This window comes from Vanellus vanellus, assembly GCF_965231255.1.
Source record: "Vanellus vanellus genome assembly, chromosome: 1".
Classification (NCBI taxonomy): Eukaryota; Metazoa; Chordata; class Aves; order Charadriiformes; family Charadriidae; genus Vanellus; species Vanellus vanellus.
The window spans coordinates 137,015,896-137,076,843 of NC_138905.1; the positions used below are offsets into that span (position 1 = coordinate 137,015,896).

Below are 60,948 nucleotides of genomic sequence, written 5' to 3' on the forward strand. Positions count from 1 at the left end.
TTTTCCACTGGAATTAATAAATGGTTCATATTATAAAGGCCTTTTGGCTTACCCAGCATTTTGGCTAACAATGAAAACGCAAGAAAATTCTTTTAGGGGTTTCAGATTTGACACTAACACTATGCGTGAAGTGCTACAGGCCAGGATGTTGGCCTTATTAATTTTGGTGTGAGATCAAACATTCCAGATTAACCTACTATATTCTAGTTAATTAATTAAACAAACAAACAAAACCCCTCAAGAATTGACATAAACCATACCAGGCAAACCCAAGCAAATTTAATTTTATTTGATGTAAGCTTCCTTCCTTCCATCCTGTCTCTCTCCAACTGCAGGCAGTTCTTTTCTGTGTCTCAAGTCGTGCTGGAAGTGACATAGAGAGCAATCTCTTGGCCTTGGTCTTATAGTCAATGGATATATCCCCTGAAGACTTGCCTTACATCTAAAAAGGAATACCAAGGATTTTATAACTATAGCAGCTAAAAAATCCATCCATAATAAACCAGGGAGTTATCATTCATGGCTTAGAAACCAAAATACTGAGCCCATTCTTTAAAATCCATCTTGTTAAAGCTGGTTATAAGACAATAAACAAAGGCTAATGAACAGAAGACTCATGTCATGTCTAAAATTAGACTGCATGACATTTGCATTGTTACGGGTTTCTGGAATACTCAAAAGCTATTGTAGTGTTGTTTTAAGCATCATATGTATCTTTATCAACTTGATAATTACAGCCAGTTCAGTATATTGCTAGTTCAATGGGTAAGTGACAGGATAATTTCTTACAGGAACAAACGATGTAGTTGGTATAAAGAGGGGTAATTAGTACAAATTGCAAGACTGAAAAAAAAACACAAACAGCAAGTCTTCTGAAGTTCCTGAAAGAAACAGCACAAACAGAAAGGACAGCATTACCTCTGCTCATCACTGCCTTCCTGGTGGAGGTACCTGATCCTGAAACTGACTCTCTTAGTTGTTTATTGTATCCTCCCCTGTACAGCCAAAAGCAGCCTTGTTGGCAATGCCCTGTGTGAGATGCAGCAAAGTGCCAGCACAGGAAAAGAGATGGGAACATGGACCTAGGAATGGAAGGAGGGGGTGAGAGAAGCTGGTATTCAGATCATCTGAAACTTCCATGGAATAGCACCTTAAACTGCTTAAAATAAGCAGGCTGATTTTGAGAGAAATGAGTTAAAGAATGATCACGAATGACAATCTGGGCAAGCCTGAGAAAATTGCATCCTCTGACTGAAACAGTGATGAGGAGGCAGGACAGGCTGAGGAAGACAGAAAGCATCAGCTGAGCTAGACTTGGCTAGACACAGTTCCCACCATGTCTGACATAACACTGGTCTCACGTGCCTTATCATACTACCTGAAACTGCATATTGTAGAGTGATACTGACCAGGAGGAGATTTAATTAAGAAACTCCAGGTTAAAATCTGAAGGAATCCAGCCAAGTAACAGAGAAGAGGGAGAAAAACAGTGGAACAATTGCCCTTATATCACTGGATGAAACCATAAACTGAAACTGCACAGGAAAACTGACAAAAAATTAAAAAAAAAAAAAAGATACAGGATAAAAAAAAAATAAATCGGTAGAGCTTTGAGACTTTGCCTTTATGCCACCAAAATACATACAGTTCTTGAACCATCTGGGTAGTTTGTCTGATTTCAATCAACTAAGCGTTTGTAGAATGTGTGGTTTGATCCATATGCAGAAATATTTCACTGAGCGGGGAAGTGACAAATCATAATACAGGTCTGGTGCAACTCCTTCAGAAATTAATTTCTGAGCTCCTGTTACCATAATGATGCTAATATACTGGAAGTAGCTCCGATGAAGAAGAATAAAAGTTGGTTGCTGGATTAAATAATGATTTAGAAGATCTAGAAGTACCTGAAGTATGCATGCACTCATAATGAGAACTCACGGGATATAGGATGCTAAATTCAAGAACAGTGATGTGCAGATTAGGAAACAGATCATTTATGAAAGCCTTCTGAACATCAGGATATTTTAGACCATAGAATAGCCTCAAAAGAAACAAGCGGAGCTGCAACGCGTGGCAACCATTGAGCACAAAATAACAGTGGTATAAGTGAAGACTCTATGAGATAAGAGATCCATACACATCTGTTCCTGCGCTTGATGAAAGCTTAGTTCAAATGAGCACAGGATGACTGCTAAACAAACATTAACTATGACAAGAACAAGCCCCTACAACAGCAGTTCTCACTTTCTATGTGACCTCTAATATTTTAACTGCCTTATCCATTCAGTTTGGTTTCATACACACGTCCTCATACCATTTTTCTCTTGCAATTACACCCTCCACTATAAAATGGGAAATATATTTGCAATTTTCCTCAAGTACAATTGATCATAGCATTCCTTGAAATGCCAGAAAATTGGCTTTTCTTTCAGACCATCCACATTTTTACACAAAAGCATTTCCAGCACTGGTTTTCTGCTGCCACAGCTGTTCTGTAGCCAGAAGAATAGGCTTTTTTTAAGTGTCAATAATAAAAAGTAATACAAGTGTGACACATTCCCAGAGCACTTGGAGCTACTCCCAGCGGAGAGCTACAGAGGGGAGCACAATTTTTTTCCGTAGTCCTGTCAACCACTGTATTACGCCATGAAAAGATCAGCTGGTTAAAGTTGTTTTTTTCTGATTATTGCCACCTTTAATGCTGGTAGGAGGATGAGCATCAATGATATAAAGAGTTTTAGGTACTTAAAAGATTTTTTTTTTATAAGACGCTCCAACTTTAGCTTGAAGAGACACTTCTCAACATTTCTTTCAACTAAAATTTCACCACGTATTTTCAGCCTAGCTCCATTAGAACTAAAAAACCTAAACGAACCAACCCACAAAAAAAACCAAAAAAACAAACCCAAACCAGCCAACGAAACAAAACCCCAAATCAAGTTGTTTTCGCTCGGAAAACCTCTTCAGCTGCATACGAATAATATTAAAAAAAATAATAATTGTATTCGTGAAACACAACGCCGCCAAATACACGACGGCGGCTCATCTTGAGAATCTCATTACCGCGCAGCAATCAAGGTCACTTTGAATAAAAAACTTTCCGGGGAAGCGCAGTGCCTCCCCCTCCCCCTCCCCCTCCCCCCCCCCGCCCCAGGCGGGACCGCGTCTCCTCACGGGGAGGGTTCCCCGCCCAACGGCACTCCGGCCACGCGAGACCCGCCCCGCGCGCGCCTCTGCCTTCCCCCCCTACCCCCCGCCCACGCGGGACGCGCACGTGCTAGACAGAAACACGGCGGTGCGCAGGCGCGGTCCAGCCGCCCCGCCCCGCTCTTCCCTCTCTCCCGGCCTCGGGGATGGATGGGGAGGTCGAAGGAGGAGTCTCAATCTCCGGGCGCCTGATTGATGTCATTTCCCCAACTCCGTGCCTCGCCGGTCCATTGGCTGCTTGCGGACCGCTACCTGCATTGCTCTTCCTGGTTGGCTGTTGCCGCGCCGGCTGTTGTCCTATCCTAATTCGGGCCACGCGGATTAGGTCCTTTAGCCCCGCCTCCTTTCTAGCCCCTCCCACCGCCGCCGCCAGCTCCTCCCCCGCTACCTTTCCCTCTCTCTCATTGGTCAATACCGTGTTCCGCTCCTCCCGCCCGCCGCCGCGCTGAGCTTCCCGATTGGGTGGCGGAGAGCTCCCTTACTCCCCCCCTCCTCGCTGCACTGCGCATGCGCCCCCCCCCCCCCCGCCAGCGGGCGAGGTAATAAAGTTTTGTTGGGCGGGAAGGGGAAGAAACGGCGGTGTCTCCGAGGCCCCGCCCCCTTCCTTCCCCACCCGCGAGCGGCGACCGTGAGCCCGGCCCCGCCCCGCCCTGCCCGAGCGCGCGCGGGGGGGGGGGGGGGGAGGGAGAAGAGGGGGGTTGTGGTGGGGGGCCGGCCGTTGGAGGCGCGCGCGCGCGCTCGCGCCGAGCTCGAGCCGGCGGCATCTCCCTTCCCTCCCCTCCCCTCAGTCCCGCTCGGCAGCCGCGGCGGCAGCAGCAGCAGCAGCAGCAGCCACCGCCTGGGTAGCGGTGCCGCCGCCGCCTCCTTCTCCACCGCGTTCTCCCCCCACCCCAACCCGGGGCACGGTGAGCAGCACAGCCGCGTAGAGACGGACTCGTCCTCCTTCCCCGGCGCCGGGACGCGGAGCCTGCCGTGGCGGTGCGACCGGGACGCGGGGGAGGGATCTCGTCCCTGGCCCCCATCGCGGAACCCCTCTTCTCCAGCCCGCCTTGGGGAGCGGCCGTTAGCGGCCGTCCGACCGCCGGCTCTCCTCCCCCCCCGCCCCCCCAAAACGCTGTGTGGCGAGCGGGCGCAGCCCCGGCGGCAGCGCTGCCCCCCACCTCCGGCTCCGCGCCCCGGGCCGGGCGGCGGCTGCCCCTCGGCTGATGGAGCTCTCCTCACGGGCCGGGGCGGGCCCGCACCTCTGCGGCCGCCCCTCGTCCGTGCCGCCGGCGGCGCCTCTCGGGTCGTCCGCGACCGCTGCCGCCTGGGGAGGAGCCGCGGCGGCCGCTCGGGGACGGTGGGGAGGCGGGAGGGGGGTGTTGTGGCGGTGGTGCTGGCCGGAGGGGAGGGGAGGGAAGGGGAGGGGGGAGCAGGGCGTCGGCAGGCTGGGAGGGCTGCCCCCAGAGAGGGGAGCGCCCCGCCACCGCCGGGCTTCGGAGCCGTCGCTGCCTCTTGTCTGTGCCGGCGCTGGTGGGACTTGTCACCCGGGACTAGGCTGGGCTTTCTCATCGTTTTTCACGTCTGTCATATTGCCTGGGAAACTTCCTCTGCCCGATGCAACTTTGAGCAAACAGGAAAAATAAAAAAAAAAAAAAAAGACAAGCTGTTTCCTTTAATGTTACATCTGCTGGAAAACAGCCTGACAAGTTCCTTTTAAAATATAATTGCAAAATCACTCCTTTAGAGGAAGCGAGACCTGGAACATAGGACCGCAGGGAAAGCACTTAATCTCTACTCCTTTTGTGTAATGTGAGAAAAGACTAGGCTTTTCTATGCCGTAGGACTCTCCATTGGGAGATTTAATGCCTTTTAAAGTATTCTGAGGCTTTTTGGAAAGATCTTAAGCGCAAATTGCTGCTGCTGTAAGGCGCTAATCCGGTGAGTTGAAAATGAGTTTGGGTATTTGAGGAGGCGGCTGTGGTGTTTTTTTTTTTGTCGTTTTCTGTAGCAAATGCAACCATACCGGTGCTGGATATGATTTGTCTGAAATTTGCATGTATTCACTTACTACTTGGTGGTTCTGACACCCGTTTCTGAAACTTGTGTATCCTTTCTACTATTTTTGCTTTGACTGACCTTGTTCAGTAGAATCCTTTGTATTATTGGTACTTTGAAATCTTGTGTAACATCTGCCACCGCGATAGAAATAGATAATGTAGTTAGGGTTTTTGGATGGCTATCTTGCTTCCTGTTTGGTTTTCCTCACAGAAATCTTTTTAGAACTAAGAGACTGAGATTAATCATTTTTTTTCTTCCTTCTAATTCAACAGATGCAGTTTATGTTGCTTTTTAGTCGCCAGGGGAAACTGAGACTCCAGAAGTGGTATGTCCCATTATCTGACAAAGAAAAGAAGAAAATCACAAGGGAACTTGTTCAAACAGTATTAGCCCGCAAACCGAAAATGTGCAGCTTCTTGGAGTGGAGAGACCTGAAGATCGTCTACAAAAGGTTGTTCTGTCTCACTAACCTTGTAATTGCCAAACATCACAAACAGTGTAATAAGTAGCAAGAAAATAATGAGGATTTTTTTTTTTCTTTTTTTTTGTTAGTTTTCTTTCCTTCCCTCTGCTGGTTATGGAAAAGACTGACTTTTCCCTTGAATCTAATTTGATAACCAAGTAGGAATCATTCATGTGTGGAAAATCATTCATGCGTTTAGAAATGTGCTGAAGAAAAGAAATGAGGTTTCCTTCTACTTTCATAAGGAGTGGTGGTTCTTGGTTCTCTGTTTAGATTCAGACAGTATACAAATGCATACAAATATGAAGCATGTAAGATTTAATAGGTAATAAAGAAAAACTAAATTTTTTAAACACTTACCTCAGGTAGTGACTTCATAAGTCACCTGCAAATGTAACTTGCTTTTAAACGCTCACAGAAATAAGGAAATAATTCTTTTGGACTACCTAGTTTGGTTTTTGTTGTTGTTTATTTTATTTATTATTATTTTGCTATGAATACAAAAAGGCATTTCTCCTAATTGAAGATATCATGACTAGCTTTCTTTTTGTGGAAGCACTGTATAATTTTCTTCATAATATTTTAATTTCTTGGTTGTTCCCTGACTTTTCTAGGACTCTCTGGCAAGCATTTTTTAGCTTTGTGCTGATCTTTAGAATGTATTACAATGTAGCACTGTGAACTTAATTTTCTCCACAAATAACAGTAATCCTCATCCTGAATTGGTAGGCTGCAACTCTGCCACCTAATGCTGGTGCTATGGAACCTTGAGTTATCTCCCTTCCCTGGTTAGTTATAAACTTCAGAAGGTTTATGCATTCAGTTTTCTCTTTGAGATATGAAATAATTTGTGTCCTAAAGTAAATATTGTTGTATTCTCTCTGTAGGTAGGACAGAGAGAACTGGAGCTGAAATGAAGAGTCTGTAACTCTTTTCCAGTGTACCAAATGGGTAGAATCAAAAAGGTTTAGATGTTTTAAGTCTTGGTTTCATGTATACATTGGTGCATATAATGTCATGCACATGAATGTTACCAGTCTATTTAATGCATGTAGTTCTTTAACACAAGGAGGAGGAAAGATGAGGAACAATGCGTAAGGCTGTGATTAAAGCAAGCGTGCACGTTTTTTCCTCACAAAACTTATTGTACGTACCTGTAGACAAGCTTGCTCAAATGTTTTGTGTGCTCCCTTAAGTGGTACTGCCGGCAAGTGGTCTTTCAGCTGGGCTTTTATGGGACTAGATCAGAAAATATAGGCATGAGTAGGTCACTCTGTTCTCTTCCCTGTCCAGTCTTGAACAGCAGTAGCTGTTCTGGTGATGAGTTGATTCCACACAGCTGCTTTCCCCCCTGTGTGTTTATTGCTGTTCAAAACTACTTCTCATGTCCTTTTGTGTCTGGGGAACTTGTGGAAATTTGAGTATGAATGTTTGAGTTGCCAAAAGTTGTGGTGTACATGCATCTTAGTAGTGTGCTGTGGGTCCTGTGGTCAAGGAGAATGAAGAGATTTGCAGGGAGATGTATCTAGACTGTTTTGGGCTGGATGTAGGCTGCAGTCCATCTGCTAGGCTTCTGGTGTGCGTGGCTGACTGTGGTAGCTTATTTCACTGTCTGCAAACCAATCTGACACAGTTGGCCTATGAAATCTTGCTGAAGATAAGCTTGTATCTAGTTAACGAATGTCTCAAATCCTGTTTTACTTCTGCTTTTTTGGCAAGTTTCATGAGGCTAAACTGTCACCAGAAGGACTGCATATAAGAGGTGATAGTTTAAATTCCTGTATCTGATTAGAGTAACAGCTTTTAGGTTTGTGGGACAGACTTTTTCCAATCATCACACCGTAATTAAAGTTGACGAGTACCAACTAGTATGATTTCTTTGAAAAGAGAGATGTTGGATCAAAGGTAGATAATCACAAGAAGACAACCATAATAGTCGAAGTCTTAATACTTTCTGAAAGGTGGGTATCTAAAAGAGCAATGCACCTGCAGGGACCTTGTGTGGCTTATGAAATTGCAAAACATGCTCCCAATTGCTAGCAGACAAAAGGCTCTTGAGCATCTCTACTAAGATCTGTTTTTGTCCTATCTATTATTGTGAAGGATCTCAAACTCCTGGTGCAAATGTTTTTCAATTTAAGCTATAAAAGTATGTACATAGTGTGTATGTGTGTGTGTACTGCTATTATGACTCTTAGGTTGCTGAAATTGATGCGCTATTCTTGTTGTTAGAGTGTATTTACTGTCAACATGTAAGAGAGAATTGACCTAGATATTACAACTCAAAGAATGGTTGGCATTATTAGAAGTACACAGTACACACAAGGATTTCATTGATGTACCTTTTTGCAAGAACAGAATGAACTCAAATGCAAAATTGGCAAGGCAGTAGCTTTTGCTGCCTTCTGATACTTAATATTTATCAAGAAAGCTGGATTATTTTGATTAGCCTCCTTAGCTCTGTAGCATTTCACCCTTAAAGGATACTTTCTGAATGAAGCATCATTCTAGAAGTAAGTGTTTTAAAATCCATCTGAATGTGTGTGACTAACTTTTCTTTCCCTTAGTTTCATACACGTAGCATTGATATTGGTTGCAAAATAGGGTCAGTTGTTGCTGCCTTAATTTCTTTTTTAGCGCTACAAAATGCAGATAGAAAGGTGCGCTGCTTTAGATATGGCTTGTGAATTGGGATGTATGTATTCTGTAGCTGATTTGGAAGAGAGATTTCAGGCTAGTAGATGCCAGAAGATTGAAAAAATGATGAGAGCTTCTAACTTCATGAGAGAAATAGAAATTTGAAGTAACTTGCTGAAAAAAAAAATAATTCAAATGTAGGAAGCCAACAACAATTGCACTGTATGAAAATAGAGAGGGACTAATCTACAGACAGCTGATTAGAAACTTAGCAAACAAACACAATTAATGATCGTTCTTCATGTTTTGTCATTTTAAAAACTAACTGTAGTGATATCTGAGCATATAGGATAGAAGTTCATGCAGCTTTCCCCTCGTGACAGAGAAATGTGTTAAATGTTAACATTTCAAATTTTACTAAAAAATTGAACTTAGGATATGATTTTTTTTCTTTTTCCTTTTTTCTCTTTGAAGATCTCAGTTGTTCACTATTTTAGCTACTGGCAGTATTAGTTATTTTCCTTGTGTAGCATACTGCAGTCAAAATCAGAAATTGCAGAATAACTGATTTTTATGTAAATATTACATTGTTAGCATTTGGTTAACTGAGATCATGGTACTTGGTTATTTTGATTGTTAATTCAATTAAGGATTGTGGCTTAGCTTTTATGTATCAGTTTGGAAATGCATTTGCAGTATAAAGTTATAAAACTGTCACAGCTTGTGCTGCCCTTAGAGTTATGGCAATCATCTTTTAATTTAACAATAAAGAATCATAATAATAGGTTAAGTTAAAGGCTTATGGAAAAAAAAAATTAAACTTTCTTTTTGCCCCTGAAAGAAACAATGAAAGAGCCCATTCTGCAAGTAGTGTGCCTCTGAGTTCAAAGTGTTTTGAACCTAAGGTGCAGTCATGTGGCTAGTGGTACTTGCCCAGCAGTTGACATCCCTATCTTTCTTTATGTACATCTTAACTGCTAGTTTTAGCTGTTAAAAATGTTACTATGGTGTTGATTGGGTGCCTCTGTAAAACTGACTGAATGCAAAGCTTATAGTGAATTTGGTACTTAGGTTTGGTATTTTAACTTGATCAGGTCCTCTTTGTACAGGATTCTAGTTCATGTGGCCCTGATGACCTCCAGCATCAAGAAGCAGCAGAGCAGCTTTTTCTTAGAGGGTTAACAGTAGCAAGCTTTTGTTAATTTCTAAAGCTACTAGGGGGTATAGCTTTGCTGAAATGAGAAACGGTAAAAGAAATGCTTATCTTGGGTAGTGTTATTGTTGTTGATTTCTGTATCTTTGACTGAATAGTGACTGATCTGCTTGTCCTAGAGTCTCAGAACTTCTTGTTTTATTAAAGAAATGTGTAAGTTTCTTTGAGGAGAAAAAAATCTTTTGCCAAGCACAACTTCATTGGTCCCAGATTTCACTAGGTTAACTATGGTAAACTATCACCAAACTCCATCGTCTTTGAACGGTCATGGAGAACAGGAGAGGTGCCTGAGGACTGGAGGAAGGCCAACATCACTCCGATCTTCAAAAAAGGCAAGAAGGAGGACCCAGGGAACTACAGACCAGTTAGTCTCACCTCTGTCCCTGGGAAGGTAATGGAGCGACTCATTCTGGATGTCATCTCCAAACACGTTGAGGAACAGGAAGTTATTGGAAGTGGTCAACATGGATTTACCAAGGGTAAATCGTGCTTGACCAATCTGATAGCTTTCTATGATGTTATAACCGGTTGGATGGATGAGGGGAGAGTTGTAGATGTCATCTACCTTGACTTTAGCAAGGCTTTTGACACTGTCTCCCATGACATCCTCATTAGGAAGCTGAGGAAGTATGGGCTAGATGAGGTGACAGTGAGGTGGATTGAGAGTTGGCTGCGGGACAGAACTCAGAGGGTTGTGATCAGCGGCACAGAGTCTAGTTGGAGGCCTGTAACCAGTGGTGTCCCCCAGGGGTCAATACTTGGTCCAATTTTGTTTAATGTATTCATTAATGACCTGGATGAGGGGACAGAGTGTATCCTCAGCAAGTTTGCTGATGATACCAAACTGGGTATCAAGATGGGCCGTGCTGCCATCCAGCGTGACCTGGACAGGCTGGAGAGCTGGGCAGAGAAGAACCTAATGAGGTTCAACAAAAGCAAGTGCAAGGTCCTGCACCTGGGGAGGAAGAATGCTAGGCACCAGTATAGGTTAGGGGCAGACCTGCTGGGAAGTAGCTCTGAGGAGAAGGATCTGGGGGTCGTGGTAGACAGTAAATTATCCATGGCCCAGCAATGTGCCCTTGTTGCCAAAAAGGCCAATGGAATCCTGGGCTGCATAGGGAAGAGTGTGGCCAGTAGGTCGAGGGAGGTCATTCTCCCCCTCTACTCTGCACTGGTGAGGCCACAACTGGAATACTGTGTCCAGTTCTGGGCTCCCCAGTTCAAGGGGGACAGGGAACTGCTGGAGCGAGTCCAGTGAAGGGCAACTAAGATGATTAAGGGATTGAAGCATCTCCCTTATGAGGAAAGGCTGAGAGAGCTGGGACTCTTTAGCCTGGAGAAGAGAAGGCTGAGGGGAGGCCTTATGAATGCTTACAAGTATCTAAAGGGTGGGTTGAAGGAGGATGGAGCCAGGCTCTTTTCAATGGTTCCAAGTAACAGGACGAGGGGTAATGGGCACAAGTTGGAACACAGGAAGTTCCGTTCAAATACATGGGAAAAACTTCTTTACGGTTCAGGTGACAGAGCACTGGCACAGGCTGCCCAGGGAGGCTGTGGAGTCCCCTTCTCTGGAGATTTTCAAGACCCACCTGGATGCAGTCCTGAGTAATGTGCTCTAGGCAATCCTGCTTTAGCAGGGGAGTTGGTCTAGATGATCTCTAGAGGTCCCTTCCAACTCTGAAAATTCCGTGATTCCAGACTCTTAGGCTCCCTTAAGTACCTGTCTGTCTCTTAAAGGCAACTAGGTTGTAACTTGCAGTTCAGCTCTGCTCCTGCCAAAGTCTGTAGGCTTTAAATTTCTGCAGTTAGGATTTACATACAATGTGATTTAGGTGCTGACAGTCTTAAGGCTTGCAGCTTTATCTGGTGATAAACTTCCAGGATGACTTCAAGCAGTTGTTCTCTCACCTAGTATGAGAACACCACTGAACTGGTAGGATTTGCACGTTATGCTCTGCCCACAGTGACCTGATCCCCCAGAAGAACTATTGAACCTGGCTGTGAGCAGAGTAGTAGTGGAGAACTCTGCTGAAGCATTGCCTGCCAATTATGAGGCTTCTCACTATTGAACTAGTGCAACTGTTGGGTGAGAAAGTTCATGAATTTCTGGTTCCTTCCACAAAAAAACTCTAAGGTCATCTATGTGAAGGCAGGTATTTGTACAAGTCTTTATACCTCTTGTGTTTCCCTTTTGTTCTTTTACTCTATATTACATTCTTAAGCGATTTTTCCCAACTGTTTTGGTCCCCTTTCTGACAAGTGGAGGATGTTTATCATAAAGTATTTCTCCATGATATCCCTTTAGATATGGCTTGCGATTTGGGGCTGAAGATTCCGCTACTAATACCTACTGAGAACTCCCCTCCCCTGACACGTAATTGCCATAGGAATTAAAAGAGCAGGATGTTTCTTCCAGACAGCACTACATTTGCTTTAATGTGATGTGGCATACTTTACTATCAGGATTTGCCTTTTTATTGGGTGCATATGAAAGACAAGTTTCTGTCAGGCTTATTAAGAAAAAACACTTCTGCAGAGCAGAAATCTTTTTCAGCCCAAATACAGTAATCTACTTGTCTTTGTATGGACACTGTCCATGTAAGCGTCTACACTTGGCAAAAACTTCTATTTTATCTGCTGGAGACTATATCTGGACACTTTTTTTCTGAAGTACTGGCCTGCAGAGAAAAAAAAAATTAAATAAACAATGTCCTTTGAGAAATTTGGTCTAAATAAAGGTATACTTTTGTAGTATGGTCATGCCCTTAGCAATGATGGCCAACTTGTGTATACTCTTCCACTATTTGCTATGTAGGCTTATTGAATCTGCATTTGTTTTATTTTATTGATTAGTGATACATTAGTCACAGTTGCTACTTAAAAAATACTTTGAAAAATATTCTCTGCATATAATGATAGATACCCAGGCCTCCATTTGGTGTTAAGCCCACTGAGTAGTTTTTGTTTCTTGGTATTCTTTCTCCAAAACTGCAATTGGCAGAGCTTGAATGTGTAGTCTACTCATTAGCTGCCAAATAAAGTCTTTTAAAAGCATGTTATATTTTCTTTTAAATGAGGACAGTGGGAGCAGACCATTTTCCGGGAAAGTATTTTATGTTAGGTAGTCTCCCTTTCCCTCCCTTCTGCCTTCCCCCCCGCTCCCCTCTTTTTTTGGAGATATTTGCATATAATAGTTGTGTGCATCAAAAGAGACTCTTCAGTAATAGGGAAGCACAAAAGGAATGTTTCATGTGGATACATTTCAAATATTTGAGTCAAATTTGATTTGATAAGGTCTGCTGGTATATGTTTTAACTTGTGTTTAAGTACTGTAAGGGAACAGTTTAACTATACTTCATCACAATCAGCGCTACTCATCTGAATATGAATTATAGAATTGTTTGGGTTGGAAGGGACCTTTAAAGGTCATCTAGTCCAACCCCCCTGCAGTGAGCAGGGACAACTTCAGCTAGATCAGGTTGCCCTGTCAAACCTGACCTTGAATATTTCCAGGGATGGGGCATCTACTACCTCTCTGGTCAACCTATACCAGTGTCTCACCTCTGTTATTGTAAAAAATGTCCTCCTTATAGTTAGTCTAAATCTACCTTCTTTCAGTTTAAAACCGTTACCCCTTGTCCTACCACAACAGGCCCTGCTAAAAAGTTTGTCCCATCTTTCTAATATGCCCCCCTCTAAGTACTAAAAGGCTGCAATAAGGTCTCCCTGGAGCCTTCTCTTCTCTGGGCTGAACAACCCCAACTCTCTCAGCCTCTCCTCATAGGAGAGGTGCTCCATCCCTCTGGTCATCTTTGTGGCCCTCCTCTGGACCTGCTCCAACAGGTCCATGACTTTCCTGTGCTGAGGACTCAGCAGAGCTGGACGCAGTACTCCAGGTGGAGTCTCACCAGAGCAGAGTAGAGGGGCAGAATCACCTCCTTTGACCTGCTGGCCATGCTTCTTCTGATGCAGCCCAGGACACAGTTGACCTTCTGGGCTGCGAGCATGTGTTGTCGGCTCATAGAATCATAGAATTAGTGAGGTTGGAAGGGACCTTTAAGATCATCAAGTCCAACCATTAACCTACCCTGATAAAAACACCACCACTCCTAAACCATGTCCCTAAGCACCTCATCTACCCTTCTCTTAAACACCTCCAGGGATGGTGAATCCACCACCTCTCTGGGCAGCTTATTCCAATGTTTAATAACCCTTTCAGTGAAAAAATGCTTCCTAATATCCAATCTAAACCTGCCCTGACATAACTTGAACCCATTTCCTCTTGTCCTATCACTTGTCACCAGGGAGAAGAGGTCAGCTCCCATCTCTCTAAAACCTCCTTTCAGGTAGTTGTAGAGGGTGATAAGGTCTCCCCTCAGCCTCCTCTTCTCGAGGCTAAACAACCCCAGATCCCTCAGTCGTTCCTCATAAGGTTTGTCCTCCAGAGCCTTCACCAGCTTTGTAGCCCTTCTCTGGACACGCTCCAACACCTCAATGTCCTTCTTGTAGTGAGGGACCCAAAACTGAACACAGTACTTGAGGTGAGGCCTCACCAGTGCTGAGTACAGGGGGATGATTACTTCCCTAGTCCGGCTTACCACACTATTCCTGATGCAGGCCAGGATGGTGTTGGCCTTCTTGGCTGCCTGGGCACACTGCTGGCTCATGCTCAGCCAGCTGTCCACCAACACCCCCAGGTCCTTTTCTGCCAGGCAGCTTTCGAGCCACTCCGCCCCCAGTCTGTAGCGCTGCATGGGGTTGTTGTGACCCAAGTGCAGGACCTGACACTTGGCCTTGTTGAACCTCATACCATTGGCCTCAGCCTGTCTGTTCAGCCTGTCCAGATCCCTCTGCAGAGCCAATCTACCCTCAAGCAGATCAACACGCCCACCTAGTTTAGTGTCGTCTGCGAACTTATAGAGGGTGCATTCGATCCCCTCATCCAGATCGTTGATAAAGATATTAAAGAGAACGGGCCCCAGCACCGATCCCTGGGGGACACCACTCGTGACTGGACACCAACTGGATTTAACTCCATTTACCACCACTCTCTGGACACGGCCATCCAGCCAGTTTTTTACCCAGCGAAGAGTATACCTGTCCAGGCCATGAGCAGCCAGTTTCTCCAGGAGAATGCTATGGGAAACGGTGTCAAAAGCCTTGCAAAAATCCAGGTAGATAACATCCACAGCTTTTCCCTCGTCCGCTAAGTGGGTCACCTTGTCATAGAAGGAGATCAGGTTTGACAGGCATGACCTGCCTTTCACAAACCCATGCTGACTGGGCCTGATCACCCTGTTCTCTTGCATGTGCCGTGTGATGGCACTGAGGATGATCTGCTCCATGACCTTCCCAGGCACCGATGTCAGACTGACTGGCCTGTAGTTCCCTGGATCCTCCTTCCGGCCCTTCTTATGGATGGGCGTCACGTTTGCCAACCTCCAGTCAGCTGGGACCTCCCCGGTTATCCAGGACTGTTCATAAATGATGCACAGTGGGCTGGTGAGCACTTCCGCCAGCTCCTTCAGTACCCTTGGATGGATCCCATCTGGCCCCATAGATTTGTGCACCTCCAGGTGCTGAAGCAGGTCCCTCACCATTTCCCTTTGGATTACAGGGGCTTCATTCTGCTCTAATCTTATTACTGTGTACAAATATCTAAAGGGTAGGTTGAAGTAGGATGGAGCCAGGCTCTTTTCAGTGGTTCCCAGTGACAGGACGAGGGGCAATGGGCACAAGTTGGAACACAGGAAGTTCCGTTCAAATACATGGGAAAAACTTCTTTATGGTGAGGGTGACAGAGCAGTGGCACAGGCTGCCCAGGGAGGTTGTGGAGTCCCCTTCTCTGGAGATTTTCAAGACCCACCTGGATGCATTCCTGAGTAATGTGGTCTAGGCAATCCTGCTTTAGCAGGGGAGTTGGTCTAGATGATGTCCAGAGGTCCCTTCCAGCTCTGAAAATTCTGTGATTCCGTGTATATGTTTCCGTGTATGGGAAACAAATATGCATCTTAAACTTGGCATTTACATCTGAATGACTTCTTTTGAAATAGGGCTGGCTACTCAAAGAGTGCTTAATGTGGCCAGTTGTCATCTCTAAACAGGCAAACAAAAACTGTTTCTGGTTCATCTAATTTATCAGTTACAACAGGTGTTATTTGAAATCTCATTTGTGCCATGTGTGTCTCTATGGCATATGGTTTTGGCACTTTAGAATAGTCTAAATGGGTTTTTCAGCTTTCATTCCTGTTTTGTTTTTGCATCTGATTTTTTAAACAACTTGAACAAGTGTATGGTAGTGCACGGTACAACTGGATGGTCTTTTTGTGGAACTCAAGATCATACCTGAAGAACTCCTTGTCTTCCAAGGTGGAAGTAGATTGCTAGAAACTAGGTGATGGCCTCTTGTTAGTCTGATACCAGAACAATCGGTAGTGATTGAGTTGTTGACTTAATAGCAATTGGGGTATATGACATTAGTGTTAGTGTTGGAGTTTTTGAGGCATTTGTTAAATTCTCTATACAGACCAAATCCAATTTATCTTTCCCAAGGCATTTTCTATAGTTTTTATTATGTCTGTGTGTAGCTTGTGTGATACAAATTTAAGATTGAATCTGTTGATTAGTATACCAGTGTTCGGATGTTATAGATAGAGAAAATATCTTCCCTCAGAACTCTACCAGGAGGCCGAAAAATTAAATACATATCCTTTTCCAGCCACTTCTTAAGCTAATCTAATTCCATCAGTGAAAGTATGGTGAAGACTGAAGTCTTGCTTGACTCAAGGAGGCAGATCCCGTTTGTATATGCATATGTCTGCTGGTCTTTCAGTCGCTTTTTGGTAGAACTTGCATGGCTGTTGGTTTAGAGTAAAGGTATGGTAAACTTGAGCATGAAGGACGACTGAGAAGGCAGTACATCTCATGTGCATTCATTTTGCTCTTGTTCTGCTAACACCAGAATTATTTTGTTATTACAGATACGCAAGCCTCTATTTCTGCTGTGCTATTGAAGATCAGGACAATGAACTAATAACTCTGGAAATAATTCATCGCTATGTAGAACTTCTTGACAAGTATTTTGGCAGTGTGAGTTAGTAATTTCTTTTTAATTTTTATAGATTCACAGTCTCTATATTACATCATTTTGTTTTATGCCCACAGCACTTTTAAAAAACATGATCAACTAGCTGTTGAAAAGGTGTCTCTAACACATTTTATGTTGCTTGCTTGGCTAAACTAAACTGATAGTTGCCTATATAACTGTTAAAATACAAAATTAAATTATTAATTTGGGAGAAGAACTGTTAGTAATCTGGTGTTAATTGCCTGTATTTGTTTCATTTCATAGTAGTCTCACTTGAGGTCAGATAAAATCTTATCCGTAGCTTTCTGCCTAGGCACCCAGCTTTCTTCTCCCTGGCACTGCTCTAGTCTGTGAACACTTCTTACTTCTGCTTCTAAAGGAGGAAGTTGGTTATGAACTAGCAGGAGGGGTAAGGAAAGAAAAGACAGACATCTGCTTACTCAGATAGCAACAAACAACTGTAGTAATGTACATTAGCACTTTCAGAAAAACTGCTGCTCATCCTTCTGCCTTCCTAGTCCTTCTGACTAGGAAACGCACAGGATGAATACGAAATTTGAGATTATTGTGTTTTGAAATTTTTCTGGAAGATTGTGTGATCTGCCCTTGGATACTGCAGGCAAGAAGAGAACTACAATTGGGGATATTCTCTTGCCTCATGAAGAGCCACGTCAGACTGACAGTTGTGAATTGGACCCGTCTTAACAACGAAAACGCTTTTCAAAGGGGTTATTATAACTGTTTTTAACTCAAGCAAAGAAGAGATTTTTTCATTCATGTTTTCTCAAAGTACTGATTTTTTTTTCTTTTTTTTTTTTTTGTTGTCCCACTTCTTAAAAAGCTATAGTGTGAATCCAGTATCTTGATTTGGTGAAGTTTGGTGAAGCTGTGAATAAGTTAAATTTTGTGAGAGGATATACCTTAATAGATAGTATTCTCTCATTTTGCAATAATGCCCAATGTTCTTTTTAGGTATGTGAACTCGATATCATCTTCAATTTTGAAAAAGCCTATTTCATTCTGGATGAGTTCCTTTTAGGAGGGGAAGTTCAGGAGACTTCCAAGAAAAATGTTCTCAAAGCCATCGAACAGGCAGATCTTTTACAGGAGGTAAGCAAATTCAACTTCTCTGGTCAAAGTATCAGCATGGTAGGCTGTGACTAGAAAAAGCTTCTGTTTCTCTAAGCTTGTAGAAGGTGCTCCTTAGCATGCTTAGCATGTAGTTTCTACCTAGTTTTCCTAATTGTGCAATATGACTATGTTATCTGCTCTTTTCATTTTGTTTGGCATGTGTATATTGTAACCTACTGTGATTTTGGGTTTTGCTAGAAATGCAAGTGGCTGTTTTATGTATATGCCTAGATAATTATAGTTCATGCTGCTTTAATGTAGTTTTGTTCGTGTGCCTTTCATTTCTTCTTTTTATTAATCAACCATTAGTTTTTTGTTATACCTGATGCATGTTCACTTCTTTACTGTTTCATTGCTGAAATCCAGAAGCTAGACTCTCTTCTTTGAGACTTCTTCAGGTATAGTTCTTATTCTAAAGACCTGCCTTTCTGCTATAGGTTGCTTACTCTGGCACATTTCTGTCTTTTGAGTTGGCAAAGCAGTAATAGTAGTGCCATAGAAACATACAGGATGAAGTATAAGAATGTTTGTTTTTTCAGTTTGAATGCTTTTGTTGTTCATTACTAACTTTGAAGAAAGACAGATTGCATATCTACCATTTTTCTTTGGAAAATGTTTGATGGGAAGGGGTTCAATGATATAGAAAAACTTGGTATTATTTCCCCATGTTTCCCCATTCTATGCTGGGTTTGTTTTTTTTTGCTGGGTTTTTTGTTTGGTTTTGGGTGTGTTGTTTTTTTTGTTTACTTAATTGCAGTAGTCTTGAGGTCAGCGCTAAGGTCCTTGAATGTCTAAATGGAAGTCACAAAATTCTGGTATGCTGGGGGAATCATCAGCCTTGTGTGCAAGTCAGTGGAACATACGGTTTAACAGGAATTATGAACCTTTAATTTTTTTTAGTGTACTGAGGTTCACTGGTAAGATTCTACAGAAATGTAAGCTCCTCTATTTTTTCCCCTCATATGAACCTTCAATTTGTTATTTTGTCCTGTGAGTTAATTGCTTAATTCTCATACAAGCATTCTGTGTTCCAGTTGGTAATCTTTTTTTTTGTTGTTGTTGTTGAACATGGTATTAATAGGATGGGGAAACACATAATGTTCTTTACCCTTGTAGTTGAGTTTGTAATCCTTTCAGAGTACAGGCAAATCCACAACACATTAAGGTTCTTGTCTGTCAACAGCTAGTTAGTGTCATGAACAAGGTCAGCCATTACACGCAGATTTGCTACTCTATTTTTTTAGGAAGGAAATACATGCACTTAGTTACTGCTTGTGTTCTGATGCAGTTTTTGTTGAGCCCTTCTTTAAGGCCCTTCCTTTTAAGGAATTATCTTAAACAGATGTCGTGTTGCAGTTTACGAAGAAGGGGGGAAATAATCCATTCTCTTAAAATCTTTTGTTCTTCTTTATATGAAAACAGATGTGTAACAGGTTAGTTAGCTATTTGAGTCCGTCTCCTGTACAGTTAATTATACATAAAATAGAATTACTGTATTTTTTCTTATTCTCACTGATTTTTAATTTTATTCTCACCATTTTCTTGGAGCTCTTCTAAGGTAAAAGTGTATGGTACCTCTAGGGATTAATTACTGATTTTCTATCCAAACAATTAGTGTTCTTTTTGTAAACCTAATATAATTTCAAGTTAAATTTTTTACACAAAAGGAAGTACTGCTTTTTCAATGGGAGACTTTTCCCTTGCCCTGATAACCTTACTCTGATTGCCCTTCCTTTCCTCACTGCTATGAGATTTTCTGTTCTGTCAAGGTTTATTAAACCTTTTCTGATTAAATTGGAATGTAACAGTGTTTCATAGAATTATAGAATGACCTTGAAGATCATAGAGTTCCAACCCCCCTGCCATAGGCTAGAATTATAGAATGACCTTGAAGATCATAGAGTTCCAACCCCCCACCTCCCACTAGACCAGGTTGCCCAAGGCCATATCCAGCCTGGCCTTAAACACCTCCAGGGATTGGGGCCTCAACGACTTCTCTGGGCAACCTGTTCCAGTGCCTTACCACCCCAAAAGTGAAAAACTTCTTCCTAATGTTTAATCTGAACCTGCCCTCTTCCAGTTTAAAACCATTCCCCCTCATCCTATCGCTACATGCCCTAGTAGAAAGTCCTTCCCCAGCTCTCCTGTAGGCCCCCTTTAGGTACTGGAAGGCTGCAATAAGATCTCCCTGGAGCCTTCTCTTCTCCAGCCTGAACAGCCCCAACTCTTTCAGCCTCTCCTCATAGGGGAGGTGCTCCAGCCCTCGGATCATCCTCGTGGCTCTCCTGGACACGTTCCAGCAAGTCCATGTCCTTCTTATGTTGGGGACTCCAGAGCTGGATGCAGTACTCCAGGTGGGGTCTCATGAGAGTGGAGTAGAGGGGCAGAATCACCTCCTTTGACCTGCTGGCCACGCTTCTTTTGATGCAGCCCAGGATACGGTTGGCCTTCTGGGCTGCAATTGCACATTGCTGGCCTATTTTGAGCTTCTCGTCAATCGGCACACCCAGGTCCTTCTCCTCAGGGCTGCTCTCCAGCCATTCCCCGCCAAGCCTGTATTTGTGCTTGGGATTGCCCTGACCCAGATGTAGGACCTTGCAGTTGGCCTTGTTGAACTGCAGGAGGTCGACTTAGGTCCACTTCTTAAACCTGTCCAGGTCCCTCTGGATGCCATCCCTCCCCTCCAGTGTGTCTATGTTATCACAGCACCACTGTAGTCTTATGTTTGATTCTTGTTTTTCATTCTTAGTTATATTGTATTGACTGATGATCAAGTACAAAACTACCCTATATATCTGATCTTTTAGTTTATAAACCCCATAAAAGTCAGAGTTTGTATTTAAATTGAGTTTCCAATAAAGTTTGACTCCTGCGTAGGTTTGGTTTTGTATCAGTTGCTGCTATGTGCATGCTGAGTTTGAAGAGGGTTGTTAAAATAATAGTTTGTCACAACTGGAGACTTTTTGGTACTTTCAGTTAACTTCTGCTTCCCAGAATATTTCAAAGCTGCCGAAATGAAATGCGGTTTCATTCCAAATGCAAACCATTTCTAGCAGGGTTGTTGAGTATTTGTTTTTGACCATGTCAGATTCTAATTTTGTGCAACAAAAGGACTTTTATTTGGCCTTGAATACTCATATTGCCTAATTTAAAATTTGTTAATCAGTGTTGAATACACAACGTTATTAATTAGTAACGCTACGTACATTAATGTATGAAGCACCTTAAAGATTAAAAGCTGTACAGAATGCTTACACAAAGGAAAATCATTACAAATACATTAAGTGGCTATTTGCGTGATGTTAAAAGAAAATATGCAGAGGGATAAATTGCAGAATAGTGATTTAGTTCTTAATAGCCTTGCCTACTTCTGTTTTCTGTGGCAGTTTTCCAGGACGTGCTTCTGTTTCTGAGCACCTACTTCAGTTTGTCATTAAGCTCTTGGTGCTGTGCTGTCTGCTTACTAACTGCTAGAATTCATGTGACTGGAACATACTAATGTTTTAAGCCTTTTTCACCTTTACTTTCTTGTTAGCTCTTCAATAACGTGCTCAGTTCAAATGTTCATTCACTATTTGCCCCCATTTATTACCACATGGTAACTTACCAATAGTCAGTTGTCAATACTCAATGTATTATCCATATGAATGGTAGTAAAAACTAATTACTCCAGTACTTTCATGCTTTGTTGTAAATCTGTTGCTAGAAATACTTCTGTTCAAAAGAATGCCGTCACGTGTCGTCTTGATAATTTTATATCTTGCATGCTATAGAAATTTTAAATACTTAACTAATGATTACAAAGGTGTGCATTTCTGAAAAGGTGATTTTGCTTGTGTGAGCAGTTATACTGAGAGAAGAATGGCAGATGTAGTGTGTTGTTGCATGACTTACATGTGGTTTGTAGAACAGCTAGAAGATAATCCTGTGCATGATTTCATGATACCTATTTTTTTTTAATGCATGGATCTAGCAACGAAATATGTTCTATGGAAAAGAGAATCTAATTTTTTTTCATTTAAAAGTTTAATTGGTGTGTTTTTATTTGATGGTCCAAGTAATTCAGTGTGGTGCTTGGAAGTTCATGGTCATTCACTGTCACTAAAATCAAGGAGTTAATTCTCATATCTAAACCAGGCATCTATGTATATATTTAAAAGAAAAACTATACAGACTTGCTCGGCTTCATTTGAAGTAGAAAAAGGTTCTTAAAGTTCATAAATTTTGGCTTTGAGTGAAAGTTCTTTTTGTTATTCACCCTATGTAATTTTTATAACAGTATTTTGGAAATTGTCCCCATTTTGTCCACCACTATTCTCTTGTGCGCTGTGTACATACTCTTTTAGTAGTTGATTACAGGACATCTAAAACATTTAAAAATATGGTTTTTTGGAAGTGGTATCTCAATAAAAAGGCCAGTGGATCTATTGACAAATCATACTTGTTTGTTTTCATCACTATTTCAGTAATGATCAAAAATCTAAAAGCTATGTGAATATTTTTGCATAGGCTCTTCCAGTTCATCCTCAGGTAGTATCTACTAGTCCTTCCACATGAAGAGTAATAGATACGCTATCAATTAACCTTATTTCCTTTGCTATTTCAAGCCCTCACTTCATCTTATATCCAGAAGGGGGCTTAAATTGTTAATGTCGGCTGCCTTGCACTAGATGCTTAGGGTTGCTATGTAAACTTGAGCTTTTAATTTTAGAATGAGCATCTTTGGAAAAGAAAATTTAGTGAATTTCCTACATATGCTGTGAAATTTTTTTTCCTGGAGATGAAATATGCTAATTGGAAACTGTAGGTTTGAAGGTATGCGTAGTAGTGGAGAGATGGTATTAGGTTGTCCTTGAGATATGACAAAATAAAGGACTGTTAGCATTAGCAATGACAGATCCCTGATATTTAAGCCTAGAGTAGGTGAGGTGGGAGTATAAGGGGTTTTGTCTAGTTTAGGAAGCAGTCTTTATAAGCACCTGTTTCTTACTAGTCCCCTGAGACACTTAACTGTAATTAATGCAATTAACTTATTCTTCACTTAATGTTAGCTCTTAAATATAGACTACTGAAATAGACTGCCTTCCTAAGTTGGCAGTGACATTGTTTGCCTTGTCTATACCTATATTCCTCTCAATGTGAAACAAGAATGAATAATGAAATCTTTATTATAATGGAGATCTGACCGCTTTGATTGTGGTCTGTTCTTCATGTGTAACTTCTGGCTCGGTTTCTGGTAGCCGGCTTGGTGGGTCAGTTTAAGACTGCAGTTCTTACGACATGTATCCACAGGATTTTAGGCACAGAAAAGAATCTGTAATTGCAGTTTAGAAGGTACGTGTGGGGAGGTACGAGTTAACATATCCCTCTCTCCCTCATGGTGTTTGTTCATTATTTAAGGATTAGGAAATAGCTGCAATCTTTGTGGATTGGTAATACCTCCCAATTTGTAGAAGATACAGTAAATTGTGGTAGTGTTTTGGTAGCTGACACTTTTGTAAAATGCGTTTCAGGCTTCAGTCCCCGAAAGATGTTGGATATGTAGCAGGAAAGAAGTTGTAATGTAGTTAGATTGTTTGATCTTCTGGTGTAAGTATGAAGTGTATGCCTTGTCCATTTATATTGAAGATATTGACTCTGATATATTGATCAAAAATAAAAAAAAGTGAGCTTGTTTATGGTGTTGGTTCTAGACATTATTTAAGAACCTGAAATGAAACTATTCCTAGTTTTATGTGATAGGTAAAGTCTATGCATAACCAGAATAAGTAAGTCCAATTTGTGAATGTACATCCAACATAATTACTTTCTTTTTGAGGCATTACATGTTTCTTAATTGTGCCCTTCAAAATGTAGGTGCTTTTTAAGTAGTAGGTGAGGAAATGTATGCATGTAGAAATGACTTTTTGTAAGATACTTTGTGTGAGAGGTAGTTTTTTTTCCCCCCAGTCTTGGGAATAACAAGTTGAATTGCTTGTTCTTAAAGATTGACATAGTTTGTCACAAAACATATTACTCAAAACCAACATAAAGCATATTAAGCATATATAAAGCAAGTGAAGAAGTCAGTTGCTTTTGTGTTCGTTTTCCCACATCAATTGTACAGATGGTTATTTTTTGAATTAAGTAAGTCTTGTATACGTGCTTGGCTACAGTTATGCTCTATAACATTGTATATATAACATGCTTCACTTTGGGAGAATTTATTTGCACCTTGTCTTAGGAAAATTTGCTTATTTGTTGTTCAGTTATGATATGGGTTATTTTTGTGGTCATAAAAACTACACTGCTTTTTAAATTCAGAGTTTGCAGGATGGAGAGCAAGGAGATACTAAAGTTACAAAGTGTTTGATTGTGTGGAACTGTGTAAGCATGTTATTTCCAAACATGTCAGTTAAAAGTTCCAAGCCTTGTCATGCTATCATCTACTGTGATGTTTTGTGTTAATTACTTTGCTCTTTGCAGCATTCTGTTCAAGTAAAAAGTGACTTAATATATATATATATATATATATATGTTTATGGCTATCTTGCTTGTCATTGACTGTAGTATAAGCTATTGAGTTCATAAAATCTCTGATAAAACCTGCCAACAGTTTTTTTAAGAAGTCATCATAGCTTCATAAATGCCTAATATAAATTCAGCTGGACTTTAGACGGAATGAACTCTGAGAATACACATAATCAGGAATCATAGGAACATCGCTTCTCTTTGGAACAAACCTCTAAAGACAACTAGTTGTAAATTTAATAGTAGCAGACAGGTCTGTAAACCTTGGTATCGGAGGTGTTTCCATATTTTTAATAGATATTTTTGAACTGTCCTCCTTGCACTGTGGAGTAGGGTTTTCTGCAAATACTTAACAAATCATACTCTTCTGTTTAACGCAATAGGAGTCAGTCCAGAAAATTAATAGTAGAACCCGTGTCTCTGTTTTTATCCCAGGTAGGAATGGGAGGAGGGGAAGTTAACCTCTTCAGATTTGAATGTATTCTTGAAAAACTGGCATTGAGTATTCAGGAAGTTACCATATCATACTTCACCCTCCTCCCATTCTCAGACTGCTTTTTTTTTGATAACTTAAATATTTTACTGGTTTGTGTGTGAGTCTTTTGATTCTTTTTTGAAAAATGCAGTTCAGTATCTTAAAGTTCTTTGTGAAGTTTTTTGCTTTTCTGGATGCGTCATGATGCTTAGGATTTATCGTAGATTTGCAGGCTGTGATTTCTAAATGCTTTAGACATCTAGTTGTCTTTCCAGAAACATGTTGTCAGATCTTAATCTATCCTTGGCTTTATGAATTGAAAATGATAGAAAGCAGTCTGCTTTTCACCTGAGCAGCTTTTATGCAGGCCTTTAAAATACCATTTTAGTAAATCTGTCTCCATAAAATTCTCCTTTTTTCCTGACTGCTTTTATTTAGTGTATATGCATGTAAGATGTGAATAATCTTACTCTATTAAATAAATCAAAATGCTGATTAGAAGTTCTTAAGAATCAACAAGTTGTGAGGAAGGAGTCTTCCATATATGTACTAAGTGTACATTCAGTCAGTTTTGCAAATTGAACCATTAAGAAGTTTCAATTATAAGTAAGACAGTTTAGTATACGTGGAGTCCTTGCTGTCTGGTAACTATTCATTTCTGATGTGAATTCCAATACTAATCAACAACATCCACTTTGCAAAACTACCATTGAAGTTGATTATTCATTGATAGAAGCAATCCTTGTAGAACTGTTGAGGGTATAGTAAAGGTACACTGAACTCAGATTATAATTCTATTAAGGGTATATTTATTATCTGTACACTGATAGATTTTTCTCCAGAGATATTCTTCTGTTGCTGGCTGTAGAAGCACTGCGTCAGGGTGATTCGATGAAAATTTTAGCACTGCTGCATATGCCATAGCTGTTCTCAGGAGCTTAGTCTTGTGCTTTTGGTCAGTAAACATAGTAAATTCAATGAACAATTGCAGAAGACTGCTTGACAGTAAGGAGTGTCTTATCTTCAAAATTAGATGCTCTTTCTGAATGAGCACATTAATCTGCATTTTAATAGAACATGTTCCCTGAATCTGGCAGAATGCTGAAAAGAGCAATGTTAGTGTTTGAACCTTGAGATAGTGAGGAGGAAATTCCATTTTTACTGTGATGTCTGAGAATTTTCTGAGATTGTGTCATGTTGCAGTGCTACTACCCTTTCCTCAAATTCTCACTACCTGTGAATATGGTTTTAGAGCACCACAGAATAGTAGGTGAAAAGAATATGAAAGCCCCCAGGAGGCATCCCATTGTGATTGGTTTTTAGATTCTCATTTCTTTGTGGTCTTATCTGTTTGTTGTACAGATGTCAGGCACATTGCTGGTATGTGTTTTGGGGCTTTTATTTATTATTTTTAAGGGAGAAGCTATGGTTTTTGCTACAAGCTGTCTAGCGGCAGTAGTAGTTCTGGTGGTAGATATCAAGGTGCGCTAAAAGTGTATATATTTTAAATCTTACTCTGAAAATTTAATTTTAAAAAGGAAAAAAAAAAAGTCTGAGACTTTCACAATTTCATTTGTTTGAAATTCTTTGAAGAATCTAAGTATGTTTGATTAACAGATGGATTAAAGTGAAAATGTTCAACTTTTGCTCCAAGCATTACTACATGAAAATGACTGGCTTATCACATACTGCTCAGCAAGTGACAATGATGACTTAATAGTAAATACGATTACGTAGCTCTTGAATTAAATTATTTAAATTACTTCAGGGATGATAGGTGAATAAGTTGAATGAAACTCTTATTTCCCTTCATGGAATAAGTCTTGCTTTAATATCAATGTTAGTAATAATACTGTGTGAAACTTAGTCACTGGATTAAATACAGGTAAATTTAATAACAACCTATTTTGTTCAGTTCTCAATCTGTTATAATAATGAACAACTGATCTTAAGTTTTCTTAAAAAAAAACACAACACAACAACTTTAATATTCCTTCAAGCACAGGTGAAGCTTTATAAACAACTCTCTAGAAATTATTCTTTTAATGTACTAATAGCTTTTATCTTGTCAATAAATGAAAACTAAACTTAAGAGTTTTTTTAATGCATCTACTTAGAGTCTTTGAACAGATGTTTTTTACTGAGGCATTTCTGTTGTTTGCTTTCTTAGCAGTAGACTTTTAGTGGGACCTAATAAAATTGTATTGATTTAAAGAAAGAATAACAATAGCTGAAATATGAGTGAAATAACTGAATTTACTTTTGTGTATAGTTTAGAATATTTTTTAATTTCTGTTTTAAATGGAAATAAGCTGTAAATAATTGTGTGGTGTTGGGTTTTTTTGTTTCGTTTGTTTTTTAATGAAGTAGTTGGTATTACATTTTCACTGCTGCTTGATTTTTGTGTTTGTAGAGCCAGAATGAAGACTGGGGAGGTTTGTCTGAGGATATCTTATGATTAAGAGCAATCTAAGGCATTAGCCCTTTTGACCCCCATCTAAATGATTGGTAACTACCAAGTTTACCATTTTGGTGGCATGGATTAAATGGGTGCTATGCAAAGACTGCTGCACGTGTAATTAAGTCCTTGCAAGGGTAAACAGAAAATGGGTGATGGGCTTAACTTTCTGCAACACTTGCATGATGGTCTTTGAAGAGTGCTTTGAGTGTTCCCTGTTATTTTCCTTTTTTGTACTAACTGCATCAACTTGAAGTGTCTGACTTCTACTAGCTTTCTTTGGTGTTGATAATTAAGTGGGATATGCAAGTTAGAAATGGATACCAAAACTAATAACTAAACAGATGTTTGGCTTTGTTTACTTACAATCAACACATGTAAATGTGTATTTACTGGAAAACGAGCTGTTTACATCTGCTGTGCAAAGAAAATCGGCCTTAAAAATACTGGGTGCTGCTGCAATTGACTGTGTATCAAGTGCCGGATGCTGCATGACAGAACAAAGCTTATTTGCATATATAGTGCATTGCAACATATTTTTGTCCAAAGCGTAAGTGGAATACGTTGTGGCAGTCCTACTAATAAAGGTAAGATTTTATTTTTCGTAAGGCAAGTTTAAAACACATGAAAATTATTTGCTGGAGAAAACTTAAATTAGTCTGCTGCTTATTTGATATCATGATGAACAAGTAATTCGGTAAACAAATTGGCTTTTGTAATGTGGAACTGCAGTAATAGATCTAATTTCATATGCAGCTTTATAAATATCAGGATTTAGTTTCCAGACAAAACACAATTATTATATTAGACAAAAGTATTTTGTAACATGTTCAAAATAAAATTCACTGTTCGTGTATGGGTATTTTTACTATTTAAAAGTTACTTAGTGTATGATACAGCTGTTGATCTTTGAGGAGCAGGGAGTAGCCAATAACCTGCTTGTGTATTATATTAGACCTGTAGAATTATGGCAGCCAACAAGTCACTTTTAGTTCAAAATAGAATTTCTTACTTGAGATGGGTAATACTCTAAAACAATAAGAAAACCTAAATGCTCAAGCTTGAATTTTTCCACAGTTTTTTTCCCTTTTTTTTTTTTTTTTTGCTTTTTCTCTCCTCTTCATAATAAGTTCATGTATGAAGAATGTGATTTTCATGGTGAGGTTAGTATTAATACTTTGACTGTAAAAGTTTCCTTGTGATTAAAACTTTAAAAAGTATTTATACAGTTTGGGACCTATGCTAAGCATAGAGCTTTTACTTAGGAGTCTTAATCGTTTTTGTTATCTTCTGGAACATGCAAGCTTAGGCTTAGAGAATTCTGTGTAACTCCAGTTTACTTGTCTGCAATGTGACCCTGATGAATTCTATGTATGGGCACAGTTTTAGTTGAAGAAGTGTGCCTTGTCCTCATTAATGTAAACAGTGGCATTATCAAATGCCCATGGGATGCTGCTTCTTGTCCAGTACTGTTTCCTGGAAGGAGTGAAGGAATAGTCACTGTATACAGAGCTTAATTTCCTCCATTGTCATTACTCCATAGAATATGGAGAAATGGGGATGGCATCTGCTGGGGTGAGTGGAAAGGGACAGGTAGATGGTTGCACCTAGTAAGAGATGGGGATATTTTGCCTGCTGAAAGGAACTGCAGCTTGTATATAGGAAGGAAGATCAGCTGTGGTAAAGAAAGATCACCTGAGGTAAAGAAGGTTGTCTTTGGGCAAGGGGAGGCATTTGACTCAAATGACTTCTGTGCTGACTTAACCTGATAGTTAACTAATAGATTCTACATCTTCAAATTACTTAATCTGGATTACTCTGTTGAACATAAACAAGCACTGAAGAAGTAGAATTTGGTTTTTTGAGTGCTGTTTCAGAGAGATTTGCTTGTAAACTAGGGTGTTGAGTTCTACATGTGCTGTATGGCAGATGTAATAAGCCACATATTTAGAATTAGTCTATTCCATACACAATTTGGTTAAATTTAAGGTAAACCTTGTATACTGTTGAAAAACCTAAGTGGTATACAACTAAAAAGGGTGAAATCGTTTTATTGTGCACTCAAGTTCTACCGAATAGAACTTATGCTTTCTATCAAGAGCAGTTTACAGGTGGTAAAGTCATGGTCTTGAGTCAGAGCGCAGTTTTCTCATCACCTAAAACCGTGCTGACGGTGACTCTTGTTGAGATGGCCAGATCCATTCCTGCAGCCACTTTTGTGATGGCACTTGTGTTAACTCACTTGCTGTGTGATTATGTGGCTCCTTGCTTGTTAGCTAAAACCTAAGAATATGCAGGGGAGCATGAGGGAAGTGCCAGGAGGAGGAAAAAGAGTGGCATTGAAAAGGGAAGTAAGCAGCTGATTTTGGTGGCAGCCATGACTTTTGCTAAAGCTAATGGTGTAACTTAAATTATGTATAATTTTTAATAATTCCTGGTGTTTCTAAGTGTTTTAAAAAGCCAGTGTTCCCCATGTATCTTGTCTTGACTTATGTCTACTGTAAATCCCCAAGTCAGCTAGCATAGTTAGGTAAATTCTAATTTACTTGTCTTATGCTGCACCACTGCTGTTGGCCTGAGTCATAGAAGTGTAGCAAGGAGCTTCAGCAGCAGTATTGATTTCCTGAATTTTCAGCTGTCGTTTCCCTCCCTCTTACCTTTGTGCCAGAGAAACTATTTATATGACCATTCTAGAACCGGATTTCAGATCCATTTAAACTGATCCAATTTAAATTGCTCATTTCTATATATAGTCAGCAGTTTTTTCTTTTCCATGTTTACAACTTGGCCCTGCAAACATTTGTCCAAACAACTATAAGATGGCAAAGTGCTGCAAGAACAGGAAGGAAGGGGAATGCTTAAATGCCATTGCCATGGAAGCTGAATGATATTGGACGTGACGTGGCTTGTTACAGCAGTATATCCTGGTCATCTCTTCAAAGATGTAGCCCTGCAGTTTAAGAAATGGTTCCTTAAGCAAAGGGGAATAAGTAATGCAAACCTGTAACTGCTGTGCTGGAAGAAAATGGAAGAAAACATAAACGAATCCTTATGTCCGTAGTTTGGCAAACTGCCAAATATACAGACACTATGGGATTATCTGATAGAGAACTCAGTGATTTGTAATAATTTTGGCTCTAGCTTCACAATGCAAAATATTCAGCAGCAGTATTTGCTTAAAGCATTTGTGTTTTTGTAGTGGGGAAGTGGAGCCTCCAGTGGATGCTTAGAACCATCCTTACCCTTAAAGATTAGACTGTCAGTTCTTTATAGCTCACTGTGTAGCAACTGATTGGCAGGTATAAAGCACTGCCTCCCAGAGCGATTATCACCTCTGATCTAGCAGATCAGAATAGCAACTAAGAAGCAGGAAGCAGCCACTATTATCCAGTTACAGTACATGATGTTTCCACTGATATTTTTACTTCTTCTTTTGCGAGGGAGGCAGGCAGGCCACTGCTGATCTTAATATCATATCCTTCTGCTCTGGTGATGTTTTAGGGCCAAAGTGTGTGCATATGCTAGGATGTTTTGCTGAATAACACCTGCATGACTGTTGCTGTTGCAGACTCTAGTTGACTAATTTGCACCAGTCTTGAAAAAATTTTTTTTGTCTTCTCTGTATAGGAAGCTGCAGACAAGATCTTGACTTGGAGTTGGCATTGATGTAGGATTGTCCTTTGTTTTTGAACAACATCATAGATAATATTTGTCTTTGAACATTTTCAAGACTTCATGGGTGTTTCTAGGTTCTCTGACAAAACATTTTGCTCTCCTTTGAAAGTAAAGTACAATTTTCCCAATATTGATGTAATTGGAGTTTCTGAATAGTTAGCTAACCAAAGATTGGGAAACAGATACTCTGCTATTTTGAAATACCTGAAAATGCAAGTGAAGAGCAGCAATTTCCTAAAGCAGCCGTTCATTAGAAATATTTCCTAATAAAGATTTGGAAGTGGAGTGTAAAAGTAATTGCTTCTGAAGCATTGCTAAAGAAGCAGTTGTTAAATGTTAATTTCTTCCTACTATAAGAATTTCATGTTTATAAACAGAAACCCTGATCCCACTTCTCTCTTTCCCCCATAGCCTGTTTCTGTAGAATTGTTCCCAAACTGCTGTGCACACCATGGTCCCATATCTTGTCTGTTGTTCTAGCTTGGGGTTTGTTTAGATGCTGATGGGGGGAAAAAAAAGCCAAGCCTTATCAATAGGTAGCAGTTGTATTTTTTTGCCTGCAGATTAACATGGCTTGCCATCATAGGCTTTGTGCTGATTTTGATGGGAAAGAAGTTAAAACAAAAACCTAAGCAAACTTTCCCTGAAAAGAAGGCGTGCCAAGTATTCATGAAGTCTGTCACTGCTGTGTGATGTTGCCGGTATAATGGCAACGCTGCAAAATGCTGAATTTGAGTTGGTTTGGTGTAGGCATAAATAATATCTTGTCTCGCTCTTGCCTGAAGAAATAGACTGTTTTCTTGTCCACCACAGACATAAAATAGCTTAAATTGCAGCAAGAAAATAATTTCAAAGTAGATGTTAGGCAAATTTTCCGGTAGTGATATTGAAGCATTTAAGTAGAGTGCCTGGGGGGCATTAAAAGTTTCCATCACTGGATGCCTTTAACAGGTTAAATGTCTCTCAGGAATGTTACAGGTATGCTGTTTGGGGGACCAGATTAAATGAAGTCCCTTCTAATTTTAGTTTGATTGTGATTTTTAATTAAGTTGGGTCATGACAAAGTTGGCTGAGAAAAATGTCAGTTGGGTTGGGCTAGCTAAATAGTTCTGTTGACTCAAATCAACGCTATCATTTTCCTAATTTAAAAATCTCTAATGCCTTGGGCTGAAAATTTCAGAGAGTATTATTAGCTTTTTTAAAAGAGTTGTAAACACAGATGTCAGTTTGGAAAAGATGGGTTCTAGTAACTTTAAAACATCGTGGAAGTGCAATGTGCAGCTTGTAGAGCTATTACTGCTTTGGCAAAACTAGGATCTAAGACTTATGTATTAAAGTCAGCTAATTTATATCCAGAATTTTAAGTGATGATTTTTCAGAGGTAGTATTTCAAGTTAGTTTGCCAGTGTATTGTGCTGTGACAATACCATTACCTCTTCCCTAGCTGCTAGGTCAACTCATTTATAAACTCATTAGATCCAGATAGCTGGCTATCTTAAGCACATGCTTCACAGGCTCAGATGTTGTCTGATGTCTGCAGAGTCCCACAGAAGGAAGGCAAAGTAGTCTACATACTTGTTGTAGAAGTTGATATATGTTCTTTCCCTCAAATTGTCTTTTTTAGTATTTGGACCATCAGGCTAACTGCTCTGGAGACAATGTGGCAAGGAACTCGGTAAAAAAATTAACAAATCACAGTTGGAGCTTGTGAGATAGAACTAGCTTGGAGCTAGTTCTATGATGGCAAATAATTTGTCAAAACTTTATTTTTCTTTCTGTTGTTTGTCAGGCTGCCCACAGTGCCGGACCCTCTGTGTGTGATGGTGTCAGACATCCTCTGTGGGGTACAGAGGTCTCACTGAAACTGCAGTGTTTTCCATCTCGCAATATTGCTGTGTTATCACTCCATATCTCCATTACTGTTGTCTTACATTTAATCTTTTAGATTCACCTCTACAATGTCAGCTTATTGCTAGTCTAGTTGAAGGTGGTGTTTACATGTTCTGTAAGCAAAAAAGCTGCCAGCAGTGAAATAACCACCTTCTTTCTTTATCAGTAGATACAAGTTTCTGTTGAGACACTAATCCCGTAACAGTAATTTGAGTCAATCATCTAATTTTGTGTACCAGGACTTTTGCATCAAAGACAATTAATTCCTCAAGTTATAAACCACTGAAAATATGAACAGGGCGGGGAATATCACAGGGGTGTTGGGGAGAGTAGAAATTTGGAAAGTACTGAAAGGTGACAAGTGGATAAACATTAAATGAATGCTTCCATGTTCTTATTTGTTTATACCAGTTGTGTAAAAGGGAACATGGGCAGTGCTTCCAGTCCAAAGAGTGTGCTAAAAGAATGCGTGCAGCCTGGGATAATCTTTGAACACAATGATAGTGAATGGTAATCAAACTCATAAGAGTGCTAGAAAATGAGCTGCTCTCATTCTTCTTTCTGTCCAGAGAGCTATTGTAAAATTAAAGAGAAATCTGTTAGGAGATTTGACAAGCATTTCAGTGAAGACACCAACTTTGATGGCTCCAGATTTCCAAGGGTGAAACACTGGAAGACATGAGTTGTTTTTTTCAAGGAGGAGGACAATCACAGTCACATATGCGCATGTATGTTCCAAGTAAAATCTGAAACTATGAAACTGTAAAAATTGAGCATTTGAGATTGTTAGAATATGCGTGTTTTTCACTTGTCCTTGTGTATCTATATCATGCTGGCAGTGTAAGACAAAGCAGAAGTTTCCCATAAGTATCTCTCTGGGAATTTTTTTGTCTGTGAAGAACTGGAGAACTGTATCCAGCAGTTCTAGAGTTAGTATTTTCATTTTAGTTAAAGCTCCTACTCCTTTGGGCTAGTACTGTATACTACCATCATGCAATTCCTTTTCCAGTTAGAAATATGCCTCAGCATTTTGTTTTGAATGTAGGCCGACACTTGACTTAATCAGTAAGAGAGGTTTCAAGAGTTAAAATTAACATTTGTAATTCCCTATTATATACCAAATTCTTTTGACTTCTACCAAAATCCCAGCAGACTTCATGTAACTTACTCGCAACTGTCACTGAGATATAGGTGCTGTTGTTTTAAGAACTACTGGATTTGTAGTTGGCTTATTCAGAATAATTTGAACTACTATGGAATAAAGTTTTGATTACTGATACTGAAAAACAGTGTAAATCCTGTAAAGCTTCTAGGATATTTTTTTTTTGGTGCTTTTTTTGCTATTGGAGATTAGACTTTTAAAATATACAAGCTTGAATGTGTGAATAAACTGAGATGGCACAGAGGTAATTGTTAGGTTTGGAAGTCATGGGAACTTTCTCAGTTCTGTTGTAAAACTTCTATAATTTTGGGGGGTGGGATACTAAAATGGATTGAAGATTTTAATTGGTACATCATGAAAAATGGTAAAGGATACGCAGAGTTGTGTTTTGTGCTTTCTTTTTTGTTTTCCTCCTAGAAGATGTGTAATGGGCATGCATAGGGCTGATACTCCTAAATTGCTATTACTCCATAAAAAATGTCCTCATCTGTCTTCAGTGCACTGATTTTAATACAAAAAATTGAGTATTGCTTGCTTTCTAACTCATCTTTCAAAAAAATTGTATACTAACGTTCATGCTAATAATATAAGAGTATTAAGTTCAGCGGCATAATTCAAAAGCAAAGAAAACTGCCTGCTATGAGAGGTGTCTTGGGTACCTACCATTTTTTAAACAGGCACTTTTTGGCATAAAGATAATTTTTGTTGCAAGTAATGCCACTACTGTACTACCCTGGCATGTTGCTGCTCACAACCGTGTTCCAGAGACCTGTTTCCAATGTGTGTTTATCAGAGCAGATACGGTAGGTGATATCAAAAGTTCACTTAGCCCAGTGCCCTGTCTCTGAGAGTAGCTAATAGTTAATGTCTACTGAAGAGGCTAGAATGGAGCAAATATATAGAGCAGTCCATCTCTGGAACAGTATCTCAGCTTCAAAGAATTTTTGGCTGAGAAGAAACTTTAAGCCTACACAATACAGTAATTATGATATGAAGTTGTCCTGTATGTTGTTGGATCGAGCATGCAAGTGTGTGTGTGTGGGATAAACGATGGTTCTCCCTGCCTCCCTCCCCACCCTGCCCCGGAGGTCTAGATTAGTCAGAAATACAGTATTGTATTTCTGTATCAAATATCTTTTTCATGTCAGAGATACAATAGTGAGATAATGTTGTTTTCTTGCATATCTGTCCACCTTTCTATTATGTATAAGAATATGTACATTTCTCTTGTAGCCACGTCATGAATACTTTAATGTCCCAGTGTACTAAATGGCTTCATTCATCATGCATGCAGAATTTCAGAGGAGATAGACCTGTGACTTACTCATGACAGAACATTATCATCAGCTTGGTGAATCCAGTCATCTTGAATCTAATAGAATACCACAACCATTCTCTGCTGTTGTACTTTCCTCTTCCCCTTCTGTTTTACAGTGTTGTCTCTTCACATGTCTCATTTCAACAAAACTTGTGCTTGTTGGCATACGGTTTAACTTTTTTATTGTGTGTAAGCTTGAAGTCTTATGCTTAAAAGTTCTGTAGAATTTTCTGAGCTAAACATCTATATGCTGCAACACCTATGCTGTAACATTACTTGACCTGTGTTTATCGTTCAAACAAGTTGTGGTGGTATTTAAACATACTTTTAGAATCTGTAGATGAAGTTAATATTTCCAGAGAAACTAGTGAAGGAGTAATAGTATGTGAAATGTGTATACACACAAGTATTAAATGATGTTACACATAATTCTACACAGAGCTTGCATCTTAATTAAAGATGCACATACCAGTATTCTTTTCTGAGACTGGCACGGTAGTGTGGCTTACCTTATAAAGAGGAGGAAGGCAGAATTGATCAGAGCAAAGAGAATGACTTACGTAAATCTGAAGTGACATTTGTATTTAAATGTTCAAAATGCTCTTGTGAGTAGTTGAACAATTTCTGCTACTGGAGGAGAGAACAAGTTCATTGCTTTACAAGTGATTACAGTTGAAAGATTTTTTTTTTTTAAGTCCATTAATAGCATACTTGAAATGTGTCTCCTTCAATTGGCATTTCCAGTTTTAAGTGCAGACTACCTTGTATATCAGAAAACTGCCACAAGGATGAATATGATAAATACCTTTCAATTAAAGTGTGGGCAGAGTGAGAGGGCATGTATTGCATCCTCTGCCTAGTAGAAGAGAGTAATTTGTAACCTAATCCTGTTTTTGAAAAATGATTAAGTGTAATTAGCAAGGAGGTGGTTACTGAGATTAGCCACAAACAGCTAGTTCCACGTACTATATGTGGTAATGCACTACTGATCAAATGTTAAACTGACATAAAAATGGGAGATTTAGGGGATTAGACAAAAGATTTGGATTGGACTTGCAGCATTCTGAAATCTTAGAAAACAAGATCATAGGAGTGGTTTTCCATTTCCAAGTTTGCCTTTTTTCTGTAAGACATTAACTATGTGTTTGAATGTCTGGTTAATGCTGCTTTAGCCTGCATTATTTCATGCCTGTTGGCTTAAAATGCTGTGCATTGAGCTGTAATGAGATGCTGTTTTTCTTGTTATCTATATACAGCTGCTTGCTTCTAAGTGACTAGGTAATGAATTAGCTTTCCCGGCATGTTTGAAATAAAGTATTGCATGCACTTTTGTCTCATGTGAATGACTTTTTTTCCTCATCTGTGTTCTGATGTATTTCAAATTTGCATTGTTTGCCTTGGGTGATTCTGAGCTGCAGGTAGTGTATAATAGTGCAGAATGTTTTCCATAACAATTGGGTAAAATGTTTGACACTTCCTAAAACAAGTAATGTGAACAGAACATAATTTAATTCTATTTGTTTCTTAAAAGTCATAATTGACGAAATTATTCCTCTAACAAACTACATTAGCCTTTAGGTGTTTCTTTTTGAGTTTACATTGCTGATGTGCGCATAAGAAGGCATGTCTGCCTCAAGGTTACTGCTGTAGTATTAAAACATTGATATCTTACTGAGGTTTACTGGTGAGGTATCTGGACAAGTAGCCAATGTCCTTAAAATACATTGCTTTAAATTAATTGTTAGCCAATGACCTTGATTTACTTGAAGAAATTTAATCTTTATTTAAGAATATGCCTGTTAAAAATTACCTACAACTTTTAATTGGCAGTGGAGAAAATAGTACTAAACTACTCTAAAGATACTAGCAGCAGTGCACTGTATGTCTTCATAGCTATTGAGCAACTTTTTTCCAGGTAATTTAGTAAATATCCTGTTTCACTACTGAGTAACTGTAAGTGTCCATTGCTGTCTAATCAATTTAAAACCGTGAAAAGTTGTTTTATTACAAAATTTTCAAGACCCTGAAACGCTTGAGTAGTTATATTCTCTTCGAATACTCAGATTTCTGTTGCTATAGTTAAGAATGTAGGAATTTTTGAGTAAAATGCTCTGAATTGATGGATAGGGGAGACGCACGTCCTCTAAAATGAATGCAACAAAGTAATCTGGGAATATAATATGACAGGTTATATTAAAAATGCTGCATAGCCTGGTCTTCAATCAGTGTCTCCTTTTGGCCGATTTGTGTTAAAATACACATGCAAATCTTTAATCCTGCCGTCCTGTCTGGCTTTATCAAGGTCACTGCAGTTCTGAAAATATTACAATACTGTATCAGTGAGAAAAAAACAACTATAATACAATGAGTATCTCGTTTCCAGTTTTAACTTGCCTTTTTCTTGCAATTTCTTATTTGCTGCTGGATTTTGGAAGCCATCTCGAAGTGCTCAGAGGTGGCCTGTTTCAAGCACTGACTTACTTTCAAATGCAGTTGCCTTTAAAATGTCATAGCTTATTCCTTCAATACTCAGGCACCTTATACATGAACTGATCACTTTGTGCTATGTAGTCAAGGTTGGTAGAGACAATGTTCTGGTGTTATTTGCAAGATTTAAGGCATTTAATTATGTATTTTACTGACAAATGTTTTTAATAAGTATTTAGAAAGCAGTTGAAAAATAATTTGTTTGCTGCCTTAACTATTATCTGCTTTTTTTTCTGCTTCATGACATGTCTTGTTTTAGGATGCTAAAGTAAGTTTATTCATACTCTGGATACTAAACCAATTTATGTTTTCATAAGGACACAGTATCCCTTTTTATTTACTGTGACATTGTTAATAATTATGGAAAAGAACAGCCTAATGTTTCTAATTAAACTACTGTTTCTTTTCAGATACTATAGGAGTAATGAATATAAAACTGATGATAACCCTTTGGAATTTGTATTAAACAAATTGCTTTGAATCTAAACAAAGCTTTTTAAGATTAGAACTAACCTAAAACTTTATGCCTGGTGTGGAATAATATATCCTGGCAATTCCTCCACTTCTGTAGGGGTCAATTTATTGACACCAGGTGTACCAAGGTACCTTGACCTGGTTTTATGAACTGAGCATGGGACTGGTGAAAAAAATCTGGGGTCCTTATAAAGAGCTTAAGGGATACTGTATCTTATTTGCATCAGTCATTTCATTCATCCATTTATTTATTCTTCCCTAACAGATTTTTAAGACCCACGAAACAATTCGCTACAAAAGTCACTGACTCCATTGCAAGATGCTTCCCCATTCCTCCCCAATTCGTATATCTATTACTGGGTTGTGATTTGTTCCCTGCTGGTACATCTGAATTGCTTTATTTTTATTGCGCTTAAGGGCAATAAAATCTACCAGCTATTCCTGTGAACCATGACAATCTAATTAACAACTCTTTTTGAGAAGTGCAGCTAATACCATGTTTGCAAACTGCATTACTTTTATATTTTCATGTCTTTTCAGCTTTTCTTTTTTTAATTAAGCATCTTTCATACTAACTCATGTATGGTACTGTTCAATAGAAGCACAGGGTCCATTTACCGCTGTCTCACATTTTCCTTCCATAGGAAGCAGAGACCCCACGTAGTGTACTTGAAGAAATTGGATTGACATAAATCTTCACTGCAGCTGATGACATCTCAGTGTTTCATACTGTAAATGTTCACTGCCTTCATTGTAATGTTTAGCTAATGGTGTAAGATGCTGTTTGTCAGTATTACTGTTTTGCTAAGCTGCTTCATTCAGGCCTACAAGAAAAATACTCTTTTGAAAAGGGGACAAGAAACTAAAGTCCAAAAATCATAAATGAAAGGGAATTAGATATAAATTGACTCAGTGTCTCCCTTCACTGCGTTTATAGGAAGATTGCATTTGACTTCAATAAGTGTACTGTTTTTTATAAGCAAACTTAACTTCAGGAAATAAATATCATTACGACATAGCATATCTAAATGAAAGGAAACTACATGGACAACTCCAAATAGAAAATGTTATGGTGTAGAAATTGTGTTTATGCAACCAAAGACTTTTGTTCATCTACATTTTAGCCAACACTTGTGATAATTCTGCTTATTTCAGTTGATGCATAAAGATTGGAAATACCTGTTTACTACTGAATTTGTCATTATACCAAAGAATCCTGTTAGGATCTGCATATCAAACTGGTAAAAACTGTTAAGGTGATATTGCTTTTTGCAAGAAAGCTGCAAACTGATCAATTCACTAGAAAAGAAGGTGTATTTAAGTGTAGCTACCTTGAGCAAAACTGTGCAAATTGTTATACTAAAAAGGGAATATGTATAGTAAAAAAAAAAAAATAAAATCATTCCAAATAAGGAAATTGGTTTTAGATCTGATATTGGCTTACTCTTACCATAAACACAAGAAAGGAGGTAGGCTTTCTGCCTGTATCAAGAGGTACATAATGAAAATTGGATACTTTTGAAGATGGGGAAAAAAGGAGCTTTACAAAAGGGACTTTTTATTATTTTCTTTCAAACTCTACAAATTAATTTGTATCTGTTGGTGTTTTATAGTTATGCTTTAATCGGTGTATAGGTACCTTTAAAAAGAACACACAGTAAGTGTCAATGTCATTTTAACTACTTTTCTTGACTTACACACGTGACGCATCCCTTATGAAACTCCTGCGTGATATACAGTTTAACCAACTAATTTGCAGTGAGAGCTTTTAAATATTAGATTTGTATACTGGATTCACTGCAAATTGTGTAAAGTGATATCGAGTAGTGTTTTGACACTTGTAGCAGACTTTCAGTAATTATGAACGAAAGCTGTTTCACTTGAGAAAATTTGATCCCTGTACGCTTTTGAGTTTTAAGGAGGCAGTGCCACACTTTGGAGTAGCCAACTTCTGCTGTCTCCCTGTGTGGTCCCTGAGCAGGCGGGGCTGCCCCCCTCCCTTCCTGCCCCAGGACTTCACTTTGGGAGTCAACGCTTTGGCTTGTTCACTTGAGTTAGTAGTGCTTCGTTTTCACAAAACTTAGCTTTGGCGTTGCTGCTGGAAGCAGTCGCGTGATGCTAGCGCAAGCATTTACACAGCCATCTGGAGAGCGAGACTGTGGGCTTGGTGCCATCTCGGCTAAATTTAATGCCCTGGGAAAGGCTCGGCGTTGCCACTTGCAAGTCCCTGGATCCCAGATGCCAGTATAAATGCTTGTGGTGGCAGAAGGGCCAGCAGGGGCAGGGGTGGAGGTCTGCACGTCCGGTGGCAATCCCAGGGTGGAGCCTGTGAGCTCACGCTATTAGAATTCAGCGACTTTCTGGGATTTCGGCATATCCTGTTGCTAGAGACCATTTTTAACCTAGGGCATGGAAACGCAGTAGTGTGCATGTCCCCAGTGTACATCGTGCAGGGATAGGTGAAGTGGTAGCAGAATGACGCTGAGTGTAAGATTGAAGTGGTAAAATTACTTTAAGTCAAACCCGAAGCAATTTTCTATGTATTAAAAATGTTTTTAAAGTTTACACTGTCACTTGTATGTGCTTGGCTGGAGTAAGCTTTGTTGTGGTTGTGACAAATAAACTGTTTGACCTCTGTCTGTCACATTGGTTTAGTTGTAATAAATGTCCATTTTTACACCATTGCTTTGTGTTTATATGTAATTAGTTTTGTTTTTTTGCAGAGGAAAGAAGAGGCTACTCAGTGCTAGCTTAAAAAAAGGGAAATTTTATTACAGTGCTTAACCTGTTCTTCAGCACTTTATTAAAAAATGTGTGAGTAAACTGTGTCCAAGATTAGTTATTTACATCCATTTAAGTTGTACAGAAAGCAATAAATTAGCAAGTTTTTGGAAGGCTTACCACATTAAACATGAAATTTATTCAAGTGGATGTTAAATTGATGGGGTAGTGCCACTTCATTTGAAAATTAAAAACAAACCACATGTTAATTGAGAGACGGTTCTGGATAACACAAACTCAATATTCAGTTCCTTAAATGGAATTATGAGCAAGTCAATGCAACATTCACAATCCTAAACCTCAACCAAAAATTTCTCAGATTAATCTGTTCTTCAGCTTTCTAAAAGAACTGAACTGGTTGATGTTACCAGCAAAAACATAGGGAAAACTTGCCATTTTAAATTTTCTTTTTCTTAAATCTAGTATGCATTTCTTTAGTATGAAACAAAATTTTGTTTCTTACATTTCCTATCTCATGGGGAAGGGACAGGGGGAGCTAAAGAATCCATTAGAATTTCTGGATTGTTTAGGCAAGTGATTGTTGACTTGAGTGTCTTCAGCTTCATCACTGAACCTTAGTCTTTAACTTGAAGAGGCCTTCCTAAACATCTGCTCTTCCTTTTGAGTCAAGGCCATGATGATGGTTGCCCTGTGGCTGCCTTTGTTAAGTTACCATGTGCCATGGGTTAGGCTTGTATGGCTTGCTTTGTGATCAGTCTCACAGTCCACTGAAGTGTAACTTGTCAATGTTATCTCTCTTTTTTTTTTTTTAATATCAGAGCTAGATACTGAATTCAGCTGATACATCAGTGCCAAATAGACGGATATGTGGGATAATAGGGGTTTATTTTAATTACGATGAACTTACAGTGAAAGCAAAATCAGCTGCACTCTTTAGATGATGTAAGAAAGTAAATTAAGCTTTTAAGTTTATTAACTACCATAGACTCATGTTTTTTAAGAAGTGCTGATCCAGGACAGGAAGCAATAGCATCTTTAAGCAGGCTCTTGCATTTCTTTGGAAAAAATGTTATTTAGCACACAGGAACATCAGTGGTAAACTTCAGGGCGATTTACGATACACAGAATGTGGTAATGCAAAATTGAATCTGAGAAAGACGTGCTGTCATCAAAGGACATAACACTGGGAAGTTACTTAGGATGCATTTCAGACTGTCTGCCCTATGAGCAAGGGAAGGGCAGGAGAGGGAAGGCCTTGGTGTGTATGCATGTTCCCCCTCCATAACAAATGAAAGCGTTCCCTCCAGCACGGGGATGCCTGCTACCCCAGCCCTCCTTGCCCCCTGTGATAGTGGTCGGCTACTCCTGATGGGCAATCACACAGAAGTGGCCACCAGCCAGGACTCGAGGGCATGCTGCTGTGAGGGGGCAAGCCTGCTTCCCAGCTGCCTAAATGCAGCTGGGCAGTAATACTGCTGGTGCTTACAGGAGTTCCCACCATGCCGTCATTATTCCCTGTCTGCCACTGGGAAAAGGTGACCTCGCTGCCCAGCTGGGCTGTGTTCCTCCTCCCATGGGAGAAGGGTGGGAGCAGTGCCTGTTCCCCATCCTGACTGGGAAATAGCTGCCTGGTGGGCCCTCCCAGGGGGACACCCACTGCTGCCCTAACCAGCGTCTTGCAGCTCTCTAAACACCTGCTTTCATCATCCCTCTAAAGCACCTCAGTGATCCTTGCAGAATTCACAACTGAAAAAAGGAATTTTGAAAGCCACTGCTTTTAAGCAGTCATTAAAAACAAAACAAAACTTGGCCAACATTAATTCACTTTGTAAGGTCCTTTTATGTGGAATATGCAGAATAACACACAGTGAGAACAAGCTATTCCTTGCAAATTTAAATCCTTTCTGTGTTCTTCTGGGGCTTCTCCCCTTTGGAAAAAAAAAAAAAGTAATTAAGCTTAACATTTAAGAACTTCTAGTCTCTTTGTCTCTTCAGAATAAATAGCTCACTCGGCTAATAAGAAAACACAAAACCATGCATATAACACTACTTAAGATTATGAAGTAGGGAAACAATAAAATATATGAACTCTGTAGTTAGAAAACTGGTTGAATTCCAGGTTTCATGCTAACAAATGCAAACTAAATGTCAGATCTACAGCACTGAATTTCTGTGTAATAAACAGATGGCGTGTGAAAGTGAATGGTAATTACAGCTACCAGTCCTACACTGCATGGGTACGGCCAGTAAGTTTGGATCCAGACCTCAAGAAAAAAAGCTGAAGCTTCAGCCATTATAGTAGCAGAAATAAAGTATATTTAAATTTTTACATGCATCTCTGAGCAAGTCTTTTTTTTTTTTTTTTAAGAACTTTTTTTAAAAAAAAAATATAGCAGCTCAGCTTCCCAGATCCCATTACAAAACCGTGGGGATAAGGAGCCTAATTACCTGTGGAATTCTCACGTGGGTCTTAGTTGGCACTTGGTTTCTAATCCTACAGCAGCCTTGTTTGCTTATTTCACCCGACCGGTCATAGGTTCCCACCAGCCCTTCCACCGCTTCTGTTTGAGCTTGGTAGTTGACTCCGCTCAGATCCTGCTCAGCGATAGCCTGCCGCATAACACAAGAGGTACAACATACCACAGATGGTGTAGGCCTGCTCTTCCACCCGAGAGCCTTAACCAGCAGGCAAGCTGACCAGCATGAGTTGTGGGACGCAAGGCAGCACCAGTGAAAGGAAGATGCCATTGGCCTGTGGTGGTGCTTCTCAGCAAGCAGGAAATGCCGGTTCAGTTCTGCTCCAGAGAACTGAACCGGAGTTTGCCACGTTCCGCTCAAGTGACCCAACTAGACAAGTGAGCATCTATGAAAAAATAGAAACCTCAGGGGGGAACCTGTCTCTAAGGTCTAGTCAGAAAATGCTAAGTTATGAGAAACTGGTGGTCACAAATTTCTCAAATACAATTTAAAACTTAGTGCTGTCTATCCTTTGAAAGATGCCTTTCAAACAAAGTTATGATTTCAAAAGTTATGCTATTAAATTACAACTCCTACATCTGTTAATAACTAAAACATTCAATCAAATTAACTAAGCTACAATTCTGCCTACAGTTATGACAATATATAGTAAAAGTCGGGTTTGAACTGAACATCAATATATAGCACTTTTGCTGTATTACTCCATATTGGACAACAGTTACACATGAAAGAAGGAAAATGTATAATCAGCATGCTAGGTGCAGTATGCATTTAGAAAAGCAAAAATATATATATTATATCCAGAAGCAATGTCCATTCGCTCTTAACTATCCTGGGGGAAAAACATTCTTGCTGTGAGGAATGCTATCGTGAAGTTTGGATATCCAGATTTTCTACAGGACTTTACGTTATAATGTTGGGAGTCATAACAAATATCTATTTGGGTGCACTTCATGTCTACTTTAGGCTTCTAACTTAGGTGCTCTGAACTGTACTCTAAAGGCAGAAGCACAAGTTCTTTGGAGAGGCAAAAGGGAGGGAGGTATCTCTGCAGACCGCTCAGGACACCTGCACCTGCAGTGCCACAAGCTGTGCTCTCCAAGTGTCTAAGGATGCCTTGGTGCCTAAGTTAAATACCTGAAGTTAAGCAGTATGAAGTACAGTCCATCTAACAGCACAAATTTTTCATTTAAAAGGGAAGAAATATTTGTAAGGATTTATCTAATTGCAGGTACTTTGCTAATATAGCTGTCATTTCAAAAAGGTTTTGTCCCGGTAACTTCATCTTTATGTACCCTACTCTCCACCTTGACCGTAGGGAAGCTAGGCAGTAGGGTGCCTTAAACTGCTTGTAAAATGAGCCTAAAAAGGCTTTAAGTCCAGTTCTCCTCTACCAAAAGCCTAAAGTGTTGTTGCAGGTATAAAACCTTCAGTTTCTTTAGCCACTCTGCAACCATCTTGAGCCTTTGCAGCTACATATGTATCTTCCGTTACTGGATGTATGCTTCTCCACCACAGGTTAGGCAGGTTGTTTTCAACTCCAAATGGTATGCAACCAAAAAGGCATGCAAAGTATTTTCTATCCTCTCTCGAGGATTACAAGTGCATGGTCTCCACCTTACTTGGGGATTAAGGTACTGAATAAATTGATTGTTTTTCTGTGTACTTCTTACTTGGTATTAGTCTACTGCAATCCCTACAGGCAATTAGCTCAGCAGCTCAGTCGGGGGAGAGAGAAAAATCCAACACTTATGACCACAAAGCTACTACTGGGCAAGTATTGTACAATCAGACAGTGATGTCTTTTAGATCCCTTTTCTCCAACTCATAACATGATTATATTTACTTTGTCTAGAAAGAGATTTCCCATAAACAGACGGAAAATATAAACGGCAGTCTTCTACACAGACTTCAGTTTGCAGTATGCTGTGGTGTGAATTTGCAGCACACTGGCTGTTCTGTACTAACTCCTTACAGGGACAGTAAACACTTAACACACACATAACACAGAAATAAGCATATACCAAATAAGCTTTACTTCTCTTTCTGTTTGTACTCGGTATGCATCCAGATGTTGCAGCAGTTCGGAGGGACAGAGTAGCTAGAGTACTTGACATTCACACCTTATATAGGACTTAAACTTTCAATTTTCTGAAGCTTAGCACACAATAAACTAGGTTCCTTTATTAGGAAGAAACATTTTAATGTGCAAGAACACTTTATTTGAAACTCAAATATAGCTGGTGCCCTATTGGAAAGATTTCTTTGTCAGCTCTATGTTTGATCAATTAGCAACTTCTAAAAGTAATTCTCACTTTGTTTTGGGAGTTTCACTATTTTTTCCTCTGCTGCTTGATCTCTTTTTACCCCTGCTCCTGGATCGAGAGGAACTCCGACTTCTGCTCCTACTGCGTGTTCGACTATGACTTCTGCTGCGACTGCGGCCTCTCCTCTTCCTCCCCCTGCTGCGAGATCTCCTCCTTTCTCGACTTCTTGACCTGCCAGATCGGCGCCTTCTCTTGTTTTTGCGGCGATTCTTTTTTCTTTCTGATTCTCCGTTTCTCCGGTAAGAATGATCTGGGCTTGGGCTGCCCCTTCTCCTTGACCGGCTGTAATAGTCATCACGATGGCTCGTTCTGTTTCTCCGTTCAGAGTTTTTAGACAACTGATTAGTCCGTTCAGGAGAAATACGTATGTCTCTATTGGCCTCCCAAAACTCATTGTTTGGATTTTTGAATACATGAAGAAAGTTGCAGTGTTTCCCTCTTGGACACTTCTGCCTTTCAAACAAGCCTGCAACAGATTAGGTTTTGCTTTTTTTATGAACCAGACCTGTTAAATCTCTTTCTTCATTACGTACCTACTGGAAAGAAACTTAATCAACTGCTTCTTCAAACAGAAAAACATGCATCTGACCACCTATCAATTTAATTCACACGAGAGTATTTTTCAATATGTACTTTTACTGGAATTAACTTTCTAACAGCTATGAAGGTTTTAGCTTAAAACAATTTTTATAACTAATTTTAGTACCTGAATTTAAGAATGTAAATACAGATAAGTAAAATGTGATAGTTACTGCTAAGAAATGTTGATGGTTCAGAAACTGCTGTTGCTTTTTAAAGAGATAAATTAGTACTTTCTGTAGTTTCACCTTAAGATTATTATTTTCAAAGCTAGGATCCAAACTTTCTTTTCCAGTCCAAGGTAAATCCACTAAAATGATTCAGACACTTAGGTGACATGATACGAATATTCCCTTTGTTTCCTAGATCTACACAAGCAAGTTAGCATACACGTCTTCCAAACAGAAATGATCTGCAACATTAGGCAGATCTGAAAGCTACAGGTTAATTCCCTCTTTTTCACTTCCATAGGTACTCTTCCAATAAAACGCTTTCTCTTTTCCAAGTGTTTACGTGACTCACCACATATAGCAGTTTTCCATCTTGTCACAGGACAAAATTCACAATGAAGCTGTCGGCCTGCATACCATCGTCCACTGAATAAAGCAAGAGCTGCCTGACAGTCCTTCTCCCTTTAAAAATTAAAAATTACACATAACAGTCTCATCATACAATCATTTAAGATGTTACTTACCAATTTTAGGCTCCCATTACAGTATAATTTACTTGAATTATACAAACAGTGTTCATTACTGGACTTTGGAGTTTAGTTCTAAACCTTAGTAATACTGCAAGTACTTACGACTGATACTGGACATACACGTTTCCTCGCAGGTGAGGCTCATAGTTGCAACTGACCTAAGGGGATGGAAACATTATATTAATTAGTGCAATGGAAAGTTTATGTTATACAGCAGCTCACACATGCTGAGATGGCAGCCATTCCCATTTAGGACAGCTTATCAGTACAAACTTACATGTGATTTTCTTCTGAATGCTTAGTTTTAGCCAAATAAAAGGTTTGGGGGGGGAAAAAAAAAAAAACAAGCAGCACTTCATGCTTATGTTTGAGTGTTTCCAGCATTCTGCTTTGATTAACACTGGGACCGTTGCTGCACTTAGCCCACAAGACAACTTGTACTTAATTGTCTCGCACTTGTCTGGGCCAACCCTACTGTGCAACAGCCAAATCCTGCTCTGAAAACAATTAGTAGTATCCTCATGTGGAAATGTAGGATTCATTATGGTAAGAGAATCGTTAGAGCAATTTACCTTTGCAGCATCCCTGTGAGATGAGTTACAAAAGCTGAAGTCACTGGCTTTCACTGTACAGTTCTGAAACACTTTTTTTTTCATAATAATTTAGCATTCAAAATATATCTAAAGCTCTCAAAAACACACAGTTTCACTTCCAAAAAGCTTGTCGCTAGTTACATAGGCAGGCCCAAGCAGGCTAGAACCCAGTTCTCTGGGGCAGAACTGTGAGCCCAGCCTATTTTGCCCCCAGGCTCCTTCTGATACCTGCACCAAATGAGGTAAGTGGCTCCTTTCATCACTGAAACCTGACTGAACCTCAGAGAACACCTCTCTGTGCACCGGATCAGGCAAGGGCTTCAGACACAAGGACAAGCACTTGTGTAATTAAATATTACAGCAGAAGCAGTCAAAACTATTTGAGATAAAAAACGTCAACACAAGAACAAGCAAGAATGATTTCACCATGGATGCTTTTGGGTGGGAAAAGCGTGCTTTATAAGGACCTGACAGATTCTGGAGTAGATTCCCAGAAAGAACAGAGAGAATAAAACCTCGGGCTACATTGTAAAGGGAAATCAGCTGGAAGAGGGATGTGTATAACCTGATTCTAAATGGTAGCAGAAACTCAACTCAATCACAGTTAAGATCCCTGCAGCCAATACATAATTTCTAAGCACCTCTAATATAATGAAAATGCCCATGAGGATCATACTACAGTTATACAAGTACTTCAGAAGCCACACTAAAAGCTCTTACCCCGTTATTAGTCATGGGGACCCAAATACGTGCAACTTAGCACAGTTGCATATAACAACAATGATACAAAGTCGAGGATCTGAGTTTGATGGTAAGACAGCATTTCAGCCCACGGTCCATTGGGAATCTACATCCTGTCTTCTAGGATGGAGCACAGCTTTCTAATATCCCATGAGTCAAAATATGGAGGGGATACTCCTCCAAACAAGTGAATGTTTCTTACCTATAAAGCTCATTATACAGCTATTGAAAATTCACTTTTTCTACTTTCCTCTTGCTTGAAATGCTAATACAATCTCAGTTCTGAGGCAGCTGTCAGTAGAGGGAAACAAAAGGAGTAAAGGCACTGTGTGCCTCCTGGTGACTGCAGGAAAACACTCAGGAACGGTGAACGCAAAGGGATGCTGCAGTAGGTTCTGCTACAAGGAGACTTCACCATCCAAGCTGCACGTTTTTGAGGCAACATGGGACTGTTAACACATATCATTCATCTCCGAGGTCTCCATTTACAGGTCCCTCTTTTTCCCCTCATAAGAAATCATAATATAAATGGGAAAAATTCAGGAAAGAACATTCAGCAAACCAAATGCAGAAACTAAGGATGGATAACAAATCTTGACACCATTTACGTAACTTACCTTTTTATAATTCTTCCTACCGAAATATCTACTACCTTTTCAGTTCATTGTCATTTGATTTGGTTTTATCCAACCAGTCCTAAAATGACATCGTTTGGGTGTATACTCCAAATACATTTTATACCCCAACTATTTCATTCTTTAGCACAAATACAATAGCCCAGGTATACTTATATTGTCTAACAGTCTTAATTGACCCTCTGGGGCTTATCATGGGCTACATAAAGAAGGGACTGTGAGGTAAGCGGACTGTTTCGCAACATGAATAACTTGCGATATAAAAGCACAAGCTTTTATAACAGTTCAGGGGAACGGGAGAGAAGATTTACCCAGAGTAAAACAATGCTGTGTAACAGCACTGATGAGTTTACAGGTGACAGGAGAGATGCACAGTTAGTTGTAAGGACATTGTACAGCTCTCTAATGTACACGGGATTTAGCTTGGGTATACTGGACAGAATTCCTGTTAAGGCTAGTAAAACACAACTTACATGGTATACATTAAATATTTAACAAGCTGTTACACTCAGATGCATACCTTGAATTGAACAACCTTCCCCACGTTCTGAAACTCGGGGAGCACGTCCTCATAGAACTCCAGGAACTGCTGGTAGGTCTCCTCGTCACTGTATTCAAGACTCGCATCTGTGTCATAGTCATCTCTCCGACACTGTTCCATGCCAAAAGTAATGAACATCCCTCGGACGAGTAGTGTCTTACTAGATGTTGGATAGTTATGCTTGCGAGAACACCTAGATGTTTGTAGTGAGGAAAGAAAAATGAAAAGATCAGCACTTTCAGCAGAAGATGCACTTGTTGAAACTTGAAACATTTGCTATTTTGAGTAATAGCTATTACAAAAGAAAATCCATTAGTGGAAAATCAACGTATTTCAATTATTAAAACAAATCTTTTGGAAGTGAGTTTCTGTGTAATCTTAATGCTTTCTGCCACGCACACATTCTTGCTGAAAAAAGCACACCTGCAAAAGCTATAGATACAAGTAGCATAAGAGCTAACGTGATTTCTCTTAGGCTACTGGGGTTAAATGTGTTCTCTATTTCTGAAGGGCTTTACAGAAAGACTACTGACAATCTTTTAAGACATTTTAAAGCAAGACCCCGCTCTTCTTTTTGCACACTGAACAACTTTTACTGAAGTTGTTCTCATCATATGGGGGTGTGGGGAGAGGGAGTGAGGAAAGGCAAGCACGTTTAGAGCTGAAGTTGGATAAGTGCAAGATTGATATTTTTCCACTTCTAAAGAAAATTATTCTTCTAAGTAAGTCTTATCTTAATACGCAACCTCTTGGCAGCCATAAAAGTATTAGGTCTCCCTCACCATTCATCACACTTAGGCTACCTCCCTCACATGCTGAAATACAGTTCTCCCCCACAAACATTTAGATTCAGTAAGAACATAGATGTTAGCCTCCATGTTTATATTCACTGTGCTTTATGATCTCTGTTTCAAACGCTTCCTCGAGCAACTGGGTCATGCACTCCTCAACACAGTTCTCCTTTTCACGGCACGATCAGAAAAACAGTCAGACTAGTCTACTCTCTTATCTAGTACTGGCAAAGCACAGACAAATTGGAGGGAGGTCAGGTTTCAAAATAGGCAATTACAACCTAGACTTCAGATAGACTGGATGTCAGTTCTGACATCCAGTCAGAAATTGACTCTCACTTTCTGGTTGGCACCTTAGACTTAAAACAACAAACAACAAAAAACAAAACTCCCAAGCCAAAACTAAAACCAGAAACAATTAATTTGATGGTTTGGGTTATTTTACATTTTAGAAGCTGCCTCATTTCACCCTTCAATTTGAATGATAGAACTGAAAGTTTTACATCCAACCAATATTGTCTCTACACAAAATTAATATAGCACATGACAGAACAAAGGGAACCCCAAGGAAAATGAACGGCCCAAAATCCAGTATTACTACAAAATATTATGATTTGAATTAATAGGGAAATTAATAATGGTGAACTCAGTCAGTTTTAGCTTCTTCAAGACATAGGGAGCTTTGACAAAACTCAAAAATTATTTTATTGATAATATTGGCTCTCAATTTTTCACCACTGTGGTCCATTTCAGCTTTCAACCCATTCTTCCAGTCCTTATCCTAGTTGTATGTCAGGCCTTTCAACACCAGAGGTTAAAAAGACCAGAATATGAAGTAAGCGGGTATGTGAGGAGGAAGATGAAGGAGAGGTAGCTGAGATCAACAACCACAGACAGATGAGAGAAGGCGGCCAGAATATGATGTATCTCGGTATTTAATTACCAAGACTATTTATAGTTCAAAGCAAAACTGATTTTTACCCAATCCATAATTAATCCAAGGTCACCTCTGAAACAAAAATACTGCAAAGATTACAAAGAGCTAAACATTGAAAAGCAAAAATGCTGTATGCAGTGAAACAGCTGGCAAAAGTTTTATTTAGGAATTCAAGACCTATTTCAGAATTGAAAAAAGATGTGGACTTCAAGCCTCCGTAGAGTTGAATTATCACATAATTATCCACAATATACATCACACTAAAACAAATTACTTCTAGGACAAAGAAAAGTACACTAGCTGGACCACACACACATTTCAGTGATGTAAGTTAGTAAAAGAACCTTATTAGTTTATGCTGAAGATTCATGTAATAAATATCAGTGTTTCCCTGCTGAGCTGTTGTTCCTCCTTAACACACACAAAAATTCAGGGATTTCCTAGCCAGAGGATGCATTTGGGTCATCATCTTTAATGGTTACCAATGAACCTGTACTTCATGAACCCATTTATAATTTTGTTTTCCTCTGTGTCCTCTGGTAACAAGTTTTGCCATTTGTTTCATATGAGAAAAGTACCTTTTTTTTTTTTTAAGCCGGTAAACACGCGGGGACGCCTAATTAAACTGTTGCATAATAAAGCAAATAATCCTTCCTATCCTACTTACAAGTTCAATGTTCATCTACCACTGCCCTCTTCCATCATTGCTTTGAAAGTGGAGTCTAGACTAGTTAGCCACTCCTCCTACAGAAACTGTTTTTCATCTCTGATCGTCCTGCTGTCCTTCTCACATCTCGCCTTTTACTATGTTTCCGTTCCCTGATAGGGCACCCGTAATAGTATATAAGAATCAAGAATGAATGTATCATGCATGTAAGCTACATCATGCAAGCTACACAACAGCTCTTTCCCAACTGTGCAGATGTACCTTAACTTGCTTTAGTCCATTTAAAATTTGATTTTATTTTTTAAATAATGTGGCATATGAAAATTAGACAAGATTTAAAAAAAAACCAAACACCTGACGTATCAGGCCTGTACTAATAACAGAAATCATAGAATCATAGAATGGTTTAAGTTGGAAGGGACCTTGAAGATCATCAAGTTCCAACCCCCCTGCTATAGGCAGGGACACCTCCCACTAGACCAGGTTGCCCAAGGCCACATCCAGCCTGGCCTTGAACACCTCCCGGGATGGGGCCTCAACAACTTCTCTGGGCAACCTGTTCCAGTGCATTACCACCCTCAGAGTGAAAAACCTCTTCCTAATGTTTAATCTGAACCTACCCTCTTCCAGTTTAAAACCATTCCCCCTTGTCCTATTGCTACATGCCCTAGTAAAAAGTCCTTCCCCAGCTCTCCTGTAGGCCCTCTTTAGGTACTGGAAGGCCACAATAAGATCTCCCTGGAGCATTCTCTTCTCCAGGCTGAACAGCCCCAACTCTTTCAGCCTCTCCTCATAGGGGAGGTGCTCCAGCCCTTGGATCATCCTCGTGGTTCTCCTCTGGGTGTGCTCCAGCAGGTCCATGTCCCCATGTTGGGGACTCCAGAGCTGGATGCACTACTCCAGGTGGGGTCTCACGAGAGTGGAGTAGAGGGGCAGAATCACCTCCTTTGACCTGCTGGCCACATCAAATATATTCTGTCTGAATATATCTGTGCATGTGTCAGAGCTAAGGAAAAGTCAGTTTGACCAATGTAACCAGAATGCACCATCAATAATATGCCATAACAATAAAGAGTTCTATTCCAGACAGGCAACTCTTTTGCTCTCAGTATCTAGTTCCATCATGAATACAGAACCACATCCAAATACATGAAAGTAATTTATATAGCAATTTTTCTTCAGTTTGCATATGACCTAATGAAGTTGCTTCCTTGTAATCTCTCCAAAACACTTCTATACCAGGAAATATTCAATTGATTACCTGTCTCCAAATCGGCAGGAACCTGTTTTAATATAGAATGGGCAATTCGCTCTATCCTTCTCTGTTCCTATATTCTCCGGGGGCTCTGGGTTATGCCAGGTCACACCGTTCTCCAGCTGTGGTAAAAACAACAAAATACACAGAAGTTAGAAAATAATAAAGAAATGTTATGTCAAAATAAAACTACCAATTAAATCCACATGCAATTATGAGCACTGTATTACTACAATGCAAGCTGAACCTATTTTAAGCATTGTTTTAAAAAGCTGCCCAGTGCCTTGGGTTTGTAATGATGGAAACCTCTTTTCTTGATAATTGTTTAGTTTTAAGAATGAGCCTATATTCACGATTTCTTTTTAACAACAAAAAAAAATATCACCAAAGTGGATGTTTGAATGCCTTGAATGACTACAAACAAAACACATTTTCATTTTGTTAGCCAACAGATCTGTAAAGCTGACTAACCTAAGTTCTCATTTTAAATCAACTGAAAACTGTTTATTTACAAGCAGCATTTGACCCTGCTACCAGTGCTGTTCATGACTCTTAGCTATAATTTTCTTTCAACAAAACACCACTGTCACTTCAACAGCATCAACAGTAAGTAACTGAACCCTGAACTGATACTAAATGAAGTTTCCAACATACCATATTTCTGCCTATTGCCTGGCAGAAATGGCTGCTAATACATCTTGAGCGCTGGGCAGGTAATAGTTCAGAGCATTCTTCTACCCATATTATGAAATAAAGAGTTAGGTTCCCTACGTAAACAACTATTTGGAATATAATAATTTGGAATATAATAATTTGGAATATAATAATTTGGAAGTGAATGCAACTCCAATGTAGCTATGGCAATCAACATACAATGGGTCAACGAGGTTAAAAATTTTCAGATTCATGCAGTGGTTTAAGCAGAGCAAGAATCTTCACAAATTTAACCATAAGAGAAGGATAAAAAGCCAAATTATTCTTTAAGGCAATAGGAAAAATTGAATTAATCCTCTCCAAGATTCATATGAAGACTGCAGTTTTCTTTACTACATGCTGCTAGCTTGAGATCCATGCTCTTCCATGCACCAGGGCAGTCACCTTTTCTCTCTCCCACCTTTTTGTTTTGTTGTTTTTTTCCTTAAGGATCTGTGCCCTCCTCTACTGCTGAATCCTTTTATATAGAACCTTCCATCTGCTTAAAAGACAAGTTTGTCTTGCCACCCAGAAGGACTGACAGATTTATTTAGAGTTCTAATTCACAAATAAACCATCACGCGTAGTGGTTTTTAACAGCACACAGCAGTATTTCCAGATTAATTTTAACTCCTGAACAGGAATAAGCATGCAGAACTGCACTGCCACCAACCAGCTGGAAATACGCTTAATTATGTTGCACCCAGTAAATAATTGTTTACAGCTCATGCAAGCCACTACATATTAAATTTATTCAGGCCATTAGGTTCTTGAGAGCAGATGGACAACATGCTAGAAGGCAAACACCGGACGGCAATTAAATTACTTTTCAGTTCTTTTTCAAAAAGTCTCTGAGCATACCTGGCTTTCAGCTTGATCCAGCATCCTCTGCACAGCTGCCTATAAATGGTGCAAACATAGGACTAGTGAAAACCCTGAAGACACGCAAAACATCTGGTTTCTTTAGTTAAGAACCTAATTTATAATACTCAATGATCATACATAATAAAAGTTTGATGGGGTTTGCTTTAAAAACAGAAGTTTTACTTTTGCTCTGTAGCAATTCATGTACTACAAAGCTGTTAAAGGATACATCAGACAAGATCCTCATGTAGATGATTTTCTAATCTAAATGCTAGACAACTTAAAAAGTTTAATTTTCTTCATTTTAAACCTATCATTCAACTATTGAATACTTGAATATATCTCCTGTCCTAGTACTTGCTTGGTTACAGCTAAGTTCATAATCATTTGGCTGCACTAAACTTAACTTAGAGCATTCTATGTAATGCACAGAAGATCACATTGCTTAGGGACCCTCTGTTAAAGCAAACCATGGAATTGTTAAGAAACTTTAATATCATAAGTTCACTGTATCTGGCCTTCCAAATATAGGAAAACAATGAGGATATTCTTTCCCTTCCTTCTTCTAAGTGGGCTGAGCAAAACAATAAAGTCAGTCTCCAAAACTGGCAGGAAATTAGTTCTAACAAATTATTCTAGGATGTTCTAAGAAAAAAAGACATTTAAACATAACTAACATGGGAAAATATGCTAGCATTGTTCTAATTTGTAAGAGAATTAATTAAATTAAAAAAAGAGGAAGAGCAAACAAAAACATGCAATCCAAGATGAGGACCCAGACAGCATCTGGTACTAATCATCAAGTATGTCAGATATTATCCATCCTATTAAAGAAAAACAAACCAAACCAACCAAATAAAAAACAAAACCAAAACACCACCAAACCAGAAAAATCTATTTTCTCATCTTAGGGAGAGAATTTTATTTTTTTTAAATCAGTATGCTAGAATTTGAATAAATTGCTGTTTCAAGAGACAGGCCAAATCAATTGAACAACTTTTTGCTGCTGAAATGGGTGTCTCCACTCCCAGCTGGGTGCTCAGTTTCCCCCTCTGTGCCTGTCAATGCCCTTTCTGAACAAATTTACCTTGCTAAACCAGTAAAATAGTAATCCAGGAAAAAAAACAAAAACAAAAACAAAAACAAAAACACCACAAAACAAACCAAACAAACCAACAACCAGGGCACCAAATTAGCCCACTGAGAGCTTGGGCAAACCCAGACACAAGGAGAGGGAAGAAACAAAATCCCACTGTTACAATGGTTCAACTCTCTTGGAACTGTGTCTCAACTTTAAAAAACAACAAAAAAAACACCCCCCCTCCCCCCCCCCCAAAAAAAAAAAAAACACGACCATCATTTTCTCTCCCTAGTCTGCAAAGAGAGAAATGGACACAACTCAAGAGGAAGTAAGACAGGAAATAAAACAACTGCTATTCTTTTTCATTCCTCATGCAAGTGTTACGCAATCAGTGACACAACCAACTACTAAACACAGTAGAGAATATTGTTTGCTCCTGTCTCTTCTCCTGCTGTGGCTACCAGACCCAGCAGCAAGACACCTCCCAGTGAAATGACTAGAATCTTTTGTGATTGTGGAGAAGCTAAAATGACCGGATCCTAGAAAGCTGCAATCACCCTTTACTGGCGATAGGCCAGTCCTCATGTTGGATGTCTGTACAGGACATCTTACATCCAGGCCATTCAACCTCTAAAACTTAAGAATGTATCAGTAGCAGAAATGTTATCACTGACTAGTATCTTCAGTATTATTTCTTTCTCTACTCAAGGAGCTCTGAAAAAAAGATACGTCCTGTTGGATGAGTCAGGTAAAGAAGAGCTGTAATATATCTTTTGATTAAGAACTGTGTTAAGGAACAGCAGCAATGTAATTCCATATTCCATATCCTCATTGGGCATTTTCTTCAACACTGACTGTGTTCAACTGGGACATGAAGTAAGGATTATCTTTAACGCATGATGCAAAAAGTGCACATATCAGAACCTGCATTCACAGTGTTCCTTTGTATTTAACTGATTGTAAAAAAATACAAACTATGAACAACAAGATACATTAAAACTAGTTACCCTTCTAGGTATATGGATTCACAGTGAATAATAGTTTCAGGAATTTAGACAGAATGGAGAGAAGAAGTAACTAACACACTTATACATTTGCTAATTAGAATAAAATCCCCCATCAACATGCACAGACTGTTGCATCTGATAATGTAAGAGGATATGTAACATGTTTATCCTCCCACTGCCAGGAAATCACCTCTCTCTCTCTCTTCTCCTGTTGTTTCTGCTGTGCCACTTCTCTCTCTTTTCTTTGCTGCTCTTCCCATTCTTCTTTGATCTTCCTCTTTATGATAAAAAAATATTTTAAAAAATTATTTAAGGAAACAAATGCTCTATAATCAGTCAAATTCTAAACTATCATATTGTATTAAACTCCTTGACCATTAAGTTTTCATCCAGTCATAAGCAATTAAATCTCTGGGCAAAAGCCCTTTTAAAGACTCTTTTTTTTCTCCTTTTTAATTTTGCTCTTCTAGAATGCAAGAAAGAAGAGCTCATGCTTTCAAACATACCAACATCAAGAAAACTGGGTCCACTACAGAACAGTAAAAGATATTACACTAAGTCTACCTATTGCCAGACACAACTGTAACACTCAATTTATACATCACCTCTTCTTCTTCTTGACGTTTTCTTGCAGCCTCTTCTTTTTCTTTCTTAAGCTTGAACTCTTCTTGGGCCTTTTCTTCTCTCAGCAACCACTGCTCATGTAGTTTTTGTCTACCAAGGAAAACAGACACCACTTAGACAAAATGTAATGACTACCCATAACTGGTGCAATTGCCATGCATACAATTCAAATTTATTAGTTCAGCAATAATAGCCTGAAATATACAAAAAGGATTCTGTTTTACAGAATATATTGAAACTTTTCAAAGCATCAAAATGGAATTGACTACAAATGTAGCTACTGCATATATGGCATTTTCTAGATTTTTCACCTTTCTGCCTCAAGTTTTTTTTCTTCTTCTTCTTCTTCCTCCTCTTCTTCCAGTTCCTCCTCTTCCTCCTCAGACACCGATTCATCTTTTTCTGTAGCTTCTAAGAAAAAACACAAAACAATGCATCTAAATAACTGGATGTTATAGTCAGCAAAGATACACAAAATTATATTATTTTAATAAAGAATCACTACTAGTTCCATTTACAATACAAAACACCTCACGGTTACCTGAGTCTCTTAGTTTGGCAAGCGCCTGTCGCTTTTTTTTTCGCTTTTCTTTCTTCAGAATAGCTCTGTATTTTTGATGGCTGGAGATGAGAGATTATTTACATTAAAGCAACCAAACAAATGATTTTTACAGTCATACATGTGCTCTATTTACATCAGAAGTACAAAACCCCACCCACAAACTGCAAAATTAATAGCTATTCAAATGAAACAGTAACTCTACAAGGACATCTGACATGACAGTTGTCCTGCTTGCAGCTGGGATAGTGTAATTTTCTTCCTAGGAGCTGCTGTGTTTTGGATTTAGTATGAGAATAATGTTGATAACACATACTGGTTTTGTTGTTGTTACATATGTTTATAGTAAGTCATGGACTTTTTCAGCTTCCCACAGAAGCTGAGAGTGAGCATAGGCAGTATAACCTGGCCAAAGGAATATTCCATACCATAGACATCATGCTCAGTATACAAATGGGGATTGGCCAGGGGGCAGGAATCTGTGATCGCTGCTCAGGACAGGCTGGGCAATTGATCATCAGACAGCGAGAGCAATTTGTGCTGCATCACTTTATTTTGTATACTCCTTTACCATTATTATTATTATTGTTATTTTTTTCTTCTGTTACTGTTATATTAAACTGGTTTTACCTCAGCACATGAGGGTTTTTTTCCTCCTTTTTCTCCCTCTTCTCCCTACCCTACTGAGAGGGTGAGAAGGGGAGTGAGTGAACAGTTGCACGGTCCTAGTTGCCAGCTGGAGTTAAACCACAACAACAATGAAAACTGTAGCTATGCTGTTAGAGCCACATGCAGACAGCAGCAACAATCACATTCGGACACAACACAGAGGGTCTTATGCTTCTTGCACTCTGCAGTACTTGACGTTATCACCAACTCCATGAAATCTCCCTTAGTTCCTGAAACTTGGTCACTAGGTAAGATTAGGGAGAAAAATTTTGGGATCTCCCACCCTATAATTTCAGCACATCTGTCAGCACATTCTAGTCTTCCTCTCTTTTACAGAGTATGAAATTTTAAGTCCCTTCCCCTTTCCCTTGATATTCTCAAAATACAGCAGACTTAATATATAGATAAAAAAAGCAGACTTCACCACCACCACAGATAATGCTCAGGTCTACTGTTCTGCTACTGAAGGTTGGCCAGACTCATCCTTGCTTGTCTGACAGCTCTACAAGGCTGCCTAGAAACAGCACCATGCTTTTACTATGGTTAAAAATCCTCTAAGTACCTGAAAGCCTTCTCGTATCCACCCCTTTTCTTTCATTTTTCACTCCAGCTCTCTTCTTTCTAGCCAGTTCGTAATTGAAAAATAGGAAGGAGGGATGATCTTCAACTCTTGTCATTCTGCCAAGCCAAATATTCACGGGAGATCAAAACCTTCCCATTTTGGAGTACGTAATTTTAAAAGATTCCGTAGGTATAACTCAGATAGCCAAAACCTCATCCGCATCTCTAACCCTTCCGCTCACCATCTGCACACTTGTGCATGCCATCAGTAATACCATGGTGGTTATCCCGGCAGCAGAGCGCTCACCCTCAAAGACTAATGCCAGACCATATGCTCTGCCCACATCTGAGCCTTTTACATGTGATGAAACAAAGCCTAGCAAATCCTCCTGCGATGTCACCTGCCTGAAATGAATCTCATCTGCTCAGCAGGTACCCAGGGCTCACAAGCGAGGATATCTCCTTTCCCAGTTCCCAGGCTTTCTTAGGTGCCCTTGAAGTCCAAGGAAGGAAGAGACCGAGCAACTCTCCCCACTCCCCGGACACAGCAGCACAAGAGGAGATGGGCAAACAGCCGAAAGCGCAATGAGCAGCGGTTCTTCTGCCGCTGAAGGGCTGGGGCTCGCCTCCCCCTCCAGCCGCAAGGCACTGTAGAGCCAGGCAACTCCAACAAGCGGGAGGCGCAGGCACTTGCAAAGACCTGGAAGCCTGGACCAGGGATCCCGTCATCTGCGGAGGAAGCCGGACGGGGCCCAGCCCACCCCGGGCACACACACACACCGGCTGCCTCCTCGCTCCGCGGCCTCCGCCGAGGCTCACACCCCCCTACGGCCGCCGCCGCCGCTTCCCCCGGGCGCGGGGCGTCCACCCCCGCCCCGCCAGCAGCGCGGGCAGGCGGGACGCAGCAGAGGCCCAGCGCCAGCTCCCCCACGCAAGTTCGGGCCGGGCCGGGCCGGGCCGGGCCGGGCCGGGCCGGGGGGCAGCCCCAGCAACACCGAGCGCCACGCGCCGCTGCGCCCCCCGACCCCCCCGCGGCCCCGCCCGCTTCCGGCCCCGCCCCCGGGCGCCCCCCGAGCCAGGCCGTGCTCCCAACCGCCGCCCCCACCTGTGGCCGGTTATCCCCCGCCCCCGCGCGCGGCGGCGGCCGGTCGGCCATGGCCGCTGCCGCACGTAGCTGCGCCACTCCCAGGCCCGGCCGCGAGGCGGCCTCAGCTTCAGCCGCCGTGCGGTCTGCCGCCGAGGCTAGGTCGCGACCCTCCTCGTGGATCCCCAGGCCCTTCCCCTTCCCCCTGAAGGCGGCGGGGAGGCCCGGCACCGGCAGCGGTCTCAGCCTCACCTCAACTTCCCCAGAGAGGACTCGGGCAGCAACATGGGCGCCGCCATCTTGCGTTACCAAGGGGATGTCACGTGACCCCACGGCGGAAGGGCGCAAAATCCCTTCCGGCAGCCGAGCGGGGAGACGGTGGCGGCGGGTGGGCGGTGCGAGCGCGTGCGCGTGCGCGCCCATCGTGTTATAATGGGCGAGCCGAGCTCTGGAACTGGTCTGCAACAGGGCGGCGGGGCCTGAGGCTGTGCTGCGGCCCCTGGAGAGGGGGAGCGGAGCGGAGCGGAGCGGAGCGGGAGGAGGGTGGGCAGCGGGCAGCGCAGTAACTGACCTGGGGTGGTGTACGGGTCATT

The 60,948-nt window shown here is 40.1% G+C and overlaps 2 protein-coding genes across 5 annotated transcripts; one reads left to right on the forward strand and one right to left on the reverse strand.

The window, feature by feature from the left end:
* The first annotated feature begins 3,972 nt into the window (after nucleotides 1-3,972).
* AP1S2 (adaptor related protein complex 1 subunit sigma 2) lies at nucleotides 3,973-41,050 on the forward strand. Of its 4 annotated transcripts, none has more exons than XM_082498197.1 (5): nucleotides 3,973-4,112; nucleotides 5,520-5,701; nucleotides 16,541-16,649; nucleotides 17,620-17,757; nucleotides 38,872-41,050. In XM_082498197.1, exons 2-5 carry the CDS (start codon nucleotides 5,520-5,522, stop codon nucleotides 38,917-38,919), a joined length of 477 nt encoding a protein of 158 aa, XP_082354323.1. In that variant the 5' UTR covers nucleotides 3,973-4,112; the 3' UTR covers nucleotides 38,920-41,050. The 4 variants fall into 4 exon arrangements, with proteins under 4 accessions (XP_082354323.1, XP_082354325.1, XP_082354326.1 ...); XM_082498199.1 differs by having other exon boundaries at nucleotides 5,520-5,698; XM_082498200.1 differs by lacking the exon at nucleotides 38,872-41,050 and adding an exon at nucleotides 35,182-35,362 and having other exon boundaries at nucleotides 5,520-5,698.
* Nucleotides 41,051-45,470: 4,420 nt separating this feature from the next.
* Nucleotides 45,471-60,691, reverse strand: ZRSR2 (zinc finger CCCH-type, RNA binding motif and serine/arginine rich 2). The gene is made up of 11 exons (XM_082492143.1): nucleotides 60,608-60,691; nucleotides 58,024-58,103; nucleotides 57,794-57,893; nucleotides 57,464-57,572; nucleotides 57,049-57,135; nucleotides 54,768-54,806; nucleotides 53,220-53,335; nucleotides 49,543-49,756; nucleotides 47,156-47,211; nucleotides 46,876-46,985; nucleotides 45,471-46,240 (listed from the first exon to the last, which is right to left on the reverse strand). The coding sequence occupies exons 1-11, from the start codon at nucleotides 60,652-60,654 to the stop codon at nucleotides 45,759-45,761; spliced, it is 1,440 nt and encodes a 479-aa protein (XP_082348269.1). The 5' UTR covers nucleotides 60,655-60,691; the 3' UTR covers nucleotides 45,471-45,758.
* Nucleotides 60,692-60,948: the final 257 nt, after the last annotated feature.

Coding starts and splice junctions, on each gene's coding strand:
- AP1S2 (XM_082498197.1), top strand. CDS start 5,520: ATGCAGTTTATGTTGCTTTTTAGTCGCCAGGGGAAACTGAGACTCCAG. Junction 5,702..16,540: donor AAGATCGTCTACAAAAGGTT/GTTCTGTCTCAC, acceptor TTGTTATTACAG/ATACGCAAGCCTCTATTTCT. Junction 16,650..17,619: donor TTGACAAGTATTTTGGCAGT/GTGAGTTAGTAA, acceptor TGTTCTTTTTAG/GTATGTGAACTCGATATCAT.
- ZRSR2 (XM_082492143.1), bottom strand. CDS start 60,654: ATGGCGGCGCCCATGTTGCTGCCCGAGTCCTCTCTGGGGAAGTTGAG. Junction 49,757..53,219: donor TCCTGCCGATTTGGAGACAG/GTAATCAATTGA, acceptor ACAAACATCTAG/GTGTTCTCGCAAGCATAACT. Junction 46,241..46,875: donor ATGGAAAACTGCTATATGTG/GTGAGTCACGTA, acceptor AATCTGTTGCAG/GCTTGTTTGAAAGGCAGAAG.